This window comes from Triticum aestivum, chromosome 6A (genome assembly GCF_018294505.1).
Source record: "Triticum aestivum cultivar Chinese Spring chromosome 6A, IWGSC CS RefSeq v2.1, whole genome shotgun sequence".
NCBI classification, from domain to species: Eukaryota; Viridiplantae; Streptophyta; class Magnoliopsida; order Poales; family Poaceae; genus Triticum; species Triticum aestivum.
The window spans coordinates 513,023,061-513,091,897 of NC_057809.1; the positions used below are offsets into that span (position 1 = coordinate 513,023,061).

The 68,837-nt window shown below is 45.7% G+C and overlaps 1 long non-coding RNA gene and 1 pseudogene across 1 annotated transcript; both read left to right on the plus strand.

Moving 5' to 3' along the window:
• Nucleotides 1-44,203: 44,203 nt before the first annotated feature.
• LOC123130864 (pectinesterase inhibitor 8-like) lies at nucleotides 44,204-45,040 on the plus strand (annotated as a pseudogene).
• Nucleotides 45,041-52,969: 7,929 nt separating this feature from the next.
• On the plus strand, nucleotides 52,970-53,798 carry LOC123130866 (uncharacterized). The gene is made up of 3 exons (XR_006464029.1): nucleotides 52,970-53,029; nucleotides 53,554-53,668; nucleotides 53,743-53,798. It is a non-coding gene; the product is annotated as an uncharacterized lncRNA (long non-coding RNA).
• The last annotated feature ends 15,039 nt before the right edge of the window (nucleotides 53,799-68,837 follow it).

Consider the following 68,837-nt stretch of genomic DNA (forward strand, 5'->3'; position numbering starts at 1 on the left):
ATATCATCTATCTACCTATAAACCAAGTTATAGCAATATCCAACAAATAATCCAAAGCTGAATATTGTATCTCCAAAATACTCTAAGGACAGCATAACACTACTATGATGAATCCAAGAATGATAAGACTACTACACAAATATCAAGAACTAACTATCCAACTATGATCCACATCAAGCATCATCTCCAAGATCATACTCCAAAACATAATATCATCTAGCATCATGATGAAAATAAAACTAGCCACTAATAATCCAAAGGCAACATGATATCGAAAGTAACCATCAAGATATAAGTCCTAGAACTCCAAGCAATATCATGGCAATATCAAGATCAAAACAATACTCCGAGAAATGCCATGAACAAATCATACATAGCTAGTGCAATATTTTAATCAAGTTCAAATAAATAAACCATGTCACTGCATTGCAATCATTCAAATGGAGGGTGTGTCTTTCCTGGGGTGGAAGAAATCACCGAGAAGAAGTGCGAGAGGCTCGCGGAAAGAATCGCCGGAAAACATACTCTCTCGGAGGGGGCTGAATAAGGGTAGGGCCAAAATGGTCATTTTCATAATGTCAAAACATGGTGAAAATGATTCCATCAGAACGGGCTCGACGAAACGAAGAAGTGGGCTTTGGAATCACCTGATTTGAAGTTAGGAACAAAAAGATATGATAGTTTTTCTGCCAGGGACCTATTTGTAATAAAATCCTCACAGACAGGCCCTTGACAGAAAAATTGAAAGCGCCTTTCACTGGAATACGCCTTCTACAAGCAAAAAATGTATTCATAGCCGAAACATAGGCAAAGTGCGCTTTCAAATCAGGAAAACGTATTTTATTCTAAGGAAGCACGAGAATACGCCTTCTAACCTGGAAAACGTATTCTGGCGGGTATGTGACCACTTATCCACGTCAGCATCGCGTGGGTCAACCCTCAGAGTGGCTGACAGGTGGGTCGGGGCAAGGCGGGGCCCGCCTGGCAGGTTCTTCTTCTTCAACCTCCCCTGATCCCGCGCGGCTGAGAGCCGTGCCGGCCCCGACGGCGATAGCTGGCGATAGCCGGCGACTCCGGCCATCGTTCGGGCCGTGCCACCTACCGGCGTGATCAACAGGCCGAGCCGTGTCGCCCTGGACCATCCATACATCCTGGGGAGGTCGGTGTTGAGGAGAATCGCGGCTGTAGCGGACGGGGCTTCGTCCGGAATTTGAGGATGAGGTCATGGCAACTCCGGCGACTAACGGAGAGCCGAGGGAGAGACTCTCGTGGCTGGGTGATCTACTAGAGGTGGTGGGAGAGAGAATGGGGCTTTGGGTCAACGGAATCGGGGCGGAGCAGAGGCGGCGGCCATGGTGGCGATGGCGAGGCATGAGAGCTCCTCGAGCTCGTTTCGGTGGTCGGGGGCAGCTAGGAGTGCGTGAGGTCGAGTGGTGAAGAGAAACGCGCTCGGGTGGCCTTATATAGGCAGGGGAGGGGTGTGCCACGCTATCATCACGCGGACGGGTGGCCAGCGCCGCGGATGTGTGTGCATGCACCCGAGCTCGCTGTTAGACGACGGGGGAGGAGCAGTGGAGCATCTCACGGGGCAAAGGAGGCCAACGGAGCACAGGGAGGAAGAAGACGGCGAGCTCTGAGCCAAACCGCCATTTTTCGCCCGTGGGTGCGCGGCGGCTTGCATCGGTGAGGAAGCTACCAGAAAGGGAGAGGGGTCCAGGGGAACGGCGACGATGCAGGCTAGCTGCTGGACACGCTCATGCACGCGAAGACGACGAGAGGGGGAAGGGCCAGAGCAAGAAGCCATCCAGGGCACGGCCAACGGCAGCAGAGCAGGTGCACTATGGTGCCATCGTCATAGTCACCATGTGAACCGGGGCATTCAATGCTCTACAGCACCCAAAACGTTGTCTAGCTGATAGTCCATCCAGGGGAGGTTGCAACTGAGGTGGTAGATCAGTGAAAAGTGGTCTGGTTAAATGGTAATAGTCGCCTGAAGTTTACTGCAGTAAATGTGACCGTGCACTGGTGATCAACAGGGAAGTGCTTAGGCCAAATGGATTTGTCTGAGATGATTAGCTTAAGAAGGACTATGATTATGGAGAGTTTGAGGGGAATGGACCATTAATTAATATGGTTGCTTTGTAATTACCATTATTGGTCCAGAATCAAAATCATGATGGTTCACTCACATAGTGTAACCACTTGAGATGAAATTTTGCAAGGCTTAGTGTTTTGGCCAGATAAACGTGCTGTAAAATTTTCATACCAATTGGTTTTACCAAAATGGTACTTCCTTCACAGCTATTCTCTATGTCCAGAAACTTGCAAAAATTCTAGAGAAATATTGGCTTTAAGGATTGATGCCAAATTTGGTGGAGAGAAGTTATTTGGGTAGGAGAATGCTCTGGTAAATTTTCAGGCAAAATTAAGCAATATAAAATATACTTGCTTCACAACTTGAAAATATTTTCAGAATCAAAGATTTGATGTTGTGCTCACATAGATCAAGGGGTGGAGCTGAAATTTGTAGGAGTGAGATAATATGAGCACAAGAAAAGGCATGCAAAACTTCAACTCATTTGGATAACCCTAGCTAGCACTTCCTTCATAAAGGATTCCCTCAGACAGGAACTTTGAAAAATCACTGAGGAAGTTTGGCTAGGCAAATAAAGTTGAATTTGGCACAGTGCACTTATATGGATAGTAGAAGATGTCCAAAAAGTTTGGGGTCAAATGAGCATAGATAAATAGCACTTGCTTCACAATGTGCCATTTAGGACAGAATAGGAAATGAATTTATGGAGCATGATGAGAAATATGTCCAATGAAATATTTTGCCATATTTGAGGAATACATGACCCAAACAATTTATAAGAATTATTTGGGGATTTTTGGATGGACAAAAATATAGGTTGCTTCACAACCTAGGGCAGATAGGGTTATTCCTTTAATAGAAAAAGGATATTCCCTAGAAAAGATGTTAGGGTTTGGTCAAAAAGTGAAGTGACATGATCTTGGCAAGTTTTTGAGAATGATGAACCACTTTGGAGGGGAAATGGGGATGATTTCCCAGGTGGCAAGGCCACAGAACCACTCCAAAAAGAAAAACAGAGCAAAAACCAAATAAATCAAAATAAAAAGAAAAGGGCCAAAATCCAGGCTGTTACAATTGACCCCCTCTCGATGAGAGGATCGTTGGTGATGATGATGGCCCCGATTTCCCCCTTAGGGAGGGGAGTTCCCCTGACAGAATAGCTCCGCCGGAGCCCTAGATTGCTTCTGCCCAGGTTCCGCCTCAAGACGGTGACGCTTCTTCCCAAAAGGTTCCTTATCATTTTTTCCAGGTCAAAAGCCTCCATATAGCAGAAGATGGGCACCTGAGACCTACCAGGGGGCCCACAAGCCCTGGGGCGTGCCTAGGGGTAGGGCGCGGCCCCCTTGCTTGTGGCCTCCTGGTGGGTCCCCTCCGATATTTTCTTCGCCCAATATTTTTTATATATTCCAAAATAATTCTCCATAAATTTTTAGGACTTTTGGAGTTGTGCACAATAGGCCTCTTAGATTTGCTCCTTTCCGGTCCAGAATTTGAGCTATGGCATTGTCCCTCTTCATGTAAACCTTGTAAAATAAGACAGAAAAGGCATAAGTATTGTACTCCCTCTGTTCCAGAATATAAGGTGTATTGGTTTCTGTACAAGTCAACCATTTGAATGTTTGACCAAGATCATATAGTAAAATAATAACATCTATAATACCTAATCGATAAAATATGAAACTACTTTTCATGACGGATCTAGTGACATACATTTCGGGTTCTTGATATTGATATATTTTTCTAAAAACTTGGTCAAACATGCACTCATTTGACTTTTGAAAAAACAAATACACCTTATATAAAGAAATAGAGGGAGTACCATAATGTGTAATAACAACCCATAATGCAATAAATATCAATATAAAAGCATGATACAAAATGGACGTATCAAGGCGTATGCCATTTGGTTTATGCAATGAACCTGCAGCCTTTCAAAGATGCATGACTACTATATTTTTTGTTTTCTGTGAGAAATTTTTTGAAGTCTTCATGGATGATTTTTCCAATTACTGAACCTCTTTTGATGATTGTTTGAGCAATCTTGATAAAGTTTTGCAGAGATGTGAGGAAACTAGCCTTGTCTTGAACAGGGATAGGTGCCACTTCATGGTAAACGAAGATATAGTTCTTGGTCATAAGATTTCTAAAAAAGGCATTGAAGTAGGTAATGTTAAAGTTGACGCTATTGAGAAAATGCCATGTCCTAAAGATATCAAGGGTATAAGAAGTTTTCTTGGTCATGTTGCTTTCTATAGAAGGTTCATTAAGGAAATTTCTAAAATTTCTAGGCCTCTTACTAATCTCTTGCAAAAAGTTGTTCCATTTGTTTTTGATGATGATTATGTAGAAGCCTTTGAAATACGTAAGAAAGCTCTGATCACTGCTCCTATCATTCAACCACCTGATTGGAATTTACCCTTTGAAATTATGTGTCATGCTAGTTATTATGTTATTGGTGTTGTTCTTGGTCAAAGGGTTGATAAGAAATTGAATGTCATTCATTATGCTAGTAAGACCTTGGACAGTGCTCAGAAAAATTATGCTACAACTGAAAAAGAGTTGCTAGCAATCGTGTTTCATGTGATAAGTTTAGACCTTACATTGTTGATTCTAAAGTTACTATTCACACCGACCATGATGATATTAAATATATTATGGATAAGAAAGATGCTAAGACAAGGTTGATTAGGTGGGTGCTTTCATTACAAGAGTTTGATCTGCATATTGTTGATAGAAAGGGAGCTCATAATCCTATAGCAGATAATTTTTCTAGGATGGAAAATATTCTTGATGACCCAATACCTGTTAATGATAGTTTCCTGATGAGAAATTAGTTGTTATTAATGCTTCTTCTTCTTGTGAAATCCTTTGGTATGCTTATTATGCTAATTACATTGTTGCAAAATATATACCACGTAGCTATACCTATCAACAAAGGAAAAAAATTCTTCTTTGACTTGAGACATTACTTTTGGGATGACCCACATTTATATAAAGGAGTAGATGGTATTGTTAGATGTTGTATACCTGAGCATGAACAGGAACAAATCTTGAGGAAGTGTCACCATGCGGGAGACAACTGTGCATAAGGTACTCTAGTATGGTTTATATTGGCCTACTCTCTTCAAAGACGCACGTAAATTTATCCTTTCTTGTGATGAATGTCAAAGATTTGTAAATATTAGTAGACATCAAGAAATGCCTTTAATTATTCACTTGTTATTGAACCATTTGATGTTTGGGGTTTTGATTATATAGGACATTTTCCTCCCTCACGTGGGTACACTCATATTTTAGTTGTTGTTGATTAGGTTACTAAGTGGGTTGAAGCTATTCCAACTAATAGCGTTGATCACAAGACTTCTATTAAAATGCTTAACGAGCTTATTTTCTGAGGTTTGGAGTCGTTAGATATTTAATGATTGATGGTGGTTCACATTTTATTCATGGCGCTTTCAAGAAATTCTTATCTAAATATGAAGTAAACCATAGAGTATCATCACCTTATCATCCTCAGTCTAGTGGGAAAGTTGAATTGAGAAATAGATAAATAAAATTGATTCTGCAAAAGACTGTTAATAAGTCTAGAAAGAATTGGCCTATGAAACTTGATGATGCATTCTGGGCATACATGACTTCTTATAAAAACCCTATGACTATGTCCCCTTTTTATGGAAAAGCTTGTCGTTTACCTCTTTGAGTTAGAACATAAAGCTAATCAGGCCATTAAAGAATTTAATAATGATTTTAAGCTTGCTGGTGAAAAGTGGTTATTTGATATGAGTTCTCTAGATGAGTGGACAGCGCTAGCTTATGAAAATTCCGAGTTGTTCACATAGAAATTTAAGAGATGGCATTATAAAAGAATTTAGAAACAAGAATTTAATATTGGTGACAAAGTTCTTTGTACAAGTCTCGTTTCAGGCATTTTGCAGGAAAACTTCTCTCCAAATGGAAGGACCCTATATCATCGAGGAAGTTTACCGTTCTGGAGCTATCAAGATCAATAGCGCCGAAGGAAACAAAATGAAGGTGGTTAATGGGAAAAGACTTAAAATGTTATATTGCAGGTATCCCCGTTACCATTGATTCATATGTTATACAAGTAATTACACCAGAGGGCTACATAAAAGAGACCTTTCGGAGCACTCCAAAATTCTAAATAAGGAATAGGTACATGATACAGTAAGTAAACCGACTCCAAAAATTCCAAAATACTTTCTAGCAGTTTTGGAATAAATAACAAAATAAGAAAATAAGAAACAACCAATGGAGTCCATGAGGGAATCACAAGGCAAGGGCACGCCCTACCCCCTAGGAACACCTGGGTGGCTTGCGTCCCCCTCATGCACTTTCCCGACTTCGTTTTCTTTAGATAAAAATTCATTATACATTCTCCTCAATGCTTCGACCTCTGTATCGCAAGTTTTCTTCATGTTTTTGTTTTGAGCTATTTTCTGCCAGGGTTTCGAGCTCCAGTTCATCATGTCTTTTTCTTCATCTAACTATGTGGGAGATGATGCTTGGTTGCTGAAGGTAGAGCTGGAGAGGGAGCTGATGGAAGGCATCACAATGGATGAAGGATCAGGAGATTCGATGGAAGCTCATGCTCCATCATCCGAGCGAGGGACCTTTGCTGGCATCTCCACCACCCAAAATACATGCCAGGCCTTGAAGTAGCAAGAATTCACACGGTTCCAAAGGTATCGGAGGGCCCCAATCCTACGAGGCCCTCAGGAAAACTACATGGAAACAACTGTCACAACTTGATTCACAAGTATGGAGTTGAGAATACTTCTCGTATGCATATACCCACCAATTGGGACATCTCTCATCCAAGTGAAAGTGATGTAGGGAAAAGTTTGTGGTGGCCTAAAAACAAGGATATAATGATTGAAGCAAAGAATAATGCTGCTATGATTCAACACTTGCTTCATGAGATTCAAGGCCTAAAGGAGATTTTGCTGAAGTCCAAAAATGAGGACAAGCCAACCACTTCATCACCACCATCACCGAAGAAGGAAACTTGAGTATTTGGGTATGGGGACCACTCTTGGATTGTTCCAAGCTTGGGGGAGGTGCCCCGGTATCGTATCATCGTCACTTTTTTATCATTACTATCTATCTCAGTTCAATCTTCAATTATTTCATGATTTAGAAAAAAATATTAGTATGAAGTATTTTTGAGTGTTTGTGTTCGTGCGAGTGCTATCTATGTAACTATGTGTGCAGGGACGGAGCTGGCATGTAGGCATTGGGGTCAATTGACCCCAATGAAATTACTAAAGCATTCATTAACTTAGTACTAATCATTCTTGATTTATAGAAGATGACCCCATTGTCATGGATATGACCCCATCAAGATTTTTTTCTAGCTTCATCCCTGCGTGTGTGAGAGTTTATATAATAAAGAGTAGTATGAATATTTTTTCCTTTATTTCTTTGCTTCAATCTTAGCAAAATAAATTTCATATGCTTATCCCATGGGATGTATTTACTTCACATAAAGCGGTATAGGTGATAAAAATTGTTGGAAGTTAACAAGTATAGCATTGGTCATTCAAACAATTCATGAAATAATAAATAAGGGAGAGAGATTTCACATGCAAATACACTATCTTGGACATATTTTATGATTGTGAACACCCATTAATTATTTCCAAACTTGATCAAATAGTTGATACTGAACAAGGAAGACAATGTAATGAGTTATGTTTATGTATATTTGCATAGAAGTTATATTGTCATGGATCATCCAACATGCAAGGTTTGCTTATAATATTTTACTAGCCAAAAATTCCGCACTAGGTAGAGATACTATACTTGTGCATCCAAATACCCTTACACCCAGTTTCTTGCCATGAGAGTCCACCACATCTACCTATGGATTGAACAAGATCCTTCAAGTAAGTTATCATCGGTCACTGGTGCGCGTCGGTCCTAAGCAAACGGTTTAAAACCCCTTTCCGCGACGGCATTTGGAACCGTCGCCAAGTGAGTGTGGGCGATAGGGGGGTCCTTCCCACACGACCTAGAAACCGTCGGGGATAGGGCCCCTATAGTACTCCTACTCGTTTCTGCTTGCATTGCCACCGCCGTTGGTATTCTGTGGTGCTGCGTTTACGATGCGCGGCCCATCACAAATGGTTCACTATTATAGAACATGTATGATGCGTGGCCCATCACAAACGGTTCACTATTAAGAAGATTAGCTAATCGTCGTACGAGTGTCGGACAGGATTACGAAACGTCTGACCGTCGTAACATCGTCGTACATGACAACTATCGCACACGCTATTCTGTGGTGCAACGTTCACGATGCATACTTCACCGGAAACCGTTCGTGGTCGTGAATCATGTACGATAAGGCAACTAACACAAACATTTAGTTTGCCCGCACCATTTGTGATGTTGTCTGACATCGCACACGCTTTGCAAACGGCAACTGTGTGCATGCTTGCACATGTTTCCTCTCTGTGAACCGTCTCTGATTATGGTGCATATCACAAACGTTTGTGTTTTACCACCGTGTGTGTCGTAACAACCTGGAGAGCGTAATTTCATCATAATTTAATTGCTGCTTTTCCAAATTGTATCGGATTTGGATTTGAATTTGAATGTATGCTACAGCTTTATTCATATCCATCAGGTTCAAACAACCAATGCATTATTTGATTCATATGCACATATGTTCAAGAATTACATAAGAACCAAATAAAGAATGATGAACCACAGTTGTATACTTGTACTATTAAAGATGGTAAAGAAAGGGGCAAAATATATTCTGGTTGCTGAACAAGGTGAAGCGGAATGCCCATATTGTGCCCTCCTCCATGCAGAAGGCACACATGACTCTAGTCCAACCCCTTGTGATGGCCGACCGCCCATCCTTCACGGTCTTCATGAAAACATCTAGATAATCATCGTGTTTTGGTAGAAATACTTTAACCTTTGCATGCCCACCAATCATGTAGTTTGAGAGGTACTCTTGAGTAAACTTCTTTGGCAACCACTGCAAAGGAAAAAGATTCAGACATTGTCATCTAACACAACTCATTATGGGCAGTAAAAAGAAGGCTGCAGAGTTCTTACTTACCATCCTACAGTTCGTGGTTGTCTTCGATAAAGTGTAAACAAATAGTTTAATTGCCATCTTTGGACCCATTTACTAACAATCTTTATCAGCTTCCTCACTTGATGTTGGTTCATCGATATCTCATTGCCCCATACGCAGAAAGGGTCGAAACACGAATCTTTACCAATGACATATGTACCTAAAAGCACCAAGTTAATATTAGAAGCTAAACAGCAATTGCACAATGATGTAGTACAACACTCTTTTATAATATGTCTATATACATCTGTATGTGGTAGTCCATTTGAAATCTCTAAAAACACAAATATTTAGGAACGGATGGAGTATCTTATAACATCCAATATACTCACATATTAGATGAATTAACATCTTATATTATGGGCCGGAAGGAGTTTCATTCATTCTTACAAATTATCTATTGTTGTATCCACGGGTTACAGTTACTTTGAGCTAGTTTGGGCTGAAATAGCCCTAAAGTATATCTAAACAAGAGGGCTAGTTTGAGCTAGTTGCATCTATAACCCACCCAAAAAAACTAGTATCCAACCCAAGAGGTGCTAATTGGAGCTAGTTCTCCTAGTGCATTTATTGTCAATCTAACCCTACCATCCAAACAACTCTTTGGATGGAGTTAGTTCAGGGTTAGTAATGAGCTAGAAACTAACTCTAACCTCTAGCTAAGTTGAGTATGCAAACAGGGATGTGTTGTTGTTGTTGCTGCTGCTTCTCTTCTACGTATATCTAGACATCATTAGAACATTAATGTAACACTCTTCCTTGTTGCTATGTAGCCTAGGATTGCATATTTAGACATTAAGTACAGTGCATGTTGCTATGTAGCCTCAGATATATTACATATGGCCCTAGTTAACCTAAGGAAAAATGGGTTGCAGATATATTCAGTTAAAAGTCCGATTCACTGATTAGTCCCTTATCAGCCGCTGGCCTATATGGTACCAGCTACCGATATCCTGAATAGTGAGCAGATATAAGCCATGGGATGAAACTAAACTCGATGGAAAACAGCAGTCGTTCCCAAATTTTTCCTGTGTAGGTGCATCAAGAAGCATGTTAAGCACAACAGGCTAAACATCAACCAAAATTACACATGGCAGACAAAATAATCTCCAAAAGATAGCTTCAGTGTGCAGGTTTAAGCATGCTAGTAAAGCAAAACAAGTGGAAAGGTGTGCTAACTGCAATAGGCCCAACATTTAACAACAAGCAAACATGGTCATTCAAACTGGTATTGTGCCGATCTAAGTACACTGGTTATGGTTAAATAAAAATGGAAAGGCGTGTTAACTACAAGATGTAGCAACCAAATGTAGTCATTCATAGTGGTATTGTTGAAACTGGTACTGATGAAATCAAACTGCACAGTTCATACTTGCACATATAGAACATCATGTTGTGAATAACTGGAATAAACAAGGCATACTATGAACAACCAAAGATAGCATTTGAAACTGAACATATGCTAACTACAAACAACCGAACAATCAAAAAACTTTAAAAGAGGCATATGCTAGCTATAACAAGCTTAACAGCAAGCAAATATATGCATTCCTATCGGTATGTTTAAAACTGGATTGATGAAATGTACTACACAGTAAATAATTGCACATATAGAGCATCACATTGTGAACAACTGAAATAAACAAGGCATACTGCAAACAACCAGATATAGCAATTAAAAATGGACATATTCTCACTACACTACAAAAGGGACCCGACAAAATAAATCATGGGTTTCCCCCTGTGAAGAGGCACGGCAAAACAAATCATGGGTTTCCTCACTTGTCACGGATGGGCTCGTTCCCGTGGGAAGAGCACGAACCCTGGATGCGCTCCATGTTGTCGCAGATGGGCTCCTTCCCCTTGGAAGAGCACGGCTGTAGGGTGCCCTCCCCGATGTCGTAGACGGGAGCTTTCCCCTTGGAAGAGCAGATGGGCTCTTTCCCCTTGGAAGAGCCGGAGAGCGTGCCCTCCTCGTGGTCGTCGTCGATGAGGTCTGACTTGGAAGTTGTGGATCCCAAGCCAGCGTCGCAGAACGTGCCCTTCAGAAATGAAAAAAGGGGCTCGATGGTGATGTAGAATGGAAAATTGTTGACAGCGAGCCAGAGGAGATCAGCGGCGGGGCCATGGATGAGATCGACGGCAGTTGAACCCGAGGGGTTGGGGGTGGGCCACTTAACCTGTGACACAGCCCGCCTTAGGGCGTCGCTGTCGATGACCTCGATGTCATAGCCGGCGGACAAGACATGCCCGCATACTCTAGCCCGCTGCTTGAGTGTCTGCCGCCAGTAATGGTCATCGGCTTCCTCGGCAACGTCGGGCAAAGAGACGGCTATACAGCTCTTTTGGGCCAGTCGCTCCTCGAGTTCCACGGGAAGCGTACCCGGGCTTAGGCTATGACGCTCTGGAGTGGGGGATGGGGATGGGGATGGGGATCTGTGGGAAAGGGGGCGTTTGGCAGGCATCATCTAAGAAACTCAGGGCGGCCTGGGTATGGAGATCGGTGGGTAAGCTGCACGGGCAAACCGGCAGATGTTGACAATGTAGGCCTTGCGGCAGCGGGGGGGGGGACTTTGCTAGGGTTTCGAGCGAGGGAGGGTGTGTGTGTGTGTGCGCGCGCACACGCCCGAGGAGGTTTTGGTGTGTGTGTGTGTGTGGAGGGGGCGCGGGGTGTTTGAGGAAATGATGCGGGTACTGAAAATTTTACTACGCGGGAGTCAAAGGCTGGAGTGAAATGTCGGGCTATTGAAAATTTTGATGATAGTGCATCGCACACGGTCCGGAGATAACAACCGTGTGTTATGAAACAGAAAAACCCTCTAGGAGGGCAGATATTTTTCAGAGGAGGAGCCTCGTGGAGCCCAATGTACTGTGCGGATGTGTGCGTGACAGGTGCACCGGCGTGGCACACGGTTAGTTTGAGTGAACCGTGTCTGTTGCGTCATCCGACTTGTCTAACGTTCATAAATTTGGCGAAAAATGACGTGGGAGAGGGTCAGAACACGAACACACTTGCATGTGGACCAAATTTATGTATCAAAAGGGTGATTTGATTTTCAAATACCAAATGCAACTTCGATGTGGCACCTCTCTCACAAAGCGCACGGTATTGCTTGCCCCCCACCTCCCCCCCCCCTCGTGTCGGCATGAAGGGAATCCTTGGCTATGAATGTATGCCCCCTCACCCTCAACCGAGGTTCACCTATCAAAGTGTGAAGTAGCTAGCAGCCCCCCCTCCCTCATGTCGGCACAAAGGGAATCCTAAGCTATGAATGCATGCCCCCCCAACCGAGGTTCACTGTAGCAAAGTGTGAAGTAGCTAGCAGCCCCCCCCCTCCCTCGTGCCGGCATGAAGGGAATCGTAAGCTATGAATGCATGCCCCCCAACCGAGGTTCACCTAGCAAAGTGCGAAGTAGAGTTAGCAGCCCCCCTCCCTCGTGTCGGCACGAAGGGATTCCTAAGCTATGAATGCATGCCCCCCCAACCGAGGTTCACCTAGCAAAGTGCAAAGTAGCTAGCAGCCCCCCTCGTGTCGGCACAAAGGGAATCCTAAGCTATGAACATGCCCCCTCCCCCCCCCCCCCCCGCAACCGAGGTTCACCTAGCAAAGTGCGAAGTAGCTAGCAGCCCCCCACCCCACCCCTCGTGTCGCCACGAAGGGAATCCGAATTAAGCTATGAATGCATGCCCCCCCAACCGAGGTTCACCTAGCAAAGTGTGATGTAGCAACCCCCCCACACACACACACACTTTCAGTCGATGGGCCAGAGAGGCATATATCTCACCGAGATGGATCGTAAAACGGACCAAGAATAACCCACCTTGGTCGTACAACCTCTCTCTTGTTGTTGTTCAAAGTGATGGTCGTCCATGTGACCCCGAAGATGGGCTAGCTCGCCAATTATCACGCAAGTAGCTAGTCCCCGAAGACAACCACTGCATGCAAGTGGCCCAAACATATGTATGGAGAGGTGTGTTTTTGAGTAACAATGGAACAACTTTGATGTGGCACCGTGATTTTGAACTAGAAATCCACCGAGTGAGGGTTAGGTTGACGATGCATATGTATGTTACACCACACTTCAAGCCAACGACGGGGATTCATATATGCATGCGTGCGTGCATAGTATATGCACTCAAACTTAATTAGCTCTGAATCTCATCATGACCTATACTATGATAACACGAACCAAATGAGGAATCTGCCATGGTAACCTATCTTGTTGTTGGTCAAGGTGATCATGGATGTCCACGCGGGCCCACGAATATATAGGCTTGTCGCCGATAACCACACGAGGGAGTGTATCGTTCGAAGGCAACCACTACATGCATATGTATGGAGGTGATGCGTGCATGCATGTTTGAATACACAACATTGATCTAGCGTGTGTGTCAAAAATCATACACTAGCTCCCCACACAGAGCGAGGTCGATTCATGATGGTGTCGTTGTACTATCCACTTCGACTCGATGGGAGGGATTCATGCGTACACATGCATGTGTGTGTTCTCAAAGTGTATCATGCATGTCATCCCAGAGCAAAAATAATAATCCCCTCTTAAGTCAAATTAACCTCTCTTGTTGCCAGGCAAAAAGAAGTGATGGACCAAGCGGGCCCACGGATGGAAAGCATCGATACCGCTGATAACCGCTTAAGTGGGTGCGAGAGGACAACCACCACCGCTTTGCATGTGGGCCAAACATATATATGTTGAATACCAAAAATGCACAACTTTGATGTGCCACATGCCTCAAAAACCGTAAACCATGCCCCCACACAGAGCGAGGTTCATATCAAGTGTACTACATATGATGGTCCCCTTCCCCCTCTTCACCGCATACTATATGCTCCTGTCGTAATATATGTACAACCCAAAAGAATCATCATCGATGGTGAAATTAATTAACCTCTCCCGATGTAGGTCAAGGTGATGCATGCATGCATCGACGATGGCCTCGTGGGCCCACAGATGGAAGCGTCACACGTGAGTGTCATAGCTAGGATATAAATGCATGTGGCCCAAAAAGGTGTTGTGTGATGTTTGAATAACCAATTTCACAATTTTGATGTGGCACGTGCCTCGGTAACCAAAAAGTCCCTACACTGAGTGAGGTGTACTTGTTCATGGACGCATACGTATAGTATATATGATAGTCCCCTCCCACCTCTTCGACGCGTACTATATACCACCATAACACAAACAAAAAAGATTCTACCTTGCTAGTCAAATTAACCTCACTGCCGGTTGTTCGTCAAAGTGATGAATGACGACCTCGCGAGCCCACAGAAAGTGTCACACGCGAGTATCGAGTGTCGTGTAGGACAACCATCGACTGCATGTGGCAAAACATTTATGAAAGGGTTGTCTAATGTTTTAAATAACGATTTCACGACTCTGATGTGGCACCATCCTGCCTAACAAAATGGCCAACCCACATGGTGGCTCACAACTCGTAGTGTACTGCGAGCCACCCGCCACCCCCAGATGCACACCCTCCCCCCCCACACACACACACACCATGAATCCACCGCAACTGCGATGCATGTTAAATTAATTATCCCGCGGTGAACATACATGTTACCAAAGGAGGGACGTTTTAATTTCAAAAAAATCACAGAGATCATTAAGACGTTTTAGTACATTGATTGATTGATTTTCTATGGGTATAATGTGCCAAAATCAAATTTGAGCTACATGCACACGTGACAGTGCACCTGAATGGATTGCAGAAACACATGTGTCTCACTGGGTGCATGTTTACTCCCCATGCAACAAATTTCAAATATTGAGAATCTTGATTTTTAAATTCTAGTACATCAAGAACTTGTTTGAAGTTCATGAAACTTATAGTGTTGTCATATGGACACCAATACAAAGTGGCATTGTACTTTTTTTGTCAAATTTGATACCAGTTTTGATGTAATCTTTATTTAATTACAGATGGGACATTATTAATAATTGGGAACCAATATCCCAAATGGATTATTTATTCGAGCCGTGAGCGTTAGACCAACAATGAATAAGTGCCATGCTTCGGTTAAGCAATAAAGCGGCAGCATTAATCATCCAAATAGAAAAACAATATGCGTGCCGCTGCGCGACCCGTGTGGCATGCGAGCAGGCATGAGTTGACGGGACGCATGCGAGCAGTCCGCCGCGCAGGCAGACAGGGAGGCGTGCGTGCAAGTGTGTGAATTGACGGAGGCGTGCTCGCTGTGTAGTGTCATCAAGAGGCGTGCGAGTAGCTGTGTGAAACTTTGGTAGGCATTCCAGCAGTCCGGTGCGCAGGCTCACCGGGAGGCGAGCCATCGGTTTGACTGCCGCCCACCTCTCTCCCACAACTCCCACTACTCCATATTAATGGTGCGCCCTCCCCCCATCCTCGCTACGCACACACAATCCTCTCTCTCTCCGCTTGCATCCTCGACGCCGCTCTCAGTCCTCAAAGCCGTCAGTGTATGGGGATGTCGCCGAAGCACCCCATCAGAGGGAGTGGCAATGCTGGGGCTGCTAAAGTACCGGAGCACTACGTGGAGATGGAGACAGAGGTTTCCGTCACTGCCGGCGAGTTATCGTTGCACCCTTACATCTTCGACGGCGTCGAGCTTCCACAGCCGGAGGCGGAGTTCCACACCGACTCCGATGACCACTCCGGCGACGACTCCGACGACCACTCCGGCAACGACGGACAGCTGGTTAGTCATCTATACCCATTTATGTGTCAAATAGATCATAGGGTTTCTCTGGTTACTCCTGCCTCCCCCTTTTTGGAATAGAAATCATGTGGTTATGTTCTCCCAATCCATGAAATCTGAGTAAGTTTCGTTAGATCCGTGTAGTGTATTGATTGTTGGAATGGTACAGGTGATAAGTGATTAGTTGTTTCATCTGTGCAAATGATTTCTGCTAGTAACCCGACTAGGGTTAGTGTTCGTGCTAATAATTCCTAGCCAGGACTTGACAATTGATTTTGAATGACCTACCTATGTTTGTGCCATTATTTTCTTCAAGATTAGTCTGTACATAAACGATTGTGCTTAAAAATCAAACCATAATCTCTGGATATGTATAAATAAATAGCCATAAATTCCTAATCCTACTTCACGGCATGTAATCAGTGATTTGATGCCAAATTTGTTTTACTATTTTTATAGGTGTTGTCTGACAATATGGACGGCGAGGATGAAGATGCCCATAGGAGGTACAAGAGGCGAATCCTGAGGGAGCTTTATCCGGGAATGCATAACAGGCGTATTAGGACCTAGAACGACGGCTATGGATGCCCATTTTGCCACCACAAGATTCATGACGCGTATCTAAGTGTTCTGGCGCATGCAAGAGGACGGGTCGTTGGCTCCTTCAAGCAGAAGTATTCTCGCAGGGTGGCGCACGACGCGTACGCCGAGTACCTGGAGAAGCTTCAGGATCGTGCCGGCCACATGTGAGATGAGATGTGGGATGGATCGAACTATGTACGCTTGAGTATGCTTAATGACGGTTGAACTATGTACTTATGGTTGCACTATGCTTATGTATGTCTACGCTTATTATCTATGTCTGAGTATGTTAAATATTTCGCCAAATTTTGGTAAAAATTACAACGGGGAACCAATAAACCAGGACGGAGGTAGTACGTCAATCACACACGGTTCCCAAAATTGGAACCATGTGCAATGACTTTCATTTTGCCTACTACGTCAATCACACACAGTTAGCTCTAGCAAACCGTTGCCCCCAAAATTCTTTGTGGGACAGAAAACCCTCACCACCTAATTCAAAAAAGAAAAAAGAAAATCCTCACCATCCCCACGTCACAAAAACCCTCACCCCGCCCACCACCCCCTCGGCCCCTCCGGTATGTTCCCCATTCACACCTGCACAAGATCCTCCGCGTCTATGCCATGGCACCGCCTATCGCGGCGGTAAACACTTAGCTCGACGCCTGCCGCCACCACCAGGCTGCTGGCAAAGCCCATTGCATTTCGCCCCTTCCGCTTGTCGCCGTCTATCGCCATCGACTTTCTCAACGCTGCTCGCGATCGACCCAGCTCCGCTCGGTTGGGGAATCTGCCATACTGAGGGTTCTTTCTCATGGACGACAAGGTAACTAATTTAATGAGATATTATCTCATCTCTTATCATAGTTCATCTACCTCCTTTAATCACCCGGCGGAAATCGCCGTGAATTCATTTTTATTCGTGCTGATTTGAGGGTTTTCTTTCATTCATAGAATGTACAGTGCGGCGACACTTCGGGCCTTGGCGACCACCGCCAGAGATTCCATCTCATCGTACCAAATAACTTGAGGACACGCACGGTATGTCCAATCTCACCCTAAATCGGTTGGCATGGCCTACTTTCCTGAACATATTCTAAATATTGCTACATTTGGATAAAAGATGTTGCATGCACCATATACGTCAAAGGGGACTTTCCCCTCTTCTTTCTATAGGTAAATTAATGATGTATTGTTCTTTCGATTACTCTCATATTTCCATGACATCATGTTTACCCTATCTGTTTAATTATAGGCTTTGTCCTTCGATTTCAACTGTTGTACAGTTTTTTCAATTTGGGCCCATATTTGCATGTTACCATATTTTCTTTAACAATCCTACCATTTTCTGCAGGACATCCCTCGCTATCGGTGTCAAAACCGGCGGATCTCGGGTAGGGGGTCCTGAACTGTGCGTCTAGGCGGATGGTAACAGGAGACAGGGGACACGAAGTTTTACCCAGGTTCGGGCCCTCTTGATGGAGGTAAAACCCTACATCCTGCTTGATTAATATTGATGATATGGGTAGTACAAGAGTAGGTCTACCACGAGATCAGAGAGGCTAAACCCTAGAAGCTAGCCAATGGTATGATTGTATGTTGTCCTACGGACTAAAACCCTCCGGTTTATATAGACACCGGAGAGGGCTAGGGTTACACAAGGTCGGTTACAAAGGAGGAGATATGCATATCCATATTGCCTAGCTTGCCTTCCACGCCAAGTAGAGTCCCATCCGGACACGAGACGAAGTCTTCAATCTTGTATCTTCATAGTCTAACAGTCCGGCCAAAGAATATAGTCCGGCTGTCCGGAAACCCCCTAATCCAGGACTCCCTTAGTAGCCCCTGAACCAGGCTTCAATGACGATGAGTCCGGCGCGCGGTATTGTCTTCGGCATTGCAAGGCGGGTTCCTCCTCCGAATACATCACGGAAGAATTTGAATACAAGGATAGTGTCCAACCCTGCAAAATAAGTTTCCACATACCACCGTAGAGAGAATAACATTTCCACAAATCTAATCTGCTGACACATTTTGGCAACACGACATTATGCCATGGCCCGGTAATTATTCGAACCGTTTTTCTTCAACCAGCTCCACACATAACGCAAGGCAGTTTTTTGACACGTCTTGTCAAAGCAGAGATCGTGTTCCCCTAATTACGGGATTCTCATCAATACGGTTGTGGGTAACCCAACCGTATCTAGGCCTCCTAGATTATAGGCAAGTCCCAAACGGCTATGGAGAGGACGCTTGATATTCACCCTCTTTATAAAGGGACAAGGCTTTTACTCTTTCCCTCCCGTGCTCAATCGAATCCTTCCCCCGCCTCGAGTTCTAACACCCAAAGCCCAGGTCAAGTGCTCCAGACCTTCAATCATGCCCGGGTCTAGCCTTCAAGTCCGGTGGATGCCCTCCTCTGTTACAGAAGAAGATATCAAGAAGTTGAGGGAGGCCAGATACCTGACCGCCGAGGTTTCGCATCGGCTGCCTGCCCGAGGGCAGGTCGTCCCTACTCCTAAACCCAACGAAGACGTCGTGTTCATCTCCCACTTCCTCTGAGGTCTAGGCCTCACTCTGGATCCCTTCTTTAGGGGGTTGATGTTTTATTACGGGCTAGATTTCCATGATCTAGCCCCAGAGTCCTTTCTCCACGTCTCATCATTTATTGTTGTATGTGAGGCTTTCCTCCGCATTACCCCTCACTTCGGCCTATGGCTCAAGACCTTAGGTGAAAAGTTGTCTGCAAAAAGGTAGGCTTTTTTAAAAAACCATGTATAATTCAAGATGAGTAAAAATTGTCACTTGTCTGCGCGCGTTGAGCCCCTTGTATTTGTGATAGGGGTGTGGCCATCAAACCTATACGAATTACATACAGCTGCGCCGGACTCGTCTAACCCTGTCCATGGTCTTGACGACCTATCGAATACTTTAGTTGGTGAGGTCGTTTTAGTGTGCGGCTTCCCAGGCAGCCGCATTCTCTTCCGCGCGCAGGGATCGCTCCATATTTCCATTTACTGTAATGATGCCACGTGTACTGGGCATCTTAAGCGTGAGGGAAGTGTACTGCAGTATTGCATTAAAGCGAGCGAAAGCTTCGCGTCCAAGTAGTGCTCGATAGCCACTTTGGAACGGAGCAATGTGGAAGGTTAAATTTTCGCTACGGAAGTTATCAGGGAAGCCGAATATAACTTCTAGTAGCAGGGAGCCCGTGTAGTGAGCCCCTGGGCCTGGCGTTACTCCTTTAAAGGTAGTATTGTTTTGGCAATTTTTCGTTGGATCTATCCCCATTTTGCGGATTGTGTCCTGATATATCAGGTTTAGACTGCTGCCATCGTCCATCAGGACTCGTGTGAAATGGTATCCGTCAATTATTGGGTCTAATACCAAGGCAGCCCATCCTGCATGCCGGATATTTGCTGAGTAATCCCGATGGTCGAAAGTGATCGGTTGAGCCGACCAGTGGCAGGATTCCGCGGTGATAGGCCCTTGGGCATATTTCTCTGGGAGTGCCACATTATTTATCCCCTTGATCACGTGTAACACGTTTACTGTTTTGACTTCTGGTGGAAATTTCTTTTGTTCCCCAGTGTCTTGCTTGAGAGGCTCATCCTCGTCTTCGCTTGGTGTATCATCCCCCTTGTGTACGGCGTTCAGCTTGCCGGACTGCTTGAAGACCCAACATTCTCTGTGGGTATGATTAGCGGGTTTACCAGAGGTGCTATGGATCTGACATATTTGGTCCAGAATTTTGTTCAGGCTGGACAGTTCATCTCTGGCGCCTTTAGGGGGCGGCTTTTGCTGACCTGGCCGAGAGCTTCTGAATCCTGCGTTTACTGTCGTGCTCTTCGGGCTGTCTTCTTTATTCTGACGCTTATTATTTTTGCTGCGTCGTGATTTCCCATTTTCATCTCTAACTTCATATGTACTTGGGTCGCTGGTGCTGCATCTGGCTAGCCAGCTGTCCTCACCCGCGCAAAAGCGGGTCATGAGGCTTGTTAATGCTACCATTGTTCTTGGCTTTTCTTGGCCGAGGTGTCTGGCAAGCCATTCGTCGCAAACGCTATGCTTAAAAGCTGCCAAGGCTTCGGCGTCCGGACAGTCGACTATTTGGTTCTTTTTAGTAAGAAACCTGTTCCAAAGCTTTCAGGCTGACTCTCCGGGCTGTTGAGTTATATGACTCAAATCATCCGCATCCAGAGGTCAGACATAAGTCCCTTGAAAATTTGCCCGAAAAGCATCTTCGAGCTCTTCCCAGCTTCCAATGGAGTTTTCGGGGAGGCTTTTAAGCCAGTGCCGAGCTAGCCCTTTGAGCTTGAGGGGTAAGTACTTGATGGCGTGGAGATCATCTCCTCGAGCCATATGGATATGGAGGATATAGTCCTCAATCCAGACCCCAGGGTCTGTTGTTCCGTCGTATGCCTCTATGCTTACGGGTTTGAATCCCTTTGGAAATTCATGGTCCAGCACCTCATCGGTGAAACATAGGGGGTGTGCAACACCCCTGTATCTGGGTTTACCGTCTTGTTCGGATGTTTGTTGTGTTGCATCGTATGCTGGAGCATGCTTGTGTGGTCCATAGATGGATCTGGTTGCGTCGTCCTTTTGATGCGAGCCCTCGCGTGGATCGCGTATTGGCTTATGTGCAGCGTTGTTTGCCGCTCTATGTTGGCCGTGAGGTCATCTATCCGGCCAGGTGGCCGTTTTAATTTTTGGTTGTGGGGGATCTAAGGCCTCCTCATCGAATTCAGGTAGCAACTTCCGCTTCGGGTAGCTCTTGGTGGGGCAATTACCGCCGTACTTCGCTGCTGTATTGAGTACTTTACTCCATCTGATTTTAAGTGTGTCTTGCGCAGCCTTGAGCCTTTGCTTCTGCTTTTTTAGACTCCTCGCGGTGTCCACGAGCCTTTGATGGGCGCTCTGTTGCTCTGGGTGTCTGTCCGGTGTGATGTCATCCGGACTATTATCTTTGACAGAATCGGGTTGTTCGGTTTGATTCTCCGTGTTGTCATGGTCCGGTGATGGTTCACCCTGCTCTAACGCTGGGTCTGTATGATCGTTGTTTCTGCCGAGGCGGGATTTGGAGCGGCGCTTACGCCGCCGCTTTAACTGCTTCTCGAGGGGATAACCCTTCATTGCGTCTTTCTATTCCTCGTGGTCGTTTTCTTTTGGTGTGTCCACCATGTATATGTCATGTGATGAAGTGGGCGTCCAGTGCCCTGTGGGCAGTGGTTCTGTTCGTCTCCTGCATCGTTGTCCATACCGTCGATGTCTTCGGAGTTGAAGTCGAGCATGTCGGTTAGGTCATCGACAATGGCTACTAAGTGGGTGGTGGGTGGGCGGTGAATTTTGACGCCATTCGCATCCCAATCCTGCCGGACATAGTTCGGCCAGGATTCTCCTGACAAGGAGAGAGACCTTAATGAGTTCAGTATGTCGCCAAGGGGCGAGTGCTGAAAAATATCCGTGGAGGTAAACTCCATGATCGGCGCCCAATTGGATTCGCTAGGAACGGGCGCAGGCGGTTCGAAGTCCGTGGCCGGAGAGAGATCCGGTAGTTTGTCAACACGGCTCTCGTGCAGAGTAAGGTCGATGTTTGGCTCGGTCGCCGATGGGGGTAACGCCTCCATGGCGGGGTCCATCCACCCGTCCATGGACGGCGCAACTGGCTCCGAATTGAGGGTCGGAGCAGCTGTCGGTGCGATCCCCTGAACACTGTCGGATGGTAGAGCTAAATCGTACTCATCATGACCGCGTGACGCACAAGGCAGAGGCTCGAATCCGTCGAAGATCAAGTCTCCGCGGATATCGACTGTGTAGCTTAATTTTCCAAACCTGACCTGATGGCCAGGGGCGTAGCTTTCAATCTGCTCCAGATGGCCAAGCGAATTGGCCCGCAGTGCAAAGCCGCCGAATACAAAAATCTGTCCGGGGAAAAAAGTCTCACCCTGGACCGCATCACTAACGATGATAGAAGGAGCCATCAAGCCTAACGGCGACGACACAGAGGAACTCTCAATGAAAGCACCAACGTTGGTGTCAAAACCAGCGGATCTCGGGTAGGGGGTCCCGAACTGTGCATCTAGGCGGATGGTAACAGGAGGCAGGTGACATGAAGTTTTACCCAGGTTCGGGCCCTCTTGATGGAGGTAAAACCCTACGTCATGCTTGATTAATATTGATGATAAGGGTAGTACAAGAGTAGATCTACCACGAGATCAGAGAGGCTAAACCCTAGAAGCTAGCCAATGGTATGATTGTATGTTGTCCTACGGACTAAAACCCTCCGGTTTATATAGACACCGGAGAGGGCTAGGGTTACACAAGGTCGGTTACAAAGGAGGAGATATGCATATCCGTATTTCCTAGCTTGCCTTCCACGCCAAGTAGAGTCCCATCCAGACACAAGACGAAGTCTTCAATCTTGTATCTTCATAGTCTAATAGTCCGGCCAAAGAATATAGTCCGGCCGTCCGAAGACCCCCTAATCCAGGACTCCCTCACTTGCTATGCAACAGATTATGTAGTGCACAATTTTTCCCTTTACATACATCAAGGCTCCACGAATGTCATACTGCACGCAAACCATGGATTTACAATCGTTGCTACTGTAAGACTTGATGAACGTGGTGACTCCTATTTTGGCACTGGCTTTTGGAATGAAATTGCAAAGTTTTATGTACTGAAAGCTGGAACTAAAATTGCACTGCACATAGAAGGGCCTGGTCATGAGATATATGCTAACTTCCCCGACAAAATCATCCATCCAGACTTTGTTCGAAGTAAGTTTTCTTTTCAACTATCTACATATGTTGACTTACCCAGCAATGTCAAATGAATTGTGTAGTATTTAAGCAACCAATTATTATTCCCTTTTCTTACTATATCCCTACCTAATAACTTCTAGTTACTAATACACTTCTCTATTGCCATGTTTTAACTAAATATTCCCTGTACTCCCATTTCTATCAGAAAGCGCCGCTGACAAGGAGACTCTGGAGGTGGAGAACGGGGCTGCCAACAAGCGGAGGCGGGACGAGCTAGAACCACAAGCGACTCCAGCAGGCCTAGACTTAATCATCAGCCTCCCCGATGATATGTTGAGAGTCATCATCGCCCTCCTCCCAATCAAATATGGGGCGCGGACAACCCTCCTTTCCCGGCGGTGGCGCCCCCTATGGAACTCCAGCCCTCTCGACCTCATTGACACCCACGAGCTTTGCCATGGCTATCGCAAAAGCTTGGATGCGTTCTCCAAGATCCTTGGCAGTCACCTTGGCCCAACTAAAGGCCTTGGAATGGGCAAGTTCCGTTCCAACGGCAAGGACCGAGCCAAGCTTGACGACTGGTTCCGATCCCCCGTCCTAGATCAGCTCGAGGAGCTCACTTTTGATGATGGGCATATGCGCTCGCTGCCAACGTCCGCACTCCACCTCGCGCCCACGCTACGCGTCGCCAAGTTCAGGAACTGCCATTTCCCGCCCCTTAATGATGCGCCCGCTCTTATTCTACCACGACTGAAGCACCTCGAGCTCGTCGCCGTCTGCCTCTCAAAGGGTGACATGGAGCGCCTGCTCCATGGTTGTACTGCACTCGAGTACCTTTGTCTTCAGGCGATCAATGGGTTGAGTACCTTCCACGTCACCTCCATGACTCTCCGGACTACTTATGTGTGTTGCTGGTGCGGCAGGAAGACATCACAAAAGGTGGACCACAGTATGGTCATCCAGGACACACCTGCACTTGAGAGATTACTTGTAGTTGATCAAGAAGGTCCAACAAGAATCAATGTCATTTATACGCCGAAATTGACAGTGGTGGGCTACTCGTCTGACAAATACTCCGAACTTGCTATTGGATCCACACCCGTTCAGGTACAACAACCGCCTTCTACCTCTCCTTCTACAAATTAACATTATTTCTGATTTTGAAGATGTATGTTTGTTTGTCATTCAGAAAATGATTCCGACAAGCTTGACCCTGAACCTGCACACAGTGAAGGTCTTGGCACTAGAATCTATCAGGCCCGACCTGGAGCAAGTTGTCACTTTCCTGAGATGCTTTTCGTGCCTGGAGAAGCTATATATCGAGGTGATGTTCCTTTCCTGTTAAATGTTAACCATAAGGGAGTTCAATCTGTGACACCTTTTTCCAAGTTTACAATGACAATGTACTACAATTTCTAAAGGTTCTTTTGGAGGATTTCAGTACATACATGCCCCCCGCATATTGGTTGTTTGATCCATATGGTTACATTCAATAAGCATTTCTCCTTTGGATTCATCTGTACTAGTTTTCTTAGGGAACTTTTCATCCACTCCAACCTCTTGTGAAAAATGCTACATTTTTCTATAATGTAATCAAATGCCCATGTTAATCATGTCAGATCGAAGATGGCATGTTAGTGCATTTTACAAATCCTGCAAACCAAATAGCTAGTCCTGTAGTAATGTTCAATACTGCATGTAGGCACTAACACGTTTTCTTCTTTTGCAGATAAGATTAGGCCCAGTGGTGGATAATGTGATACAATATAGCAATCACGTCGAATGCCTAGATCTACATCACTTAGAAATTACTTTGAACTCCTACCGAGGGACCTTACCGAAGATTATATTCGCCAGGTTCTTTGTTCTCAGAGCAAGGGTGCTAAGGAAATGAGGTTTGCCCTGCATTTATTTCGCAAAAATGAATGGTTTGTTGATCAGCGCCGGAGCCTGTGGCAGAATGGAGTAGGCTCCAAAAATGCTGAATTTCATTTTGGAACTTCAGATGACAGAGTAATCGGAAGTCATCGGGTCAACCCCATACATGACTTCTCAGTGGCTGGCCCCTTTGCAAAAATTGTGAGGTTTCGAAGCCAGACTTAGAGGCGGTGATATTTGTTTGAACTTTGAACCTCTCTGATATCCATGTTCAGTGCATCAGCGCGAGCGTTTGCAGCTGATGAGCTGAATTTCATTTCTAATATCAGTGTGAACCTTGTAATCTTCGAATTTGAGCCATATAACTCTAGAATTTGAACCTTGTAACATTTCGAGCTTTTGTGGTACAATCGTTGAAATGGCATCGTATGAGACTCGTATATTGCTAGCACTATTTTGACCTTAATATGCAATGGTCTTAGATTTTATTAACCATTCTCGAATCAGTTTACCTTGTCGATCTCACAGCACATGATCTATATAGCTAACTCGACTGCGATCTTCGACAATATTGCACACAGTTGGTTTCTTCCACCGTGTGCATTGTAGAGCGCAGAATTAATTATCGCACTCGAGTGTCCATCATCACCCTTCTGTGTAACTTTGACCTCATCACCCAAGGGTAAACTTATGACCGAAGTCATTCCATACACTTCGTTTTTACAAAGCTTTGTGCCAATAAACTCCCATGATTTGTCCCTCTTCTAGCCGACGTGTGGCCAAACTAGCCGGGCGGGAAGCTTGCGCGGTAAACAGCGCAGTAGCGCGGGAACAGGCTCTTCGAGCCCACGCCTGGGGTGCAGTGTTGTCAAGCATGCACTGGATTCTAGAATCCTCCGCTATGAACACCGTGACAAGACATGACGATTACAGGCCAGTCGGCCCCCATTTGTTACAACGGCCATTTAACCTGCCCTTGTGTCTCTTCAACCTTTCGATCACGCCCCACCATTGCAAGAAGCACACCCACCACGAGAAATTCTTAGAGGGTATCCTGTGCGGCTCCAATGGCACTTCGAGCGGCTACCGACGATGAGCAGCAGTTCACCATGTGTGCCGTGATGCACACCCACAGAAGGTTCATGGACCTCTCGGTGGTTTACACCAACGACCCGGGCTGGGCGGAGCACTCCATCCACATCATGGAGCTGTTTCTTGCCAAGGAGAAGTACAAGGTGGTCGGGTTTGACCTCGGGTACACCCGTGCTCGTGCCAGGTCTTGTCCCAAGGTCGCCGTCGCCCAGATATGTGTGCTGTTGGAAATATGCCCTAGATGCAATAATAAAATGGTTATTATTATATTTATTTGTTCATGATAATTGTCTATTGTTCATGCTATAATTGTGTTGTCCGAAAATCGTAATACATGTGTGAATACATAGACCACAACACGTCCATAGTGAGCCTCTAGTTGACTAGCTCGTTGATCAAAGGATAGTCATGGTTTCCTGACTATGGACATTAGATGTCATTGATAACGGGATCACATCATTAGGAGAATGATGTGATGGACAAGACCCAATCCTAATCTTAGCTCAAAGATCGTGTAGTTCGTTTGCTGTAGCTTTTCTGAATGTCAAGTATCATTTCCTTAGACCATGAGATTGTGCAACTCCCGGATACCGTAGGAGTGCCTTGGGTGTGCCAAACATCACAACGTAACTGGGTGACTATAAAGGTACATTACAGGTATCTCTGAAAGTGTCTGTTGGGTTGGCACGAATCGAGACTGGGATTTGTCACTCCGTATGACGGAGAGGTATCTCTGGGCCCACTCGGTAATGCATCATCATAATGAGCTCAATGTGATCAAGTGGTTGATCACGGGATCATGCATTACAGTACGAGTAAAGTGACTTGTCGGTAACGAGACTGAACAAGGTATTGGGATACCGACGATCGAGTCTCGGACAAGTAACGTACCGATTGATAAAGGGAATTGTATACGGATTGATTGAATCCTCGACATCATGGTTCATCCGATGAGATCATCGTGGAGCATGTGGGAGCCAACATGGGTATCCAGACCCCGCTGTTGGTTATTGACCGGAGAGTCGTCTTGATCATGTCTGCATGTCTCCCGAACCCGTAGGGTCTACACACTTAAGGTTCGGTGACGCTAGGGTTGTTAGGAGGACTTGTATATGTGATTACCGGATGTTGTTCGGAGTCCCGGATGAGATCCCGGATGTCACGAGGAGTTCCGGAATGGTCCGGAGGTAAAGATTTATATATGGGAAGTTGTCATATGGTCGCCGGAAAGTTTCGGGGGCATATCGGTATTGTACCGGGGCCACCGGAGGGGTTCCGGGGGTCCACCGGGAGGGTCCACCTCTTCCGGAGGGCCTTATGGGCTGTATGGAGAAGGGAACCAGCCCAAGTGGGCTGGGGCGCCACACCCCCCCCCCTAGGACCCATGCGCCTAGGGTTGGGGGAAACCCTAAGGGGGCGCCCCCTTGCTTGGGGGGCAAGCCCCCCTCCCCTTGGCCGCCCCCCCCCCCTCTAGATCTCATCTAGAGGGGGCCGGCCCCCTTCCCCTTTCCCCTATAAATAGAGGGGTGAGGGGAGGGTTGCACACAACATCCAAGGCGCAGCCCCTCCCCTCCCCAACACCTCTCCTCCTCCATAAGAGCTTGGCGAAGCCCTGTCGGAGTACTGCAGCTTCATCACCACCACGCCGTCGTGCTGCTGTTGGAGCCCTCTTCCTCAACCTCTCCCTCCTCCTTGCTGGATCAAGGCGCGGGAGACGTCCTCGCTCCGTACGTGTGTTGAACGCGAAGGTGTCGTCCGTTCAGCACTAGGATCTTCAGTGATTTGGATCACGTCGAGTACGACTCCATCAACCCCGTTCTCTTGAACGCTTCCGCTCGTGATCTACAAGGGTATGTAGATGCACTCCTCTCTCCCTCGTTGCTAGATGACTCCATAGATGATCTTGGTGATGCGTAGAAAATTTTAAAATTCTGCTACGTTCCCCAACAGTGGCATCATGAGCTAGGTCTATGCGTAGTTACTATGCACGAGTAGAACACAAAGTAGTTGTAGGCATCGATATTGTCAATTTGCTTGCCGTTACTAGTCTTATCTTGATTCGGCGGCATCGTGGGATGAAGCGTCCTGGACCAACCTTACACGTACGCTTACGTGAGACCGGTTCCACTGACTGACATGCACTAGTTGCATAAGGTGGCTGGCGGGTGTCTGTCTCTCCCACTTTAGTCGGATCGGATTCGATGAACAGGGTCCTTATGAAGGGTAAATAGAAATTGGCAATTCACGTTGTGGTTTTGGCGTAGGTAAGAAACGTTCTTGCTAGAAACCTATAGCAGCCACGTAAAAACTTGCAACAACGATTAGAGGATGTCTAACTTGTTTTTGCAGCAAGTGTTTTGTGATGTGATATGGCCAAAGGTTGTGATGAATGATGAATGATATATGTGATGTATGAGATTGATCATGTTCTTGTAATAGGAATCACGACTTGCATGTCGATGAGTATGACAACCGGCAGGAGCCATAGGAGTTGTCTTTATTTATTTATGACCTGCGTGTCAACATAAACGTCATGTAATTACTTTACTTTATTGCTAAAGCGTTAGCCATAGTAGTAGAAGTAATAGATGACAAGACAACTTCAAGAAAACACGATGATGGAGATCATGATGATGGAGATCATGGTGTCATGCCGGTGACAACGATGATCATGGAGCCCCGAAGATGGAGATCAAAGGAGCAAATGATATTGGCCATATCATGTCACTATTTGATTGCATGTGATGTTTATCATGTTTTACATCTTATTTGCTTAGAACGACGGTAGCTTAAATAAGATGATCCCTCGTAATAATTTCAAGAAAGTGTTCCCCCTAACTGTGCACCGTTGCGAAGGTTCGTTGTTTCGAAGCACCACGTGATGATCGGGTGTGATAGATTCTAACGTTCTAATACAACGGGTGTAAGACAGATTTACACACGCAATACACTTAGGTTGACTTGACGAGCCTAGCATGTACAGACATGGCCTCGGAACACAGAAGACCGAAAGGTCGAGCATGAGTCGTATAGAAGATACGATCAACATGAAGATGTTCACCGATGTTGACTAGTCCGTCTCACATGATGATCGGACATGGCCTAGTTAACTCGGATCATGTTATACTTAGATGACTGGAGGGATGTCTATCTGAGTGGGAGTTCATTTAATAATTTGATTAGATGAACTTAATTATCATGAACTTAGTCTAAAATCTTTACAATATGTCTTGTAGATCAAATGGCCCATGTTGTCCTGAACTTCAACGCGTTCCTAGAGAAAACAAGCTGAAAGACGATGGCAGCAACTATACGGACTGGGTCCGGAACCTGAGGATCATCCTCATAGCTGCCAAGAAAGATTATGTCCTAGAAGCGCCGCTAGGTGACGCACCTGTCCCACAGAACCAAGACATTATGAGCGCTTGGCAGACACGTGCTGATGATTACTCCCTCGTTCAGTGCGGCATGCTTTACAGCTTAGAACTGGGGCTCCAAAAGCGTTTTGAGAGACACGGAGCATATGAGATGTTCGAAGAGCTGGAAATGGTTTTTCAAGCTCATGCCCGGGTCGAGAGATATGAAGTCTCCGACAAGTTCTTTAGCTGTAAGATGGAGGAAAATAGTTCTGTCAGTGAGCACATACTCAAAATGTCTGGGTTGCATAACCGCTTGACTCAGCTGGGAGTTAATCTCCCGGATGACGCGGTCATTGACAGAATCCTTCAGTCGCTTCCACTGAGCTACAAGAGCTTTGTGATGAACTTCAATATGCAGGGGATGGAAAAGACCATTCCTGAAGTATTTGCAATGCTGAAATCAGCAGAGGTAGAAGTCAAAAAGGAACATCAAGTGTTGATGGTGAATAAAACCACTAAGTTCAAGAAAGGCAAGGGTAAGGAGAACTTCAAGAAGGACGGCAAGGGAGTTGCCGCGCCCGGTAAGAAAGCTGCCGGGAAGAAGCCAAAGAATGGACCCAAGCCCGAGACTGAGTGTTTTTATTGCAAGGGAAGTGGTCACTGGAAGCGGAACTGCCCCAAATACTTAGCGGACAAGAAGGCCGGCATCACGAAAGGTATATGTGATATACATGTAATTGATGTGTACCTTACCAGTACTCGTAGTAGCTCCTGGGTATTTGATACCGGTGCGGTTGCTCACATTTGTAACTCAAAGCAGGAGCTGCGGAATAAACGGAGACTGGCGAAGGACGAGGTGACGATGCGCGTCGGGAATGGTTCCAAGGTCGATGTGATCGCCGTCGGCATGCTACCTCTACATTTACCTACGGGATTAGTTTTAAACCTCAATAATTGTTATTTAGTGCCAGCTTTGAGCATGAACATTGTATCAGGATCTCATTTAATACGAGATGGCTACTCATTTAAATCCGAGAATAATGGTTGTTCTATTTATATGAGAGATATGTTTTATGGTCATGCTCCGATGGTGAATGGTTTATTCTTAATGAATCTCGAGCGTAATGCTACACATATTCAAAGTGTGAATACCAAAAGATGTAAGGTTGATAATGATAGTCCCACATACTTGTGGCACTGCCGCCTTGGTCACATAGGTGTCAAACGCATGAAGAAGCTCCATGCAGATGAACTTTTAGAGTCTCTTGATTACGAATCATTTGACACGTGCGAACCATGCCTCATGGGTAAGATGACCAAGACTCCATTCTCAGGAACAATGGAGCGAGCAACCAACTTATTGGAAATCATACATACTGATGTGTGCGGTCCAATGAGTGTTGAGGCTCGTGGTGGCTATCGTTATGTTCTCACCCTCACTGATGACTTGAGTAGATATGGGTATGTCTACTTAATGAAACACAAGTCTGAGACCTTTGAAAAGTTCAAGGAATTTTAGAGTGAGGTTGAGAATCAACGTGACAGGAAAATCAAGTTCTTGCGATCAGATCGTGGGGGAGAATACTTGAGTCACGAATTTGGCACACACTTAAGAAAATGTGGAATAGTTTCACAACTCACGCCGCCTGGAACACCTCAGCGTAATGGTGTGTCCGAACGTCGTAATTGCACTCTATTAGATATGGTGCGATCTATGATGTCTCTTACCGATTTACCGCTATCATTTTGGAGCTATGCTTTAGAGACTGCCGCATTCACTTTAAATAGGGCTCTGTCGAAATCCGTTGAGACGACACCATATGAATTATGGTTTGGGAAGAAACCTAAGCTGTCGTTTCTAAAAGTTTGGGGATGCGATGCTTATGTCAAGAAACTTCAACCTGAAAAGCTCAAACCCAAGTCGGAAAAATGCGTCTTCATAGGATACCCTAAAGAAACTGTTGGGTATACCTTCTACCTCAGATCCGAAGGCAAGATCTTTGTTGCCATGAATGGGTCCTTTCTAGAGAAAGAGTTTCTCTCGAAAGAAATAAGTGGGAGGAAGGTAGAACTTGATGAAGTATTACCTCTTGAACCGGTAAGTGGTGCAGCTCAAGAAAATGTTCCTGAGGTGCCTGCACCGACTAGAGAGGAAGTTGATGATGATGATCATGAAACTTCAGATCAAGTTGCTACTGAACTTCGTAGGTCCACAAGGACACGTTCCGCACCAGAGTGGTGCGGCAACCCTGTCTTGGAAATCATGTTGTTAGACAATGGTGAACCTTCGAACTATGAAGAAGCGATGGCGGGCCCGGATTCCGACAAATGGCTGGAAGCCATGAAATCCGAGATAGGATCCATGTATGAAAACGAAGTATGGACTTTGACTGACTTGCCCATTGATCGGCGAGCCATAGAAAATAAATGGATCTTTAAGAAGAAGATAGACGCGGATGGTAATGTGGCCATCTATAAAGCTCGGCTTGTCGCTAAGGGTTATCAACAAGTTCAAGGGGTTGACTACGATGAGACTTTCTCACCCGTAGCAAAGCTGAAGTCCGTCCGAATCATGTTAGCAATTGCCGCATTCTATGATTATGAGATACGGCAAATGGACGTCAAAACGGCATTCCTTAATGGTTTCCTTAAGGAAGAATTGTATATGATGCAGCCGGAAGGTTTTGTCGATCCTAAGAATGCTGACAAGGTGTGCAAGCTCCAACGCTCGATTTATGGGCTGGTGCAAGCATCTCGGAGTTGGAACATTCGTTTTGATGAGATGATCAAAGCGTTTGGGTTTATGCAGACTTATGGAGAAGCCTGCATTTACAAGAAAGTGAGTGGGAGCTCTATAGCATTTCTCATATTGTATGTGGATGACATACTATTGATGGGAAATGATATAGAATTCTTGGAAAGCATAAAGGCCTACTTGAACAAGTGTTTTTCAATGAAGGACCTTGGAGAAGCTGCTTATATATTAGGCATCAAGATCCATAGAGATAGATCGAGACGCCTCATTGGTCTTTCACAGAGTACGTACCTTGACAAGATATTGAAGAAGTTCAAAATGGATCAGTCAAAGAAGGGGTTCTTGCCTGTATTGCAAGGTACGAGATTGAGCACGGCTCAATGCCCGACCACGGCAGAAGATAGAGAAAAGATGAGTGTCGTCCCCTATGCCTCGGCCATAGGGTCTATCATGTATGCTATGCTGTGTACCAGACCTGATGTAAACCTTGCCGTGAGTTTGGTAGGAAGGTACCAAAGTAATCCCGGCATGGAACACTGGACAGCGGTCAAGAATATCATGAAGTACCTGAAAAGGACTAAGGAAATGTTTCTCGTTTATGGAGGTGACGAAGAGCTCGTCGTAAAGGGTTACGTCGATGCTAGCTTCGACACAGATCTTGATGACTCTAAGTCACAAACCGGATACGTGTATATTTTGAATGGTGGGGCAGTAAGCTGGTGCAGTTGCAAGCAAAGCGTTGTGGCGGGATCTACATGTGAAGCGGAGTACATGGCAGCCTCGGAGGCAGCACAAGAAGCGGTCTGGGTGAAGGAGTTCATTACCGACCTAGGAGTCATACCCAATGCGTCGGGCCCCATGACCCTCTTCTGTGACAACACTGGAGCTATTGCCCTTGCCAAGGAGCCCGGGTTTCACAGGAAGACCAGGCATATCAAGCGTCGCTTCAACTCCATTCATGAAAGTGTTCAAAATGGAGACATAGAGATTTGTAAAGTACATACGGACCTGAATGTAGCAGATCCGTTGACTAAACCTCTCCCTAGAGCAAAACATGATCAACACCAGAACTGCATGGGTGTTCGATTCATCACAATGTAACTAGAATATTGACTCTAGTGCAAGTGGGAGACTGTTGGAAATATGCCCTAGAGGCAATAATAAAATGGTTATTTTTATATTTCTTTGTTCATGATAATTGTCTATTGTTCATGCTATAATTGTGTTATCCGGAAATCGTAATACATGTGTGAATACATAGACCACAACACGTCCCTAGTGAGCCTCTAGTTGACTAGCTCGTTGATCAAAGGATAGTCATGGTTTCCTGACTATGGACATTAGATGTCATTGATAACGGGATCACATCATTAGGAGAATGATGTGATGGACAAGACCCAATCCTAAGCTTAGCTCAAAGATCGTGTAGTTCGTTTGCTGTAGCTTTTCTGAATGTCAAGTATCATTTCCTTAGACCATGAGATTGTGCAACTCCCGGATACCGTAGGAGTGCCTTGGGTGTGCCAAACGTCACAACGTAACTGGGTGACTATAAAGGTACATTACAGGTATCTCCGAAAGTGTCTGTTGGGTTGGCACGAATCGAGACTGGGATTTGTCACTCCGTATGACGGAGAGGTATCTCTGGGCCCACTCGGTAATGCATCATCATAATGAGCTCAATGTGATCAAGTGGTTGATCACGGGATCATGCATTATCGGTACGAGTAAAGTGACTTGCCGGTAACGAGACTGAACAAGGTATTGGGATACCGACGATCGAGTCTCGGACAAGTAACGTACCGATTGACAAAGGGAATTGTATACGGATTGATTGAATCCTCGACATCGTGGTTCATCCGATGAGATCATCGTGGAGCATGTGGGAGCCAACATGGGTATCCAGATCCCGCTGTTGGTTATTGACCGGAGAGTCGTCTCGGTCATGTCTGCATGTCTCCCGAACCCGTAGGGTCTACACACTTAAGGTTCGGTGACGCTAGGGTTGTTAGGAAGACTTGTATGTGATTACCGAATGTTGTTCGGAGTCCCGGATGAGATCCCGGACGTCACGAGGAGTTCCGGAATGGTCCGGAGGTAAAGATTTATATATGGGAAGTTGTCATATGGTCGCCGGAAAGTTTTGGGGGCATATCGGTATTGTACCGGGGCCACCGGAGGGGTTCTGGGGGTCCACCAGGAGGGTCCACCTCTTCCGGAGGGCCTTATGGGCTGTATGGAGAAGGGAACCAGCCCAAGTGGGCTGGGGCGCCACACCCCCCTAGGGCCCATGCGCCTAGGGTTGGGGAAACCCTAAGGGGGGGCGCCCCCTTGCTTGGGGGGCAAGCCCCCCTCCCCTTGGCCGCCGCCCCCCTCTAGATCCCATCTAGAGGGGGCCGGCCCCCTTCCCCTTTCCCCTATAAATAGAGGGGTGAGGGGAGGGCTGCACACAACATCCAAGGCGCAGCCCCTCCCCTCCCCAACACCTCTCCTCCTCCATAAGAGCTTGGCGAAGCCCTGCCGGAGTACTGCAGCTTCATCACCACCACGTCGTCGTGCTGCTGTTGGAGCCCTCTTCCTCAACCTCTCCCTCCTCCTTGCTGGATCAAGGCGCGGGAGACGTCCTCGCTCCGTACGTGTGTTGAACGCGGAGGTGCTGTTCGTTCAGCACTAGGATCTTCGGTGATTTGGATCACGTCGAGTACGACTCCATCAACCCCGTTCTCTTGAACGCTTCCGCTCGTGATCTACAAGGGTATGTAGATACACTCCTCTGTCCCTCGTTGCTAGATGACTCCATAGATTGATCTTGGTGATGCGTAGAAAATTTTAAAATTCTGCTACGTTCCCCAACATGTGCGCCACCACGTCCTCGTCTACCACTACTGCCTGGCCACAAGGCCTTGCGAGCATTTCACCAGGTTTGTCAACAGCCCCCACTACATGTTCGCTACGGTGGACATCACCAACGATGTAAAGGCGCTCGAGAATTCAGGCATCGCCTGCCAGAATCTTGTCGACATCCAGGGCCAATACAAGATCAGGGGCAGCAAGGAGCATGAGAAGGACTCACTGTTTCACCTTGCCGAGGCCATCATCGACCCCTACTACAGAGACGTGAAGGATTCGTGCAACAAGGACAGGCGTGCCTGGCACTCGGCCTGGATGGAGAAACTCGACAAAGCTCATGTCGTGTGCACGGCCAAGGAGGCGTACACGAGCTACGACATGTACAGGTGGATTGTTGACATGAGGAAGTCCCTCCTTGCCCCAAAACAGCCAGGGATCCAGCCGGAAGCAGAGCAATGGCAAGCATCGTCGCAACAATAAGTAGATGATTAGATCCTCGTTTCTCCTACTTTAGTATGCATGTAATTGCTTTCTTTGGTGTGTGGAAATGTTATGTGTGTAGTCACTTGTGTAATTGTATGCTTAATTTGGTTATGCAATGTTGTCTTTTTAAGTATATATGTTGATGCTGTAGACAGAGCGTAGATGTTGTGCGTACAAAGAAAATCACATTGCACACGGGCTAAACAATGGAACCCGGTGATGACACACACGACTTGTTAGTAGTAATCGTCTGTGTTGTTATCGGTCTTCGCACACGTCTCCGATTACAGACCTGTTTGCCTCGTATCACACACATCTTGTTCATTTGAACCGTTTCTGTTCTCATGTCTCAACGCAAACAGTTCATCTGAGTGAATCGCATGTCGTATATCGCACACACCTTTGATCTGGCTGACCATTTCTTTTGTGTTTCCTAATCACAAACAGTTCATCCGAGTGAACCGTATGTTGTGTATCGCACACGCCTTCATCTGGTTGCCCATTTCTTTTGTTCCTCCTCATCGCAAACAGTTCATTGAACTGAACCGTATGCCCTTCATCGCACACACAAATAAAACCTGAACCGTGTTTGATGCATCCGTCATCGCAAACATTTTATACATTTCTGACGGTTTTCATACAACACCGTTTGTGATTATTGCATTGCACACAATTTCTCGAAGGGTCTCTGATTGTAGAGTCGCGTTAGCAGCATCCCGCAGTAGTGGGTCCACCACATCTACCTTTGGATTGAACAAGATCCTTCAAGTAAGTTGTCATCAGTCCACCACATCTACCTGTGGATTAAACAAGATCCTTCAAGTAAGTTGTCATCGGTCCACCACATCTTTTATTGGAACAGAAAATAAGCTTTGTACGATCTTATGATGGTGAAGAAATAAAAGCGACAAACTACTCAATAAATTTTGCCATCGTAAGTGGCAATATAAAGTGAAATTACTTTACGTTAAGAGTCTGCAATCCAAAAATCAAAAGCGCATGACAACCTCTACTTTCCTCTACAAAGGGTCTATCTTTTATTCTTTAAATTTTACTTTTGTGCATGAGTCAAAATATCCTTTGTTCCAACCTCAGTTATCCAGTTGAATATACATGATCATGAGTTATTATTTTTGACAATTATTCCTATAATAAGTAAGTTGGGTGGTGACCTAAACCCCCATCCTCCTTTGTGTTCAATGGAAATGGTTTGCTCTAAAAATATGCTTTGAGTACCAGCAATCACTAGAAGACTATATGTTAGTTGAGCATGTAAAGTTTACCACATCAAAATCCCTTACATAGACTCTTCTCGAAAGTATGATGGATTGTAATTGCTTGAATGACTGAAAACACAGTTTTTTAGTTTCCAAAAGAGTTTATTGTTTATACCTTAGCTTGTGAATAGATTATTACTTGATCATTGGAAGTTTTATGAATGACTAATTGTTGTTATAATGATGCTTATAAATATGATGTTGCCATGTCCGTATTTTCTTTTTATCGACACCTCTCTCTCTAAACTTGTGGCCATGTTTATTGAGTTCGGTATTCGCTTGAGGGCAAGTAGAGTCTAAGATTGGGTGAGTTGATATTTCCATTTTGCATCATGTTTTCCTACTGTTATTTATAATATTTTAGATTTATATTCAACTTTGTGATGCAATTATAATGCCTTTTCTCTTTTAAATTGCAAGATATATCACAAGAGGGAGATTGCCGGTAGCTAGATTTTGAGCCCGAAAAAGGTACAATAGATATATATTCTCTAGAACTCCAAATGACGTGAAAATTTACGAAGAATTATTTTGGAATATATAAAAATCCTCGAAGAAAAAAGTATCGGAGAAAACCCTCGGTGGGGCCACAAGCCAGGGGCGCCCTACTCCCTAGGGAACGCCCAGGTGGCTTGCGGGCCTCATGGAGGTCCACTGCTACGCATATTCACCTATATGAAGTCATTTACTCTAAAGAAAATACAGATAAGACTTTCATGACCTTCCGCCGCCGTCTCGAGGTGGAGCAATTTTTCTCTCTAACAGAGCCATTCTAACGGGGAAACTTCCCTCCGAGAGGGGGAAATCAAATCCATCGTCATCACCAACACTCCTCTCACCGTGGAAGGCTTCATCTACATTAACATCTTCACCAGCACCATATCATCTCCAAACCCTAGTTCTTCCCTTACTTTCAGTCTTTGTACCAAACCTTAGATTGGTACCTAGGGGTGCTAGTAGTGTTGATTACATCTAGTAGTTGATGCTAGTTGGTTTACTTGGTGGAAAATTATATGTTCAGATTGTTAATCACTTATTTATCTCCTCTGATCATTAACATGAATATGATTTGTGAGTAGTTCTATTTGTTATTGAGGACATGGGAGAAGTCTTGTTATAATTAATCATGTGAAGTTGGTTTCCGTTCAATGTTTCGATGACGTGTTATGTTATTATTCATCTAGTGGTGTCGTGTAAACATCGACTACGTGACACTTCGCCATGTTTGGGCCTAGGGGAAGGCATTGTGGAATTAGTTTGTAGATGATGGGTTGCATATATATATATATATATATATATATATATATATATATATATATATATATATATATATATGTATATATATATGTATATATATATATATGTTTCATGTTATGGTTAGATTTATCTGAATTCTTCTCTTGTATTTGCGGATGCTTGCATGGAGGGCGTAATCATAAGTAGGTTGTTTGTTAAGCAAGAACAACACCTTACTTCTGGTCCACCCACATAACAACTTATCAAAGCAATGAATGTGAGTCAATGAATTGTGGAGAAAGTAACTTGACAAATTCCCATGTGTCCACAAGAGCTCTTTGTCACTATAATTATCTCAGGCACGTCCTTAGCAATATTATGGATTGGGCTACCTTTCTGGACCTTGTTACTTTGGTTACTTTTTACTTGCTACCATTTTTTTGCTATATGTAACATCCCAATTTTGAAATGTTAATTATAAGATATTAATGATTGAATTGTTGTGATTTTCAGGGGAAATTAAAACTTTTTGAGTTCTTGTTTTACAATTTTCAAACCAAGTTATAAAAGTTGGATAACATGTTATCTAATAAAGAAAACTATGGTTGGAAAATTTGTTCAAGAATTCAATGGGCGTTCATTTCTTTTTGACTCTTTTGAAATTTTCTGAAACCGCATTCAAATAGACGAGTGAGAATAGAATGACTTTCTCAATTGTGGCAGAAGAATATTTCATGGAGGAATCTATTTAAAATTGGAGATTCCCTTTTTAGAATTTGAAGTTGGATTTCATCTAGAATCTATTTAAATATTTCCAATGATTCATCAAATCAAATATGAGAGGAGATAATATGACTTCTCCAAAATTATTATTGGAAATATTTAATATTGCTTACTTGTTACTTGGAGTATTATAGAACCCTAATTTTGTGGGGGGATTTTATAAAGCCCATAACGTATTATTAAGTAAGTGCATAGAAATAATTTTTATGTGTCGATCGGATAAATTTTCCAAAGTATACGCAATTAATAAGGATTATTACCTATTGGTCTAGGGTTAAATTTTTTAAAACACTTAGAAAAATGTTCAATACTCCTTATTACTTTTTTATTATTTGCATAAATTATCCTAATCGACAAATAAGAATTTACTTTTGTAAATGTTTCAATGAGTCAGCGCAGAGGGCGCTGAAGAGGAGGTCTGTGGGCTTGTGTAGCTGTGCTCCTTTTGGGCTGCCACTGATGTTCTGCACCGGTTACCTCTACTGGCGCCCGCAAACCACGTGTAGCAGGCCGACCGAGCAAACGCATGGAGGAGAAAAAGGTTAATCCGCCTATCATCCCTAATAATAAATGGGATATTGCTTCTGGTGATACGTCATCGAAACTTTTACTAAAGTTAAAAAATATTACCCACCGGCCATCTATAATTGATAAAAAACGTTTCACACAGGGAATTCCTGTTTGGGCCGGCCCAGTAGGAACCCTCTATAGTGCGCTCTACATGCTGGGAGACGACAAGAGCTCCTATTTGGGCCGGCCCATATCCGGCGGCCTGTTTTTTGATTTACATTTTTATTGTTTGTTTTCCTTTTTCGTCTTTATTTTTTTCTCCTTTAAATAATTAGCAACTTCAAAACTTCTTAAAATTTAAAAATGTGAAATTGAAATAAGCTGTTTAATAATTTATAAAAGTTTGTGGATTCCGAAAATGTTCGTAATTTTAAAAAATGTTTGCAATTTTGAAAACGGTTGTTCAGGAAATCAAAAAATGTTCATGATGTTTTTAAAAAGTTTATGTTTAAATAATGTTAATGAAATTGAACAAAATTTTGCAAATTCAAAAAATGTTCATGAATTGAAAATTTCCTAAAATATTCAAAAACTGTTCATGTCTTACAAAATAGTTTAATGATTCATAAAATGTTCGCAGATTCAGAAAATAATCGTGCATTTCAAAAAATGTTCATTAAATCAAAAAAATGTTCGTGAATTTTAAAAATTGTTCCACCAATTTCCAAAAGAGATGTCCGTCAGTTCTAGAAATGTTCGCCTGTTCAATATAAATGTGCACAAATTTTTAATAAATGTTTTCAAACAGTATAAAATGTTCATAAATTCAAAAAATTCATGATTTTAGAAAATGTTCAAAATTCTATAAAAATGTTAACGAATTTGAAAATGTTCACGATTGCAGATATGTCCACGGGTTTAAAAAAATGTTCACAATTTTCAAAGCAAAATCACGATTTCACGAAAAATGAGAATGATAGTGTATCTTGGAGATGCAGCAAAATATGGTCATGGGCATTGAACATTATGAATTTTTTTTCCCGTAGCAACGCACGTGCCGTTTTTGCTAATACTGCTAAAAACAAATGGGATTCAGGGAGAACCATGATTGTATCACCAAATGACAATCTGTGTAGCCAAGACAACAACCAATGCGCCAACTCATCTAACTGTCCATTTCGAAGACAAAAACACTATTTGACCCTTGTTTTAATACACTTAACATGTAGGATATATACCCAATCTACTATGTTTATTTTTTAAGATAAAGTGAAAAGGAATTCGCAATAAATACAAAGTAAACTTGAAGAAAGTACATATATTAAAAAGGTTAAGACAAATTGAAAAAAATCAGCAGTTTTGAAAAAAAATTATTGTTTTCCAGATAAATCATCAACTTTTAAAAAGTTTACAAATTTGAAAAATCTTCATCAATTTTGAAACATAATTCATAGACTTGGAAAAAAAATAAATAAAAATTGAAAAATGTTCATCATTTTTTTTAACAAAAACCAAGAAATTTGAAAAAAAAATCCTTGATTTTGAAAAATAGTTCACAAATTTGGAAAATGTTCATCAAATTTGAAAAAAGGTTCATCAGTTTTGAAAAAAAAGTTGACAAACCGAAAATAGTTCACCGATTTTGAGAGAAAGTTCACAAAATTGAAAAATTCCACAAATTTAGATAAGTTCATCGATTTTAAGAAAAAGTTCACCAATTAAAAAATCATCGGTTTGGAAAAAAAGTTAACAAATTTGAAAATGTTCATCAATATTGAAAAATGTGCACAAATTTGAAAAAAAGCGACAGAGAAAAAAGTCAAAAGAAAAGAAACAAATCTCTATCTCTATCTCTACCTAATCTCTACCTAATATTAAAGGGAGGATTGTTTCTCCATCTTTTTTTGTCCAATCAATTGTTTTGTGCCTCACCTGTTTTTTCGTACGTCGTTCTTTTTTTTCATATGGGCTTCGCCAACACGCAAAAAATAAAGTGCTCCACATGGTAATCAAACCCAGCTCACAAGGACATAGTCTGCCCGCACTAACCACTCCACCTGCCTATTATGTTGTTGAAGAAAGATGAGGAAGATATCTTTTATATGAGTTAAACAAATTTTGTTAAAAAAGTTCAATTAAGGAAACGAATTAATGGAGGAGTAACTTCTGCTGTTATGAGCATGGAAGGAAAGAAAAGAAAAAGGAATGAATTGCATCCTTATTATGAGGCAAAAAGTGAAGGAATTAAAGGAAATAATAAAAAGATGAAAAAATTCCATCCTTTATGATAAGGCAGGAAGGGAAGGAATTAATGGAAAGAATTAAAGAAGGAATAAATAATTTTCCCTATTATATACCAGACATGAACAAAGGAATTAAAAGAAGAAATAAATTTCAGAAGGAAAGAATAAAAGAAAGAATAAATTTTGCTAATTATGTGAAGCATGAAAGGAAGGAATTAAAAAGAAAATAAAATTCACTAGGAACTAGAATAAGAAATAAAAAATTTCACTATTAAGGAATTAACAACACAAAATAAATTCCGTTGTGGACCGATTAAATATATCAACGGTTGTGCGTGCATAATAAAATTTCATTGTGCCTCTACCTAGGAATATATGGGGTCACACTAATACATCAAAAACAGACTCGTGGAGGAGATTGTCAAAAGTGACTATGTTACTTTTGAATCTTCTGATGATGTTGTTTTTGTTGAATCTCATGTGATGTACGTGAGAGCTGACAATAGGTATATGCTATTCTACTTTCTACTATTATAGGTGACTCAATCACTTCCAAGTTATGAATTTATTTGCAAGTGGAAGATGGTGACGAAGAGAAGTGACAACACAGATGACTCACTATGGGTGTGCGTGAGTTTGTTTCTTCCGTTGTGGAGCACTAGCATTTGTGCTAGGTAGATAATTATGTTGTCTAATAAATTGCACACAACTTCAGTACACTTTAAAAATCATCCCACCTTTACAACTCTGCTTATCATGTTGTTTTTTGTATTACATCCATGAAAGTTTTTCAAGGGATTTGCTTATATCGTTGAGTGTGTGTATGAGGAGTGATTTTTTCTTCCGTTGCAACGCACGGGCATGTTTGCTAGTGAAAGGACAAAAGAAGAAAAAACATTTATGTTTTTTTAGAAGAAGAGAAAACATTTATGTGATCACAATAGGCGAGGTGTCCTGGTGATTATCCCGTTTTACTCTCGTCTCGTGCGTCGCGTGTTTGAATCACAACTCGCATCGGTTTTGTGGACGCGCTTTTTGCAGTTTAGAAACAGACAAAAAATAATGGGCCGGCCCATCGCAAAGTGGAGGTGTGCGCCCGTTTGCGGAAACCGCAGAAAACGGCGCTGAAGGCGCCAAATAGCATTTAGAATTTCTCCCTTGCGTTCCCATGCGCTCTTAACATGGGCCGGCCCATTTCGGAGTTTTACCCCCCACCAGTTTTGTGAAGGTTCTAGAACCTTGCCTGACCCAGGTTTTTCGTTTTTGTTTTTCCTTTTTCCTTTTTGTTTTCTTTTGTTTTTCCTTTACTTATATGTTTTCACTTTTAATCTTTTTTTCCAATTTCCAAAAATCTATTAATTTATGATTTATTTTTTAAGTCGTTAACTTTTTTTTTTGGAATGATGAACATTTTTTCAAAACTGTGGTTTTATTTGTACTAATTCGTGTACATTCCCCAAAATCATGAACATTTTTTTGTAACCGTGAACACTTTTTATAACTCACGAACATTTTTTCGAAATTGGGAACATTTCCTTAAATTTTTGAATTTTTTTTAGAAATTTGTGTACATTCTCTTAAGTCATGAACATGTTTTTGAATTCATGAACATGTTTTTGAATTCATGATTTTTTTTCTAAATAATGAACATTTTAAAATTATAGATTAAATTTTCAAAATCTTGTGCATTTGTTTCCAAATTTGTGAACATGTTTTGAATTAGTGTATTTTTTTTCGAATCATTAACTTTTTTTTCAAATTCGTGAACATTTTTCGAGTTAGCGAATATTTTTTTGAGTCGTGAACATTTATTTTAAAATTTGTGAACGTTTTTCGAATTAGTGAACATTTTCTTGAATCGCGAACTTTTTTTTCAAATTGACGATTTTTTTCGAATTAGCCAACATTTTTCTCAAATTCGTGAATTTTTTTCGAATTAGCAAAGTGTTTTTGAATCGTGAATATTTTTTGAGTTTGTGGACATCTTTTACAAATTCGTGAACAGTTTTTGAATTCCTGAGCATTATTCTCTAATCATGAATACATTTTGAAATCTTGATATTTTTTATTAAAATTAGCAACTTTTCCTGAAATTTTAAAACTTTTTGATATCCCGAATTACTTAAAAAAGAAAAAAAAGAAAAAAACAAGGCGGCGTCCCGGCCCGCACATGGCCCGGCCCAGCAGTGCGCGAAAGGGGGGGGGGGGGGGGTTGGAGCGGGGGTGTACGCTCGGTTCTTCCGCAGCGCGTAGGTCGCCATATAGGCGCTCCCGTTCCCATGCTCTCAAATCCCAAATGGTTTTAGCGTTTTGCAGCCCAATCTTAGCACGAACCTTTTTCTACCGCAGCTGGTCCAAATAGGCCTGGGTCTAACAACTGAGGCCCATTAATCAATCAGCAGTACTATTCAGCATTTCTGCTAGCCGCGCCTATAAAGGCAACAAGATTCAGTCCGTCAGTCCTACTCCTAGCTCATATCAATTCCGTCCGAGCAAACACGAGGCGTCTACGAACTTAATTAGTCGCTTCCTTTCGAAACAAAAGCAACAAGAAGCATGAAGCCATCTACGGCTCGTCTTCTCGCGGCTGCAGCGCTCACCGCCGTCCTCGCGCTGGCGAGCGGGGTCGCCGACGCAACGGTGGTGACGACGTGCAAGGCGGCGGCCGGCAGCGACGGGCGCGTGGACTACGACTTCTGCGTGTCGGAGCTGGGCAAGCACCACGACAGCCCCAGCGCGGACACCTGGGGCCTGGCCAAGGTGGCAGCTCTCACCGGCGTCGTCGACGCCGACAACGCGGTCTCCGACATCAAGGACCTGCTGGCAAGCACGGCACGGACGCCAGGGCGCAGGGGGCGCTGGCGCAGTGCCAGGAGCTGTACGACAGCATGGGGTTCGCCTTCGCCGAAGCACAGGACGACATCAACAACCGCGACTACGCCGCCGGGAAGGAGAAGGCCGGGGAAGCCGCGTCCTTGGCGCACCAGTGCGAAGACGCCTTCGCTCAGGCCGGTGTCCCGTCGCCGGTCGCGCAGCACAGCTCCTACGCGGTGCAGATAGCGGTTGTCTGTACGGCTATTACCAACCTCATCCAGTGAAGAACGACCAAAACTTGGAGATAATACGTGTGAAAGTAGTACGTGCTACTATATGAGTGTGGTTTACCTTTAAAAGTGTGTGGTTCACTTTAATGTCGACGTCTTCTTTAGGGTACTCGCATGTTTTGAGTGTCACCTTTTTTTCTTTCTGTTCGCATCCTGAGCAATATCTATGTAAGTACTTTCTCGTCTCACAATATAAAGCGAGTTAATCATCTAATCTTGCCTCAATAGTTGATGAATCGTTTTCGTCCCCTTCCTTGTCCTGGTGACCTAGGCGACCAATGATGGTGGCTTATCTACTCGCTTTACCGACGAGGTTGCGGCCCCTTTTTCCCTCCGCCTTAGGCACTGACATCGGGAAGGGGCGAGGACGCTGAACTTTCGGTTCGGTGGTGGCCTTGGTGGTGGTAGGGTTAGGAACAAAGTTATGTTTTGCCTTCGCTCGGCGGTCACAAGAGATGATGGTATCGTCGCCAGGGTAGAATAAGGTCTTCCCACCTCGGCATCGTGCCAATGGTTGCTTCCTATCGTTGAGAGGTGGTGATCTGATTCCTCGGGTTTGGATTTTTCGTTATAAGGTTTGTCTCGGTAGCGTTGTCCTACGAAGCGAACAATGTGCTCGTGTGTCTTGGTGTAGCGATCAGACCTTAACTAGTCTGATCTCTGTACTTCGATGTCATCCCTGGATCAGTAATGCTGACACCACACAGTACTTGAAGGATTTATAACAAAGTAGCAATCATACACTTATTACATCGAGTGTCTCACAAGAGAACTATTACAATAAATATGGCTTAAGACCATCTAATAACGATAACAGCGGAAGACTTGGAAGATAAGTGAGTCCATCAACTCCAACGGCATCACTGAGTATAGAACCACGACCTAAAAGTCGTCTTACTCGTCGTCTAAAAAGTCTGCAACATGAACGTTGCAGCCCGAAAACGGGTCAGCACATGGAATATACTGGCAAAGTAACACATAGAGAATGATGGAAGAATAAGATTATACTACATGCATATTTGGCTGGTGCAAAGCTCTATGGTTACAGTTTTGCGTAAAGCCAATTTTTCCCTACTTCAAAGGAATAAATTTTATTTAACTATCATGGTAGTTGTTAAACATTGGGAGTGTAGACACCCTCTCAATCCCAATTAAGCATCAGCATTAACCCAACAAAATTAATTAGAGTAACATGATGAGATTCACATGATAATCCAAGTACTAGACACTCAAGACGTCCATAATCGGGGACACGGCTAATCATGATTAGTTTATACACTCTGCAGAGGTTTGCGCACTTTTCCCCACAAGACTCGATCTCCTCCGTTGGGATTCTCGCACTACATGGTGTTTGAGAAACGGATGACCGAGACATAGTATTTCAGAAGCGCTTGCACCTTATGAACGGGTAGACCGTACCACCTACATCCCCTACATCTGCTAGTCTACCACTGTAAGAGTTCGCACAACTTAGTCAACTATGCTAGAGCTCATAGTAGCTTGTGGCTGCACATGGAAGTTTCTAGTATGAATAATCTCATGATCCCTTTAAGCCTGGGTGGCGGTCCAAAAGAAAAACAGGCAATCGCTGGAATACCCAGATGCCTCAATCCACACAGATGTGTGTTTAAGTTGCCACCTTAGATAAACCATTAATTTAACACTCTCACATTTGTCATGGATACACTCACCCAATCCACATCTACTAGCATAGCATGGCATTAAGCAAACGTAGAAGTAACTCCCAAAGGTTTGATAATAAAACATGTAATAGGTACTACCTCATCTACTTCCCAAAACCCATAATTTATTTAGATCCTAATCATGCAATGTGTGAGTATTGATCTAATGCAATAAAAACTGAGTAATAGGAAGTATGATCAAAGTGTTACTTGCCTTGCTGATGATCCGTGAAACCTAGGGATTCGAAGTAGCAAGCGGCTCAATCCGGGTACTCTATCGCAAACAAACAAGCATACAATAAGTACTCATCTAATGCACAAGTAAAATTCAAATAAGAGATCTAACCAGATATTTCAACTTAATTACTCCGGTTGGCAAAAAGAATCAAATCGAACGAAGGAACGAAAGACAAACGACAAAAGAAACAAACTCCGTTTACTAATCTGAATCTAGGTCAAATTTTACTGAGGCAAAAACTTGTTTGAGTTGGTTAAACGGAAAGAGGGTTTCGAGACGAAACTCCAGGCGCTTAAATCGCCTGATTCCGATAAACGAGTGAAAAGTTAAACTAGAACGAAAATCGGATCAGAAATCACAACCAGAAAAATCACGGAATAATCCAAGAAAAAGAAAAACGACGAACAGAATAACGAACGAACGTTCGTTTTCTGGAACTTAACGATGAACGTGTTCGTTAAAACGAACGAACGAGCGAACGCTCGCTAAATAAATAAACCGGAAAAAATCGATCTATTTAAAAAACGAAAACTAGGGTTTTCTAAAAAAACCGAAACGGTTTTTCTCATAAAACCGGGCGGCGGTGGCTACCTCGGCTCGGACTCCGGCGAGGCGGGCGGCGAGGCTGCGTGGGCGGGGCGGCGGTTCCTGGCGATGGCGGCGTCGCAAGGCGGCGGCGGCGGGGCTGCGTGGGCGGGGCGGCGCGGCTCGGCTCGGGGCTCCAGGGCGGGCCCCGGGTGGCTATTTATAGGGGGGACGGGGCGGCGGCCTGGCTTGGGGAGGGGGTCGGCGGCGGCGTCCCTGGCTCGGACTCCCAAGTCCGACGGCAGCACGGCGCAGGAGGCGGCGGCTCCTGGCGGGCCGGCCTGGCTCGGCTGGGCCTTTGGCCCAGTTGGGCGCGGGTTTTTTTAAATAATTTCCGCCGGACTAATTTTTTTTAAAAAAATAAATAAAAATCTAAAAATGCCAAAACAAATTTTCACCGTCTAAATAAAATATTTAGAACAGGATGAACATTTTCTTGGCCCTAAATGCAATTTTTGAAAATGTGCAATTTTTTTCTAAATTCAAATAAAACCACGAAAAACTCCAGAATAAAATCTTCTTTGATTTTTTTATTAAATTCTCAATATTTCTTTATTTTGGGAAAATCATTTTATTCCCTCTCTTATATTTTTATAATAGAAATGATTGAAGATAAAATAAATAAAATCAAATGATCCTATTTTCAAAATTTGAGAAAACTCAAATATGAAAATAACGAAATCCCCAACTCTCTCCGAGGGTCCTTGAGTTGCGTGAAATTTCTAGGATCAACCAAAAGCAATAAAATATGATATGCATTGATGATCTAGTGTATAACATTCCAAATTGGAAATTTGGGATGTTACAAACCTACCCCCTTAAGATGAATCTCGCCCTCGAGATTCGGGTTGGCTAGAAAATAGGTGAGGGTGGTCCTTCAGCAGATCTTCCTCTCACTCCCAGGTGGCTTCATCCTCCGTGTGGTGGCTCCACTGAACTTTGCAAAACTTGATAACTTTGCTGCGGATGACTCGGCTGGCATACTCAAGAATCTTAACCGGTTTCACCTCCTAGGTCAAATCACTGTCCAACTGAATCGCTTCTAGCGGCACTGTATCTCTCACCGGTATATCAGCCATCTCTGCGTGGCACTTCTTCAACTGGGAAACGTGTAACACGTCATGAACTCCTGACAATCCTTCGGACAATTCCAACTTATAAGCTACTTCTCCCATACGCTCCAAAACTTTGTATGGTCCTACAAAACATGGCGCTAACTTTCCCTTATCTCCAAAGCGCTTAACTCCTCGAAGTGGAGATACTCGAAGATAAACTCGGTCTCCGACTTTGTAAACTATCTCCTTGCGTTTCGAATCTGCGTAGCTCTTCTGCCTGGACTGGGCTACCTTGAAACTATCGCGAATCAATTTCACCTTCTGTTCAGATTCCTTAATCAGATCCGGTCCAAACAACTGGCGGTCTCCAACTTCATCCCATGACAATGGGGTCCTGCACCTCCTTCCGTACAAGGCTTCGAAAGGGGCCATCTTCAAACTGGATTGATAACTATTGTTGTAAGAGAACTCTGCATATGGTAAATTGTCGTCTCAACTAGATCCATAATCTAGCGCACAAGCTCTCAGCATGTCCTCCAAAATCTGATTGACTCTCTCGGCCTGTCCATCTGTCTGTGGATGGAAAGCTGTACTGAACTCTAGCCTGGTACCCAAAGTTTCGTGCAACTGATTCCAGAATTTTGAGGTAAATTGGGTTCCTCTATCTGATACAATGCTCCTTGAAACTCCATGCAGACATACAATCCCGGTCATGTATATCTTTGCCAGCTTAGCACTGGTGTAGGAAGTCTTCACTGGGATGAAATGAGCTACCTTTGTCAAATGATCGACTACTACCCAAATCGATTCATAGCCTGGACGAGTTCTGGGTAAACCCGTAATAAAATCCATGCCTATCTTATCCCACTTCCATTTGGGTATTGGCAATGGCTGTAACAGTCCTGCTGGCTTCTGATGCTCTGCCTTTACTCTCTGACATACATCACAAACTGCTACATACTCCGCAATATCCTTCTTGATTCCGGTCCACCAGAAAGTATCCTTCGAATCCAAATACATCTTGGTATTTCCTGGGTGAATCGAATATGGTGAATCATGGGCCTCTTGCAGTATCAACTTCCTGATCTCCGGGTTATTGGGCACATAAACACGGTCTTCAAACCACAGTGTATCGTGCTCATCCTCACGAAATTCTTTAGCTTTTCCTTTGCTCATTTTCTCCTTTATAGAAGCAATCTCCTTGTCGGTCTTCTAGGCTTCTTTGATCTTATCCATCAAAGTAGACTGAATCTCTAATGCTGCTACATAGCCTCTCGGAACTATCTCCAAACAAAGCTCACGAAGATTTTCGGCTAACTCCCTTGGTAAATCTCCCGTCATTAGGGTATTGACGTGGCTTTTATGGCTCAATGCGTCAGCTACTACGTTAGCCTTCCCGGGATGATAATGCAATCTCATATCATAATCCTTGATGAGCTCTGTCGTGGTTCTAAGCCTGACAGTAGAGTGTGGGGGTAGGTATAGAGAGGCAAGGTCCTAGCTATGGAGAGGTTGTAAGCACAAAGGATGTACGAGTTCAGGCCCTTCTCGCAAGAAGTAACAGCCCTACGTCTCGGAGCCCAGAGGCGGTCGAGTGGATTATGAATGTATAGATTACAAGGTGCCCAACCCTTCTGCCTGTGGAGGGGGGTGGCTTATATAGAGTGCGCCAGGACCCCAGCCAGCCCACGTAGGAGAAGGTTTAAGGTGAGTTAAGTCTGGGGCGTTACTGGTAACGCCCCACATAAAGTGCCTTTACTATCATAAAGTCTACTTAATTACAGACCGTTGCGGTGCAGAGTGCCTCTTGACCTCCTGGTGGTCGAGTGAGTCTTCGTGGTCGAGTCCTTCAGGCCAGTCGAGTGTGTCCTCGTTGGTCGAGTGAGTCCTCGTTGGTCGACTGGAAGGCAACCTCTTCTAGGGATGTCCTAGGGTAAGTTACTTGGGACAGGTCCGTGACCCTACCCTAGGTACATAACCCCATCATTAGCCCCCGAATGGATTGAGGCTTTGAGTGAAGAAGGAGTTGATGTCGTTTCCGATTAACCTTTGCGCTCTAGTTGTGCGCTGTTCTGGATCAAAGAATCTCTTCGTTGACAGGGAGCAATTCGTCTTCGGTCGACTCGATCCATTCTATTTTTGCGTCGAGTGATCTTTCGAGCTTCGTCGATCTCCGAGCGACGGATCGCCGGAATCACCGCGTCTGACAGACTGATTTGTTGTTCGCGGATTCTGCGGGGTGCGAAATTTGGGGGCGCGCGCGGAGCGGGGCAGACCACGGCGTTCGGATGGGACGGGGCGTAGACGCCTCGATCTCCGCGCCGCCTTTTTCGCCACGTATCCAGTCCTCATAACTGCTCACAGATATGATTAGATCGACCGGGCCCACACGTCAGCCACTCGGAAGGGACCTTATAAATGTGCCCGGCGAGGATTTCTGTGCTGCGCCTCAGCATTCTCCCTCTCTCCCTCTGCTCCCTTCCTCCCTGCTCAGCGTGCCCGCTCTCGCCTCCGCACCGCTTCCCTTCGTGCATCTCACCGGCGACCATGGCCAAGGAGAAGACGGCGGCGCTGGAGCGTGCCAAGAAGGCGTCGGCATCGGAGAAGGCGAAGGGGAGATCCACCAGCCGCAGAGGATCCTCGTCCAGATCCCGCCTGCCGAAAGGCTGGGTCCAAGGCGACTGGATCCAGTCGACCATCACGGAGAAGGACCTCCTCGACATGGCCAATGAGGGCTTGATCCCTCACGGAGCTGCGAGGTTGCCGGGGAAGGAGTGGCAGCCACAGCCAGAAGAGGGTGAGTGTGTGCTTCTGGCCACTCATGTCGATCGGGGGTTTTCCTTGCCACCAAGCATTTTCTTCCGTGGTTTCTTGAATTTCTTTGGAGCGCAGCTCCATCACTTTACTCCAAACTCCATTGCCTATCTCGCTGCATTCGTGTCCATGTGTGAGGGTTTCCTGGGCTGTCGACCGCACTGGGGCTTGTTCAAACGTATCTTCACGTGTCGCTCTCAGACCGTGAAGAAGGCGAGCCCAGGTGACGAGAAGACCCAAGTCGTCCAAATGTGTGGGGGCTTGGGAATTCAGGTGAGGAATAATAGCACCTTCCCGCCCATGTCCTTCCCCGAGTCCGTCAGAGGCTGGCAGTCGACTTGGTTCTACTGCCAGGTCCAGTCGACGCCAGGGCAGTCGAGTGGACTCCCTCCGTTTACCATGGACCGAGTGAACAAGCCCTCCCCTCTGAAGCTGATTCCGGAGGAGAAAGCCGACGTGAAGATGTTGATGGAGCGTGTGGTGCAGCTGGTTCGGGACGGTGTGACAGGCATGGACCTCCTGGAGGTTTTCCTCAAGCGTCGCATCCAGCCTCTCCAGTTCAGGAGCCACTGCATGTGGTTGTACTGTGGGCCCGAAGACGAGACTAGAGTCCATCCAGAAGAAGTCGACGATGTCACTCTGGAAAGATGGATGGCAGCCGTTACCGGAAACAGGGACAACCCGCGCGGAGCCAGAAGGATTCCTCCACTCGACCACAACAGCATCCCAAACAAGGTGCACTTGCTCTGCTTTCCATTGTGTCCTTGTCGTATTCATTTCTGCTAACCCTGTCGACTGGTCGACTGATCCTTGTTTGGGCGACTGCTAGGCCTTCACCGAGCTGTACTCGATGCCCAATGGGGCACAAGCTTCGACTGAGGAAGGCGAGGGCGAGCGGGGGGCGAGGCGAGCGGGGGCGAGAGCCAGGAAGAGGAGGAATGGGACTCGGATGCTGCAGGGGATGATGACGACGATGATGATGATGAAGGTGATGAAGATGACATCGAGGACGAGGAAGAAGAGGAAGAGGAGGTCGTTCCACCGCGCTCAGAAAGGCGGTCGAAGCTTGTCCACGACCCTTCGACCGAACGTGGTAAGGGGGTTGCGACCGCCACCCAGTCGACCAAGCGCCCCCGGACCACCTCTCCGGCGCCGACTGAAAAGGCGCCGAAGCAGCCCAGGGCGGCCTCATCGAAGCCGACCAAGCTCCTGCCGAAGATGAAGGTGTCCATCCCCACCATTTCAGGGTAATTGTGTTGCTCATATTTTCTTATTCTTGTGCGAACTTTATCTTTGATCGACGCTGAGGTTAGTCGACTGATCCTTTGGAGTTGTAGTGCTGCTACCTCTGAGACTTCGGCCCGGGCCGATGACCACGAGATGGAGGATGCGGCAACTTCGAACCCAGGTACTGTATTCTTAACACCGTTTTTAGTCGATTAACTCGCGACTTCTGATCCTGATTCTTCTTCGCAGTTCCGCCCCATACTGTTATCGATCTTCCTGACGACGACGAGGATGAAGAACTGCTGGCACGCAGGAAGAGTCGGAAAACGCCCGCTAGCAAGGTGCCTCAGGAAGCGACGGCGCCTGAGACTCTGACTGTGGAGGAAGGGAACACCACTCGACACACGGTGTCCTTCGCGAGTCCACTGACGAGTGCTCAGCCGCCCTCCCTCTTCACGACTCACCACGTCCCAGAGGACCAAGCTAGCGCAGCGAAGGAGGCAATACGCCAGGCGGGACTCATGATGGAGCAGCTGAAGATCATCCGGGATGCGAGCCAGGCAGCTTATGACGCCAGCTCTGCCCTCCAAAGCAATGTCCAGGTCAGTCGACTGCTGCTTGCTCTGTTGGATATGCTACCAAAAACTTTTCTTTTCCGGGATTTATATTAGTCACCCACTGAGTGTGTCAAACTTCGTGTCAGCGGGGGCACGCTGAGTGCACCCGCTGGGTGTAGTCCCCAAGGCTAAGGTCGACTGCTGGCAGTCGGCCTTAGGCTTTATGATGTCAATCTTTTTGTCAGTCGACTGGTCGACTGGATTTCGCAAACCGGTGGGGGCACGCTGAGTGCACCCACTGGGTGTAGTCCCCGAGACTGTGGTCGACTGCTTGCAGTTGATCACAGTCTTAGAGAATGTGTCTCGCACACTGTTTTTTTTTTTGAGGTCGACTGGTCGACTTTGTCTTCAACAGGATTAGTGGGGGCACGCTGAGTGCACCCACTGGGTGTAGTCCCCGAGACTACGGTCGAATGCTTGTGTTCGGCTGTAGTCTTAGAAACGTGTGTTTTTCCCTTTTCACTCGGAAGTGAATTATTTTTGACATTTAGTCGATTGGTTCTTCGCAGAACTCTTGTGATCTTGTGACTCGCTACTCAGAACTGGAACAGAAGCATACTCAAGTCGAGCTGAGCTTGAAGCTGGTTCAGGAGAAGCTGACAAAGGCAAAGGAGGAGACTGAAGGTATGTTTGGTGAGACCTTGACGACTGCTTTTCCTCTTGCTTGTTTCAACATCTGATCTTGCTGTGTCTTGCAGGTAAGGTAAGGGAGGCCCAGCAGAAGAAAGACCTTGAGCTAGCTGAGAAGATCAAGCTTGCTGACGAGAAGTTAGCTTCAGTCACCAAGCTCGAACAAGACAATACCAACCTGAAAACTGCTCTTGGGATTGCCAACAAAGAAGTCAGTCGACTGAGAACTGACAAAGCTGCCTTGACCGACCAAGTCAGCAAATTGACTGAGAAGAAGACTGAACTGGAGGCCTTCCTGAGTGGCTTTGCCAAGAAGCTGTTTCTTATGCTCGAAGGTAAACCTCCATGTTTGGCAAATATTTCCAACTGTGGCTTCTTCCATTCGACTATCCCCTTGACTTAGTGATCACCCTTGCAGAATTTTGTCAAAACTTTGAAGAAGAAACCAGCCGACTGGAGCCAAACCTTGACCCTGTCAATTCTCCGGTGAATGACGAGGTTGCCATGGATATTTTCCGACTGGAGTCTCGCGTTGCAGCTGTCGTGGATTATCTCGCAAGGCTGAAGGCCGCCACATCTCGCATCGACTCGACGCTCTGGCCTGAGGAGACACTTCAGAATGACCTTGAGTCACTAATGGCCCGCTTGAACACGATCCCTGGTCGAGTGCAGGAATGGAAGAAGTCCTCGGCTCGGTGTGGTGCAGATGTCGCTCTGTGTCTGGCCCGAGTCCACTGCAAAGATGCACGAGAGGAGAAGCTGGCGGCTCTTCGGGTGGCCAATACCAAGAAGCACGACTTCAGGTCCTTTATGGAGACTTTCCTTGCAGCTGCCACTCGGATCGCCGACGGAATTGACCTTGATGAATTTGTTGCACCTTCCAGCCCTCCACAGGAGGGGTAAAAAACTTCTTCTGGCTCGACTCTTTTAAATTTGCCTCGGTATGCCGAGTGGAATTGTATCCGACAAACTTTAACAGGCTTGACGCCTGAGCACTTTCGGTTCCTTTAGACATCGATTCAAACTTGAATTTGACGCTTGAATATGATTGCCTTCGGCTCAAAATGTCCTTTGCAGGTTCAAAGCAAGGTGCCTGTGCTTAGGCGAGCGCTTGGACTGCAGCTAAGCCTCCGAGTGAGAGGGTCGCTCTTCACTCGGTAGGATTTTTGTAACTTAGGCGAGCGCTTGGACTGCAGCTAAGCCCCCGAGTGAGAGGATTGCTCTTCACTCGGTAGGATTTTTATAACTTAGGCGAGCACGAGGCTGCAGCTAAGCCTCCGAGTGGAAGGCTGGCTTACCACTCGGTAGGATTTGATAAACTTAGGCGAGTGCTTGGACTGCAGCTAAGCCCCCGAGTGAGAGGATTGCTCTTCACTCGGTAGGATTTTTATAACTTAGGCGAGCACGAGGCTGCAGCTAAGCCTCCGAGTGGAAGGTTGGCTTACCACTCGGTAGGATTTTGATAAACTTAGGCGAGTGCTTGGACTGCAGCTAAGCCCCCGAGTGGAAGGCTGGCTTACCACTCGGTAGGATTTTGATAAACTTAGGCGAGCACGAGGCTGCAGCTAAGCCTCCGAGTGGAAGGCTTGCTTACCACTCGGTAGGATTTTGATAAACTTAGGCGAAACGGATTCGCGGCTAAGCCCCCGAGTGGAAGGCTGGCTTACCACTCGGTAGGATTTTTATAAACTTAGGCGAGCACGAGGCTGCAGCTAAGCCTCCGAGTGGAAGGCTTGCTTACCACTCGGTAGGATTTTGATAAACTTAGGCGAAACGGATTCGCGGCTAAGCCCCCGAGTGGAAGGCTGGCTTACCACTCGGTAGGATTTTTATAAACTTAGGCGAGCACGAGGCTGCAGCTAAGCCTCCGAGTGGACGGCTGGCTTACCACTCGGTAGGATTTTGATAAACTTAGGCGAGTGCTTGGACTGCAGCTAAGCCCCCAAGTGGGAGGATCGCTCTTCACTCGGTAGGATTTTTATAACTTAGGCGAGCACGAGGATGCAGCTAAGCCTCCGAGTGGAAGGCTGGCTTACCACTCGGTAGGATTTTGATAAACTTAGGCGAGTGCTTGGACTGCAGCTAAGCCCCCGAGTGGAAGGCTTGCTTACCACTCGGTAGGATTTTTATAACTTAGGCGAGCACGAGGCTGCAGCTAAGCCTCCGAGTGGAAGGCTGGCTTACCACTCGGTAGGATTTTGATAAACTTAGGCGAGCACGAGGCTGCAGCTAAGCCTCCGAGTGGAAGGCTTGCTTACCACTCGGTAGGATTTTGATAAACTTAGGCGAAACGGATTCGCGGCTAAGCCCCCGAGTGGAAGGCTGGCTTACCACTCGGTAGGATTTTTATAAACTTAGGCGAGCACGAGGCTGCAGCTAAGCCTCCGAGTGGAAGGCTTGCTTACCACTCGGTAGGATTTTGATAAACTTAGGCGAAACGGATTCGCGGCTAAGCCCCCGAGTGGAAGGCTGGCTTACCACTCGGTAGGATTTTTATAAACTTAGGCGAAACGGATTCGCGGCTAAGCCACCCACTGAGGGGGAGTTTTTATGTGGACAAAAATAAAAAGTGCTGACACAATTATTTCTAAACCCATGAATTACAGAAGTTCTTTATTGCAACTCATCCGAGTGATAAAACTTAAGTGTAAAACGGGCGGAGTAGCTCCGCGTTCCAAGCTCGGGGCTCGTCGATATTATGCTCGACGTTGTAAAGACGGTATGCCCCGTTGTGGAGAACCTTGGTGACGATGAAAGGGCCTTCCCAAGAAGGAGCAAGTTTGTGTGGTTTGTGCTGATCCACTCGGAGAACCAAATCCCCTTCCTGGAAGGCTCGACCTCTCACATTTCGGGCGTGGAAACGGCGCAGATCTTGTTGGTAGATGGTCGACCGGATCAGAGCCATCTCCCTTTCTTCCTCTAAAAGGTCGACTGCGTCCTGCCGCGCTTGTTCAGCTTCTACTTCGTTGTATATTTCGACTCGAGGAGCATTGTGGAGAAGATCACTCGGCAAGACTGCTTCAGCTCCATAGACCAAGAAGAATGGAGTTCTTCCGGTCGACCGATTGGGCGTGGTCCGCAGTCCCCAGAGTACAGATGGAAGTTCGTCGACCCAAGCTCCAGCCGCGTGTTTGAGATCACGCATCAGTCGCGGCTTCAGTCCCTTGAGAATCAGTCCATTAGCTCGCTCTGCTTGTCCATTCGACTGCGGATGGGCGACTGATGCGTAGTCGACCCGTGTGCCCTGGGAGTTGCAGAAGGTTCTGAATTCCTCTGAGTCAAAGTTCGACCCATTATCCGTAATGATGCTGTGCGGGACTCCATATCTGAATACTAGTTCCCTGATGAAGCTAACAGCAGTACCGGTGTCGAGGCTCTTGATTGGTTTAGCTTCGATCCACTTGGTGAACTTGTCGACTGCCACCAGTACATGCGTGAAGCCACTTCGTCCTGTTCTCAAAGGACCGATCATGTCCAGCCCCCAAACTGCAAAAGGCCAGACGAGTGGGATGGTCTTCAAAGCTGACGCAGGCTTGTGCGACATATTCGAGTAGAACTGACATCCTTCGCACTTATCTACTATCTCCTTTGCCATCTCATTCGCCTTGGGCCAGTAAAATCCGGCTCGGTATGCTTTGGCCACGATGGTCCGAGAGGACGCATGATGACCACAGGTCCCCGAGTGAATATCGTTGAGGATGAGTCGACCTTCTTCTGGTGTTATGCACTTCTGACCGACTCCAGTCGCGCTCTCTCTGTATAATTGTCCTTTGATGACAGTAAAGGCCTTAGATCGACGGACGATCTGTCGAGCCTCTTCCTCATCCTTCGGAAGCTCTTTCCTCAAGATATATGCGACATACGGAATCGTCCAGTCGGGAATGACTACCAAAACCTCCATGATCAAGTCGACCACCGCTGGGACTTCAACTTCAGTCGGATCTGTGGCACTCTTGGGCTGCGGAGTTTCTTCGGTGAAAGGATCTTCTTTGACTGACGGAGTATGTATATGCTCCAAGAACACACCACTCGGAATGGCTTCTCTCTTGGAACCTATCTTTGCTAGATCATCAGCTGCTTGATTTTTCAGTCGGGGTATATGATGGAGTTCCAACCCCTCGAACTTTTTCTCCAGCTTCCTCACTGCACTGCAGTATCCAGTCATGGCTGGGCTTCTCACGTCCCACTCTTTCATCACCTGATTGACCACTAAATCCGAGTCACCATAGACCATTAGGCGACGGACGCCGAGTGAAATGGCCATGCGCAACCCATATAGGAGGGCCTCATATTCTGCCTCATTGTTGGAGGAATCAAAGTGAATCTGGAGCACATATCTGAGCTTATCTCCTCTGGGGGAAACCAGGACAACCCCAGCACCGGAACCATTCAACATCTTAGAACCATCGAAAAACATGGTCCAATGCTCCGAGTGAACTTCAGTCGGCTGCTGCTGTTCGATCCACTCGGCGAGGAAATCTGCTATTGCCTGGGACTTAATGGCTTTCTTTGCCTCAAACTTGATATCAAGGGGAAGAAGTTCAATCGCCCATTTGGCCACTCGACCAGTTGCATCTCTGTTGTGCAAAATCTCTGATAGTGGAGCGTCGCTGACGACTGTGATTGAATGGTCAGAGAAATAATGAGCAACCTTCTTTGTGGTCATGTATATTCCATACACAAGCTTCTGATAATGAGGATATCTCTGCTTGGATGGAGTCAAGACTTCAGACAAATAATACACTGGGCGCTGAACTTTGAGAGCTTTTCCTTCTTCTTCCCGCTCGACCGTTAGCACAGTACTGACGACTTGTCCTGTGGCTGCGATGTAGAGCAACAGAGGCTCTTTGCTGATTGGAGCAGCAAGCACCGGCTGGGTGGAGAGCAGAGCTTTTAGCTCGGCAAACGCTGCATCAGCTTCTGGAGTCCACTCGAACTTGTCAGCCTTCTTCATCAGTCGGTAAAGAGGCAATGCCTTTTCACCGAGTCGTGAGATGAATCGACTTAATGCGGCCAAGCATCCAGTAAGCTTCTGGACATCGTGCACTCGCACAGGGCGTTTCATTCGGAGAATAGTGCCAATCTTTTCTGGGTTGGCGTCGATTCCCCGTTCGGAAACGAGAAAACCGAGTAACTTGCCACCAGGAACTCCAAATGTGCACTTTGATGGATTGAGCTTGATATCATACCTTCTGAGGTTGGCAAATGTTTCGGCGAGGTCAGCGAGCAGGTCGGAACCTTTTCGTGACTTGACAACAATATCATCCATATAAGCTTCCACATTCCGACTGATTTGAGTGAGTAGACACTTCTGGATCATTCGCATAAATGTGGCTCCGGCATTCTTGAGGCCGAATGGCATGGTGATATAGCAGAAGCACCCGAATGGAGTGATGAAAGCTGTTTTTACTTCATCGGGCCCATACAGACGGATCTGGTGGTACCCGGAGTAAGCATCTAAAAAAGACAACCTCTCGCATCCCGCGGTCGAGTCAACAATTTGATCTATGCGAGGGAGAGGAAAGTGATCTTTCGGGCAGGCCCGGTTGATGTGCTTGAAATCAATGCACATTCGGAGCGACTTGTCCTTCTTAGGAACCATGACGACATTAGCGAGCCACTCGGAGTGGAATATCTCTCGGATAAATCCTGCCGCCAACAGTCGAGCCACTTCTTCACCAATGGCCTTTCTCTTCTGGACGGCGGACCGCCGAAGATGTTCTTTGACTGGCTTTGCAGACTTGTCGACTCTTAGGCGATGCTCAGCCAGTCCCCTGGGAACACCTGGCATGTCAGCGGGCTTCCATGCAAAAATGTCCCAGTTCTCACGGAGGAACTGGATGAGCGCTTCTTCCTATTTTGGGTCGAGTGTTGTGGAGATGCGGGTCGGAGCTGCTTCGGGGTCGGTCGGGTGAATGTGAACAGGCTTCGTCTCACCGGACGACTGGAATGCAGATTCTGTGGCGGGCTTCTTGGATCGCAGCAAGTCACTCGGATCTGCGTTTTGCTTGTATTCTTCGAACTCGACCGCTGTCACTTGGGAATCGGCAATTTTGGAGCCCTTCTGAAAGCACTCCTCTGCCTTTTTCCTATCACCGGTGACAGTGATCACACCTTTGGGACCGGGCATCTTCAATTTGAGGTACACGTAACATGGTCGAGCCATGAACCGTGCATAGGCTGGCCTCCCCAAAATGGCATGATATGCACTTTGAAAATCCACGACCTCAAACGTCAACTTTTCTTTGCGGAAATGCTTTGAATCGCCAAATACTACGTCCAAAGCTATCTGGCCGAGAGACTCAGCCTTCTTCCCTGGTATAACTCCATGGAAGCTCATGTTACTAGTGCTCAATCGGGACATCGGAATGCCCATACCTTTCAGCGTGTCTGCATATAACAGATTCAGCCCACTTCCACCGTCCATCAGCACCTTTGTCAGTCGAGTGCCTTCGACAACTGGATCGACCACCAAAGCTTGCCTCCCAGGGGTGGCAATATGAGTCGGGTGATCAGATTGGTCGAATGTGATGGGTGTTTGAGACCACTTCAGATAATTTGCCTTCGCTGGGGCAACCATGTTAACCTCTCGGTTAATTACTTTCAGTCGACTTCTGCTTTCCACATCTGCGAAGATCATCAGAGTGGAGTTGATATGCGGGTATCCTCCCTCACTGTCCTCTTTGTCTTCGGCTTTGTCCGACTCCTTCTCCTTGTCCTTAGACTGTTTTCCCTGAAACTGCTGGATCAGGAGTCGACATTGGCGAGTGGTGTGCTTTGGGTAAATGATATTCCCCTCTTCATCTTTCTTCGTGTGAATATGACACGGCATATCCATCACGTCGTTCCCTTCTTTATCCTTCACCTTCTTGGGGTTCCAGGATCCTTTTGGTTTCCCCTTAGACTTTCCTTGAGTCACGGCCAGAGCCTCTCCAGGAGCTGCCGGTTCAGCCTTCCGCTTCTGTTTCCGACTGGAATTTCCTTTTTCCGACTGACTCGGCTTGTGCTTGCCGCTTCGGAGTCGGTCTTCTTCTTCGCCGTTGGCGTACTTGGTAGCAATCTCCATCATCCGACTCAAGGTCATGTCACCGGTTCGACCAAATTTCAAGCTCAGTTCTCTGTTCTTGACACCATCTTTGAAGGCGCATACTGCCTGATGGTCAGAGACATTTTCCACAGTGTGGTGCAAAGTGATCCACCTCTGAATATACTCTCTGAGAGTCTCATTGGTTTTCTGCACGCAGACTTGCAACTCTGTCAATCCCGCTGGTCGCTTGCAAGTCCCTTCGAACGTTCTGACGAACACTCGGGACAGATCTTCCCAAGTGTAAATACTGCTAGGAGGTAATTGGGTCAACCATGCCCTGGCAGAACCTTCCAACATGAGGGGCAAATGCTTCATGGCCACCTCGTCGTTCCCACCACCGATCTGAACTGCCACTCGGTAGTCTTCAAGCCAAGTTTCAGGCTTAGACTCACCAGTGAACTTGCTGACTCCTGTTGCCAACCTGAAATTGGGGGGAATAACAGCGGCTCTGATAGCTCTGCTGAAACATTCAGGACCAGAAACATGTACTCGACTGCTCGTGGGCACTTCTCTGTCGAGTGCACCACGATGGGCTCTGTTCCGGTCGACCAACCCTTGCACGATAATGGATCGCGCGTCGAAGCCTGGCTCCCTGGGGTCAACTGGAACCCTACGCCCTGTACTGTACTGACGCCTATCATCTGGCTGCCGAGGAGCGTAAGACCCACCCCTCGGAGGGGAATAGGGCACTCGACGCCTATCATCTCGGTCGAGTCTGTCGCCATATTGATCTCGCCGATACTCACGCCCTTCGCGCCGCGGAGGCGACCTGGGGCTGTGAGCCGATTGAACCGTATTCACAGTGACAGATCGACTGTGAATTCTGTTGCGCGACTGAGACACGGCTGAATTCTGATCTCCTGCTGCCCGGAGCAGATCCCTGATCTGCAGCAAACCTCTGCCAGCTTCTGACTGCGAAGGCTGAATGGACTCTGCTATACGGGTCGCAGCTGCTAAATTCTGAATTGGGGTTCGATATACCTGAGTCGGCGGGAAGAGTTGACGTCGACTGGTGTCGGGAACTCGTTGCCGCGCGCGCTCGTCGAGTGCTCGCTGAAGGTTCTCCAGTCGAGTGCGCTCGGCCAAATTGGCCAGACGCGCCTCCTCCAAGGCACGAGCCTCGGGGGTTTCTCCTGCGATGGGAATACGCAGGGGATCCTCGTTCCTGCGGCGAAGCTCTTCTCTTTGCAGAGAGTCGAGTGGCTCGGGCTGGTACTCTTCGTAACCTCGAGCAGGGTCGCCGCCGTCACCTGCTCCACCACCGCGGGCGAAGCCAGGAGGGCTATGGGGCCCGTCGACCATCAAGATTTCCGCCGCTGGATCACTGCTTCCGCACTCGGATGCAGTCTCTCCGGAGCCAGTCGACTGATCGAACAAGCCGTAGAGAGATTCGTTGGGCTCGATTGCCGCAACTTGTGTAGTGGCCGACTGGCGAGCCACCGCGTGACTCACCCATCGCTGAAGCCTCGACCGGCCTGAGCGCTTGCGCTGGCGGGAGACCGGGAGGGTGGAAGACGGAGGAACCGACCGATACTGGGTCGATGGTTGCCGCAGCAGAACGCCGCGGACACATGCGCGAAAATGCGTCGCACCGCGGACGGGGAGCGCATCTACGTCGAGTGGAGCCTCTTGGAGCCATGCGGAGTCGTCGGCGATGAAGGTGAGAGTGCCGAGACGGATCTCTTGACCCTCGATCAAAACTCCAGCAGACACCATGATGAAAATACTCGGAAGAATCGCAACTTCTCCACAAAATCGCTAAAACACCTGCCCCACGGTGGGCGCCAACTGTCGTGGTTCTAAGCCTGACAGTAGAGTGGGGGGTAGGTATGGAGAGGCAAGGTCCTAGCTATGGAGAGGTTGTAAGCACAAAGGATGTACGAGTTCAGGCCCTTCTCGGAAGAAGTAACAGCCCTACGTCTCGGAGCCCAGAGGCGGTCGAGTGGATTATGAATGTATGGATTACAAGGTGCCGAACCCTTCTGCCTGTGGAGGGGGGTGGCTTATATAGAGTGCGCCAGGACCCCAGCCAGCCCACGTAGGAGAAGGTTTAAGGTGAGTTAAGTCTGGGGCGTTACTGGTAACGCCCCACATAAAGTGCCTTTACTATCATAAAGTCTACTTAATTACAGACCGTTGCGGTGCAGAGTGCCTCTTGACCTCCTGGTGGTCGAGTGAGTCTTCGTGGTCGAGTCCTTCAGGCCAGTCGAGTGTGTCCTCGTTGGTCGAGTGAGTCCTCGTTGGTCGACTGGAAGGCGACCTCTTCTAGGGATGTCCTAGGGTAAGTTACTTGGGACAGGTCCGTGACCCTACCCTAGGTACATAACCCCATCAAGCTCCAACCATCTCCTTTTCCTGAGATTCAACTCCTTCTGCGTGAAAATATACTTCAAACTCTTGTGATCCGTATATACTTCACAATGGTTTCCAATGAGAAAATGTCTCCAAGTTTTTAACGCATGCACTACGGCTGCTAACTCCAAATCATGCGTGGCATAATTCAACTCATGAGGCTTAAGCTGTCGTGAGGCATATGAAACAACTCTTCCCTCCCGCATAAGCACTGCTCCAAGTCCTCGACGTGAAGTGTCGCAATACACCTCATAATCCTTGTTCTGATCCGGCAAAATCAACACAGGTGATGTAACCAAATGTTTCTTCGACTCCTGGAAACTGGCCTCACATTCCTCAGTCCATTTGAACTTGGTATCCTTCTTCAACAACTCCGTCATAGGCTTCGCAATCTTCGAGAAATTTTCAATAAATCTCCGGTAATATCCTGTGAGTCCCAGAAAACTACAGATCTCTCCAACTGTTGTTGGGGCTTCCCAATTTGTCACAGTGTCAACCTTGGTGGGATCTACTGCTATACCTTCTCCGGATATAACGTGTCCAATGAATCCAACTTCTTTCAACCAAAATTCACATTTGCTAAACTTGGCATATAGCTGATGTTCTCTGAGCTTTCCAAGTACCAAACGCAAATGCTCCTTATGCTCCCCTTCATTCTTTGAGTAAACCAGGATATCATCAATGAACACTACGACGAACTTATCCAAAAACTCCATAAATACTGTGTTCATCATGTTCATAAAATAGGCAGGTGCGTTAGTCAGACCAAATGACATAATGGTATACTCATACAGCCCATACCTAGTGGTAAAAGCCGTCTTAGGTATATCCTATTCTCGAATATTCAACTGATGGTATCCTGATCGCAGATCGATCTTGGAAAATACCTTAGCTCCTTGCAATCGATTAAACAGATCATTGATCATCGGTAGTGGGTACTTATTCTTGATGGTTACTTTATTCAATCCTCGATAATCAACAACCATCCTTAACGATCCATCCTTCTTCTCCACTAAAAGTACTGGCGATCCCCAAGGTGAAGAACTTGGGCGAATATAACCTTTATCCAGTAACTCCTTAATCTGCTTCTTAATCTTCTCCAAATCCTTTGCGGGCATCCTGTATGGTCTCTTAGATATTGGCCGTGTGCCTGGCAAAAGCTCAATCAAGAACTCAATATCTCTACCCGGTGGCATACCTGGCAATTCCTCTGGAAACACATCAGGGAAATCCTTCACTACTGGTACTTCCTCCGGCACAACTCATGTTAAGCAATTTACTTGAGTCCTCTTCGGCACATGCCAGGATACATACTTGATCCTTCTTCCTTCTGGCGTTGTAAGCAAAATTGACTTATTGGCGCATTCAATGTTCCCTTCATACTTCGATAACCAATACATGCCTAATATCACATCCAATCCTTGAGATTCCAATACTATTAGGTCCGAGGAAATACATAGTTACCAATCCTTAATGGTAACCGATCACACCATAAACTAGTCATATAATCTGCTCCAGGCGAGGTTACTAACATGGGTGACCTAAGGGCTTGGGTTGGCAGTTTATAATTATCCACAAATCCCCTTGATATGTATGAATGTGATGCACCAGTATCAAAAAGAACGAGTGCAGTAAAAGACTTAACCAAAAACTTACCTATGAATGCATCGGGCTGGGCTTCAACCTCCTCCATGTTAACGTGGTTCACCTGTCCCCTGTTGAAAGGGTTTGGCTTCTTCCCAGAGCTTCCATTGCCATTTCCATTCTGGGCTTCAGGACATTCATTGGCATAATGTCCGGTCTTCTGGCACTTAAAGCAAGTGACTTGGCTCGGGTCTCTCTTGGCTGGGGTTGATGGGTTGGTACGGTTCTGGCCATTGCTTCCTCCATTCCCATTACCATTCTTGGGACCATTATGATTGTGCGAGCTTCCTCCCCCATGGGTATGCTGAAAAGGTCCTCCCGGTCTAGGGGTAAAGCACGGCTTCTGCTGAGCTCCAGAATTATACTTCCCTTGTCCATACTTCCTCTGGCGGTTCTCAATTTGCTGCTGCTTCTCTTCAATCATAAGAGCACGATCTACAAACTCCTCGTAGTTTTTGAAGGTTGCTACCATCAACTGCATGCTCAACTTATCATTCAGTCCTTCCAGAAACTTCTCCTGCTTAGCTGCATTCGTAGCAACGTCATCTGGGGCATAACATGCTAGCTTACTAAATTCCTCCATATACTGGCCAACTGTCCGTCCTCCTTGGCGCAAGTTGCGAAACTCACACTTCTTCATGGCTATAGCTCCTGCTGAAACATGGGCAGTACGGAAAGCCTGCTGGAACTAGTCCCATGTGACAATGTCGATAGGGAAAGTGGCTGTGAAATTCTCCCACCATGATGCTGCGGGTCCGTCAAGCTGATGTGCGGTAAACTTCACCTTTTCCGCATATGTGCATCCTGCCGTGGTCAACTCCCTTGCTATCTTGCGGAGCCAATCATCTGCTACTATAGGCTCGGTGCTACTGGAAAACACGGGCGGGTTCAGCCTAAGAAAACGGGCTAAGTGGTCAACAGGTGGTGGTGGTGGTGGTGGGTTGTTGTTGTTCCCCTGATTCTGATTCTGGACTAGCAACTGCATCAACGTATTCTGCTGCTGGATCAACTGAGTGAGCTCCGGTGGGAAGGTAAATCCGGGGTCACCTCTCGAAGGCATCTGATGGGTTTAGAAAATATGAGATTTAAGAATAGAGAGGGGTCTAAAGAGAAAACACTACCCATATGCACATGAGTCAAACACAAACAATTCACTTCATTCAATCAAACAAGGGCATACAATCGGTCTAACTATCACAAAAGTGCTCGAACTACTATATTTACATGGTGGATTACTACTACTGTTGGGTGGTCTACTAGAAATATTCTTCGGTTGCAGACTCCATGATATCTGCTCCAGCTTCATCAACATAGTCATCATCGCTATCATCTGGATCCGAGTCGGTGTCGTCGATGATGATGTAGTCTTCCGGGCGAATCTCCTTGGGTTCTTCGTCTTCTTCTACTGGTGTAGGGCCTCCCATGAATATTCCGATCTTCATTTTTAGGTCGGCATTCTTATCCACTAGTACTTCGATTTCCTCTTCATAATCTTTACGTGTAGCCTTGAGTTCTTCCTCCAGTTCCTTGATTCTTGTCCTTGCCTTCTTCACATCTATCATGTCTGCGCACATCTGGTTCTCCTGACGTCGAATGTGCTGGTTCAACTCCTGGATAAAAGCTGCAATGGATCTATCCTTCTTGGTGTTGATCATCTCCCAGTGCTTACCTAGGCGCCCACAAATCTGGTAAATAGTATCATTGAGATAATTGCGGTAAACTTCTCCAATACGTACCATGGTGATGTGAGCTGCCATGCTCTTTCCTAGACTCCGGGTTGGTGCATCAAAAGAAAACTCTATGGGCTCAGTGACTGGCATGAACGTCCTTCCTGGAACTTGAACTTGAATCATCCAGCGCTCCTCTTCAGGTAAAGTGGCGTTGTAGGTTCCGGTGAATCTTGGTACTCTGATGTTCAGATATCTAGTGACTTCCTTCAGGTGACGTCCAAAGGGTGTATCTTCATCCGGTTGCGTGAACTTGTTCCTTGCATCCGCCATCCTAAAAGAATAGAAAAGATGAGGAGTCGGAAAGAGAAGAGTGAGTAGTGACTAGGGCTTTAGCTTAGTGGTCGTGTCCTACAGTTAGAGTGTGTTCTCATACCATCTTGTAGCGACCAGACCTCAACCAGTCTGATCTCTGTGCTCCAGTGTCATCCCTGGATCAGTAATGCTGACACCACACAATACTTGAAGGATTTATAATAGAGTAGCAATCACACACTTATTACATCGAGTGTCTCAAAAGAGAACTATTACAATAAATATGGCTTAAGGCCATCTAATAACGATAACAGCGGAAAGCGTGGAAGATAAGTGAGTCCATCAACTCCAACGGCATCACTGAGTATAGAACCATGACCTAAAAATCTCCTTACTCATCGTCTGAAAAGTCTGCAACATGAATGTTGCAGCCCGAAAACGGGTCAGCACATGGAATATGCTGGCAAAGTAACACATAGAGAATGATGGAAGAATAAGACTATACTACATGCATATTTGGCTGGTGGAAAGCTCTATGGTTACAGTTTTGCGTAAAGCCAATTTTTCCCTACTGCAAAGGAATAAATTTTATTTAACTATCATGGTAGTTGTTAAATATTGAGAGTGTAGACACCCTCTCAATCCCAATCAAGCATCAGCATTAACCCAACAAAATTAATTAGAGTAACATGATGAGATTCACATGATAATCCAAGTACTAGATACTCAAGACGTCCATAACCGGGGACACGGCTAATCATGATTAGATTATACACTCTATAGAGGTTTGCGCACTTTTCCCCACAAGACTCGATCTCCTCCGTTGGGATTCTCGCACTACATAGTGTTTGAGAAACGGATGACCGAGACATAGTATTTCAGAAGCGCTTGCACCTTATGAACGGGTAGACCGTACCACCTACACCCCCTACATCTGCTAGTCTACCACTGTAAGAGTTCGCACAACTTAGTCAACTATGCTAGAGCCCATAATACCTTGTGACTGCACACAGAAGTTTCTAGTATGAATAATCTCATGATCCCTTTGAGCCTGGGTGGCGGTCCAAAAGAAAAACAGGCAATCACTGGAATACCCAGGTGCCTCAATCCACCCAGATGTGTGTTTAAGTTGCCACCTTAGATAAAGCATTAATTTAACACTCTCACATCTGTCATGGATACACTCATCCAATCCACGTCTACTAGCATAGCATGGCATTAAGCAAACATAGAAGTAACTCCCAAAGGTTTGATAATAAAACAGGTAATAGGTACTACCTCATCTACTTCCCCAAACCCACAATTTATTTAGATCCTAATCATGCAATGTGTGAGGATTGATCTAATGCAATAAAAACTGGGTAATAGGAAGTATGATCAAAGTGTTACTTGCCTTGCTGATGATCCGTGAAACCTAGGGATTCGAAGTAGCAAGTGGCGCAATCCGGATACTCTATCGCAAATAAACAAGCATACAATAAGTACTCATCTAATGCACAGGTAAAACTCAAATAAGATATCTAACCAGATAGTTCAACTTAAGAATTCCGGTTGGCAAAAAGAATCAAATCGAACGAAGCAACGAAAGACAAACGGCAAAAGAAACAAACTCCATTTACTAATCTGAATCCAGGTCAAATTTTACTGAGGCAAAAACTTGTTTGAGTTGGTTAAACGGAAAGAGGGTTTTGAGATGAAACTCCAGGCGCTTGAATCGCTTGATTCCGATAAACGAGCGAAAAGTTAAACTAGAACGAAAATCGAATCAGAAATTGCGATCAAAAAAATCACGGAATAATCTGAGAACAAGAAAAACAACAAACAGAATAACGAACGAACGTTCGTTTTCTGGAACTTAACGATGAACGCATTCGTTAAAACGAACGAACGAGCGAACGCTCGCTAAATAAATAAACCGAAAAAATCGATCTATTAAAAAAACGAAAACTAGGGTTTTCTAAAAAACCGAAACGGTTTTTCTCAGAAAACCGGGCGGCGACGACTACCTTGGCTCGGACTCCGGTGAGGCGGGCGGCGGGGCTGCGTGGGCGGGGCGGCGGTTCCTGGCGGCGGCGGCGGCGGGGCTGCAGGCGGCACG